The 54,203-nt window shown below is 45.1% G+C and overlaps 1 protein-coding gene across 1 annotated transcript; it reads left to right on the forward strand.

Moving 5' to 3' along the window:
• The first annotated feature begins 11,207 nt into the window (after window positions 1-11,207).
• On the forward strand, window positions 11,208-31,265 carry LOC146790088 (hemoglobin subunit beta-1-like). The gene is made up of 3 exons (XM_085630167.1): window positions 11,208-11,296; window positions 30,722-30,932; window positions 31,137-31,265. Exons 1-3 carry the CDS (start codon window positions 11,208-11,210, stop codon window positions 31,263-31,265), a joined length of 429 nt encoding a protein of 142 aa, XP_085486293.1.
• The last annotated feature ends 22,938 nt before the right edge of the window (window positions 31,266-54,203 follow it).

The following is a 54,203-nucleotide window of genomic DNA, read 5'->3' on the forward strand; positions in this document are numbered from 1 at the left end:
CGTCAACGCAATGTATATGTGTTAAATTCGGAAGGGGCATACAAACTTTTTGAAATAGGGAAGTGAATCCCTATTCGATGTTGCCCATGAGGGGTCTGAATTAACTATGATATGGGAAGTGCATTGTCTTTTAGCCTCCTTTTCTCCTGTATGACTATATGCTAAAATGTTTTTGATTATTTTCGTCTTTTATAAAAATGAAGTGTATATTTTATACTGACCATATGTCTATGAAAATATCTTTTGATGCAAATAAATAGCTTGCTCTGATATAATTGGCATTTTGTGTGTAAGTGTTCCATCAGTGGGAGTGATTTGTGTAAACCCGATATTGGGATTCTGATTGAATAGAGTGATTGAATGAGTTGATGAGTGTCTTATCCAAAAGGGAAAAAAATCTTTTTACTTTACAGTCCCTCATGATACCCCCAAAATCGCCTTCGCTCCTCCCCTGGTCATTGTGCCCGGTGTAATCAAGCCAATTGTTGTCTTATAAAGAACTCAGAGCCTGGTACCTAGTAGATCAACCAAAGGAGAATAAGGAATGGGATTGTTCCCCGGCACCAGCTGTAGATGTGATGTGGCACTATGCATTTGTACAGAGTTTTCTAAGTGGCGGTAAAAAAAACCCAGGAGGAATAGAGCCATATTTTGAACAAATGGAGAGGGCAGCACTAGCATATCTAGGGCGCTGGAAGTTTATGACTATGCAGTCCTCCGTCAGATTTTTCAATAACAGACCAATCTATTCTACCCTCTTCGTAAGCAAAATTTGGTGCTATCTATCAGATGGAAATAGACCTTTGAGCTAACCCAATGCACCACCTATTCTTCAAGGGTTCGGGGCTTTCACTTATCCGCGGTTTCAGTGGGGGAAAATTAACCAGGACAGCCACATAAGGACAACAGACTGGAGGCAGATTAATTGTTACAGGATCACTAGGTGGCATTTGAACATTCAAACCAACATGGTTTATTACTGGCGCCTAGGTTAGAGACATCATCAACCTGTCCATGGCTTGGTGGAGAAACTCAATGACACTGCCATTTGATGTACGCACATCTGATGATTTCTGACCAAAGGAAGTTTCTTTATCTATTTCATCCTCCAACCTGTCCAACTTCTAAGCGGCAACCATAAATCTTTAATGGTAGCTCTTAATTTACTCCAAAATGGGTACCAGGAGAACTCATCTGAAGTGATAGAATGGTTAGCAGGCAGTTTTTGCTCCTAAAACAAGTAGGGTTATCAAGGGGTCTTGGGCCACCAGCTACAGCCTTTCAGCACTTTCTTTTGCATTTAGCTACAGGTGAACAGACTAAGGAAGAAGAGGCCATAGAAGAGGCAACTGCCGCTATTACACAAGGGGGTTGCTGGTTAATAGAAACATCTAAAACCTAATTAAAACTGGTACTGTGCCTCTCATCCAGCTCCTCGTCCTTGTCCATGACCAATCGGGGCCCAGTGTCCTTAAAGGCTATCACACTGTCACTGGCCCAGCCAAACCCAGGGATAAAGGCTGTTCGCCAAATCTTTTTCTTCTGAAATGAAATGAAAATTAGATTTGTAACGCGCGCTAATTCCCGAAGGTGTCTAGGCGCAACTGCTCCCCCTGATATACTAACCAGAGTGGAATAGTTAAAATGCAGTGATGTACTAGTTATTAAAAAGCTGAGTTTCTCTTCCTCTCCCAGCGCGCTCGCCACAGCAACTGGGAGAAATCCCGTGGCGAACTGGAGAGCGGGTGAGGGAACCTCAAGAGAGCCTCAAACATGAGCTTAAGTTAAAACATTAACCAAGGTGAGCTTAAAATATTTCAGCAATTAAAACATTAAAAACAAAGCGTTACTCACTGTGCAAAGAAGCAAAAAAGGCCTCCTGCTATGTGCAGCACGCCAGCAGTGATCAGATTAGCAGGATGAACACCCACAGTGCATGCAAGCAATGAATCAGTAGTTGTCAAATGTGTATCAGCTGGGGGGGCGTGGTTAGTGGCTGTCAGGAATGGTCGCTTTCTGAAGCGGCTCCGTTGCCCTCGCCTAAACATCCGAAAAAAATCTCCGGTTTGCAATTCGGAGACTTGCCCATGACATCGGGGAACTCTCCCTAAACCCAGTCTGGTACTGTGGACCGACTCGTGAGGCTCACCGGTCCCGCACTGGTGCGCTGACGGCACCCGGGCTGCAATGAGCCGAACGACCCAACATGGCGGCCGGACAGCAATATATCGGCTAGTGCCGGTCGGAACTCAAGACCAAGACACCACGGCCCCAGGCAAAGAGGCAAGCAGAAGGTGGGCCATCGCACCCCCGGGAGACCTCCGGTGCATGTTTTCGTTGCAGCTCCACTTGGGTGTAGCTGCGAGGGGGAACAGAGAAGTGACGCAGCTGCACTCCATCTATGACAGAGCCTGTCCAGGGACTAGCATACTCGAGGCCCCCAGCTTTAAGGCCTACCCACAGAGCCAGCAAGACCCCAGGGAATCCCCTAAGAATTGTCGTGCCCGAGGTGAGAGGGAGCTGATAGAGAGCCAAGGGAGCGGGCAGACTTTCGAGTGCCCGCAGGTGCACATTCCAAAAGGATGGCTGGTGAGATTGCTGGCACTACACACAACCCCAGACGCAGTGACAAACCGGTTGGTGGCCGCTCCTCTGGACTCCGACCCTTCCGGGAGTTATCGGAGATAATTCTGCATAGACACACATGGGATAGGCGCCGATAGCTTGCAACTTCCTCAAACTCCCTGCTCAATCTGTACGTTGCTAGTGGACTGGGGGACACTAAACGGCTCGGCCCAGACGAGGCCTATGCTGAGAGGCCTCTCATGCACACCTATACGGCGGTTGAAAAAGCGAACTCTAACACGCCTAAAACGCCACAGCGGCAGTTGGACCCTTGATTTGGCTCAAAAGCGCACAGCGCAGGGCTGCTGGGCGAAGCACCCCCTTCTATTCTGTGGTCTCACCTGTGCCTCGGTCACGACGAACACGCCTCGACCATCAATTAGGGTGCCTTGGTGTTGGAAGTATCAGGGCGTCCCTTCAGGATTCTTGCAAAACTGGTCCCAGATCTCGAAGGCTCCAGTCCACCACAGCGGCGTACCCACTTTCTCCGACCCAGTGAAGCCACCTGGAACACAGACAAGTCGTTGGGGGGGACATCCTTCTTCCCCACGCAGGCAGCGGCCATTACAGGTGTGTTTTCCCGCATAACCAACCATCCTGTCTCGACTTTGGCACTGATGGCGGCCAATAGAGGACTTAAATCTCAAGCCCAAAAACAATTGGCAAAGTTTGCATGGAATAAACAAGGAGTGGACGACGAGATGGCGTCAGACGGAGACTCCAAAACCTCACAACCTCGCCCTCCAGCTAAAACTCTCACCCTGGAGGACGTTGTGTTTATGTCCGACACCTCTACCCTTCAGCAACAAGTTGCTCATCTCCAGACCCAACAACAAAAAATGGGGGAGCTTCTGGATGACTATGAAGAAAGGGCGAGACGCAATAACATCCGCATCCTTGGAGTGCCTGAAAGAATGGAGGGGCCAGCCGTAGACCTCTTCGTAGAAGACTTAATACTTAATAAACTCCAGCCTAAACTCCTCTCTAGCTATTTCTCCATCGAAAGGGCCCACAGAGTCCCTGGGGGATGACCACAACCCGGGGCTAACCCACAGCCCATAGTTGCAAGGGTTTTTAATTTTCGAGACAGGAACGTTATTTTAGACCGCAAGGACCGGACCCCCATTGAAAATCAATAACGCAAGTATCAAATTTTTTCCGGATTTCACCGTCGCAGTTCAGGCACGGCGGCGCAGCTTTACTGATGTTAAGAAAGCCCTCCGAGATAAAAATATTAAGTATTCCATGCTTTTCCCAGCCAAACTACGGTTGGAATCAGATGGCAAGACTTGGTTTTTCCTGTCCCCAGAGGAAGCCTGGGATTGGCTGGAAGGGTGGAGCCGAGTGGGGAAGCAATCAGATGGCCGCAACAATGGGGGCACATGCACCAACCAACGGGCCCCTCCTGTAACTACAGAGCAACATTCAAAAGGAGACTCCGATGGGGCACACTGACTTTAGCCATCAGGTCCTGGAACTTTACTCTCTGTGTCTTATTGCAATATGACTCTGCCTGTTCGGCGACTTCTATCCTTCATGTGACAATTTTCTAGGCGCTCGTTGCCTTTCAGTTAGATGGGTGTCAAGCAGTTCTGAGTCTACGTCCGCGACCTCCAATCTACCATGAAACCTGCATAAGGACTGGGCTGCATTGAACAGTATCTAATTATACTATGAAACCATGACAATGGTAAGGCAGGGGTAGGAGGTGGTTAGCCAAGCACCCCGCAAATGGATGGGTGGGTGACAGGCACTCTGCCTTGTTGGGGAGTGGATAGTTCAGATTCCACTGGCAGAGGGGCAGGGAGGGGGTTGTGATGGAGGGTGAGAGGGTAGTTGGGGTTTTGAGAGTTAGTATATTTTCTACACAGAGCATCCGGGTGGCATGACGGCACCAACCCACAGTGCTACAACTCAGGGTCTATCAACTGATAGGATGGGGGGGTCGGGTGAGGTCCCATTAATACTGTCAGCACACATCATCCTTCGGGAAAAGGCCTCGCATCTGGGCCTTCTATACTGGCACAGCACTTTACGACTGATTTTTCTACTGACCAATTATGACAGATGTTAAAGAGCTGAGACTATCCATAATGACGTGGAATGTGAAGGGCTTAGGTATCAAAATAAAAAGAGGGGTAGTCCTACAATACCTTAAACAACACTCACCTGACTTGATTCTATTACAAGAGACACACCTAGTAGGTAACAGTTGTAAAGCTCTCCACAGATGGGGTTACAAACTTATGGTCCATGCTGGGTTTACATTGGGATCTAGGGGAACGGGTATTCTTATCCGCAAGAACCTGGCCCTTATACCCACCCAAACTTGGGCTGACACCCAAGGACGGTTTGGGGTTTTGGAGGCGACTTGGGAGGGCAAGCCATTGAATATCATCTCAGCTTATCTCCCACCAGTGTTGGGACAGACAGCATTGCAAGACCTTGGCAAACTATTACTTAACTTCCACCTGGGCACTCTTGTATTGGGTGGGGACTTCAACATGATGATGGATGACACGATTGACAGACACCCTCAATGAGCATCTTCCGGACACCATGCCTATCTGGGTGAAATCGCCCGAGCAATGGGACTGGTTGTTTTGTGGCGTCTATTGAACCCTGACGTGACTCATTTCACACACTACTCTAACGCTCATAACAGTATGTCCCGCATTGATTATTTCTTCACATCCCTTGTGGACATAGGTCACTTCCAACGTCTCCAGGGGCTCCCAAGAGGCATCTCAGACCACTCTCCACTTGGGCTCGAACTTACTTTTCACCGACGATCCACTCGAAGCCCCATAATCATCAACCCCTGGCTTCTCACAATTCTAGATATTAGGTAAGACCTTGCTGACACAGACAATTATTTTACTGAAAATGTTGGTTCCGTCGCCTCGGCCATCACCATATGGGAAGCTTATAAGGCGGTAATCAAAGGACGCGCCCTGGCCTTAAAGATCGGTTATCTCCGAAATCACACTGAACAACTGACCCAATTGGAGAGCGATTTGCTCCTCCTGGAGACGGCACATAACACCTCTCCCACAGCAGACAGAGCCAGTAACCTCCTGAATAAACAACTTGAATACAAAGCCATGGCGATAGAAAGGGCCCCAGCAAGATTGCTTCAAACGCGCCATAGGGTCTACGAGCTTGGGGAATGAGCCGGAAAAATGCTGGCATGGCGTGAAAGGCGGGACCAAGAGGTTAGATGGGTCCTTGAAATCTTACTTGAAGACGGTAGACAGATAACAGATCTCCGGGAGGTAGCAGACACATTTGCGAATCACCTGGAGGCAGTCCATACCTCGAGGACTAAGTCCCCCCTGAAGACTCCCGACAGCTTCTAGAAGAAATTACGCTGCCCACGTTATAGGACTCTGACAAAGAGGCCCTAGACACAGGCATAACAGCGGAGGAAATTTGTAAAGCCATTTATGCCATTAAATCTGGGAAAGTCATGGGACCTAATGGAGTTCCCATTGAATTCTTTAAAGGGATGGCACTCAAGGTCGCTCCGCACCTGAAAAACATGTATGACGAGAGCTTAGAATGGCGTATTCTTCCCCTAGACCAGAGACTGGCCTCGATAGTAGTTATCCACAAACCGGGTAAACCGGCCACGGATTGTGGCTTGTATAGACCCATCTCTTTGATCAGCATTGAGGCCAAAGTGCTGGCCAAACTTCTTGCACCCCGATTAATTACGGTCCTTCCATCTTTGGTTCATGAAGACCAATCGGGATTTGTGCCGGGTCACAATACTGCCTTGAATATTTGCCAAGTTCATAATGTTCTGGGTAGACAGCCCTACATACGGGAGGATGCGGTCGTATTGTCCCTAGACGCCGCCATGGCGTTTGACTCGATAGAGTGGCCCTACCTCTTCGAAGTCTTGACCAGATTTGGATTTGGCCCCCGATTTCGGCAATGGGTGACATTATTATACACCGGCCTGATGGGGCAGGTTAGAGTAAACAATAACACATTCCGGACGTTTTCCCTACAAAGAGGGACCAGGCAAGGTTGTCCCCTATCCCCCTTATTGTTAGCGCTGACCCTCGAACCGCTGGCCCACTGGATACATCGGGATGCCTCTATAAGGGGATTGGGATGGAGCGAGGACACAGAAGACAATATTCCCTGTATGCCGATGATATCCTTGTATATCTAGCGTCCCCCCAAACATCCATGAACAGTTTGCTTAACGTTATTACAAACTTCGGTAAATATGCGGGATACACCATCAACTGGTCCAAATCTGTATTATATGTGTTATATGGCCCTCCGCCTCGCCTACCACGCGGCTAAACGATTAAATTGGCAACTGTAGGCTTTACATATCTGGGCGTCTTTATCACACCAGATCCCAAATTATTTTATGAGCACAATCTTTTAGGCCCCCTTCAGCGATTACGGGAAGATGTTAAGCACTGGAGAACGCTGCCCCTATGCCTCCTAGGCAGGGCGGCCCTATTTAAAATGCTTGCGCTTCCCAGATTTTTATATGTACTTCAGAACTGCCCCTTCCCTATAGCTGGCAACTATTTCAACACCATTGAAGGTGAGCTCCGTGTCTTGTTGTGGGATGGAGGGGCACCTCGGATTGCACTCCAAAAGCTTACTAAGGGATGGAACGAAGGGGGATTGCTCTTCCGGATCTATGTCTTTATTACTGGGCCTCACAACTAGTAGCTGTTAATTAATGGATCTATGGATCCCTTACGAACCCGGCCTTCCACCTAGAACGCTATCAAACAGGCCGGGAGGGGTGCTCTTTACAGCAGGGCCAAGAAAGACCGCTATCTGGGGCCCATGGCACACACTGTTACCATCTGGCACAAGGCCACCAAATGCCTGGGGTGGGCGGATAAATTCACAAAAGCAACGCCATTGTGGTCATCTCAGCGGTTGGGATCACTTTGCTTTCATACAGGGTTCGACAAGTGGGACACCATTGGTATTTCTAGCCTAGGCGACTTGGTCAGCAAGGGCAGAATTCTCACATTTGCAGACTTACAAAACAAATATGCACTCGCGCAGGGCGAGGTCTTTCGCTACCTGCAGATCTGACACGCTCTCCTCACACAGGTCCCAGACCTTGCTTCCTTGCCAGACTCTCCCCCCCTAGAGGACCGCTTGCTCACTGAGCCACTTCTGACGAAAGCCGCCTCTTACACCTATCGTAAACTTTGCAATAATCTGCCCGACTCCTTCCAAGCCCTCCGAGACCGTTGGCAGACTTACATAGGTTTCTTGGAAGACGAAGACTGGCAAACCGCACTGATGTCCCCTAGGGAAACAGCGATAAACCATCGCTTCCGCCTGATACAATTAAAAATACTCCATATATCCTATTATTCAGGAGTGCTTTTGGCCAAAATAGGCAGTCGTCCTGATGCGCTGTGCCTTAGAGGCTGTGGCAACGATAGTACTTTTTACCATGTTTTAAGGGAGTGTCCCCAAATACGGCCCTTGTGGGACAGAGTAACAAAGAAAATGACAGACACGCTGGGTAAGCACATCCAACTATCGCCAAGACTGGGGATCCTAAACATCTGGGAAGTCATAGACTTGACAGAAATTGTGAAGCAATGGGTGGCGTTGGGATACCTACTAGTGAAAAGGGCCATAGCGATACATTGGGGATCCAGCACTCGGCCGTCGACGATTGGATGGGTAGCAGAGATAGATAGATGTATGCTTGCAGAGAAAGAGGTTTACAAACAAAGGGGCTGCCCCAAGAAATGGGACAAAAAGTGGGGAGGATGGAATGCTTATAGAGGTGAAATTTGTAGTTTTCCAACAGAAGATATGGCAATGAAGAGACCTCGACCCAGTGACCCTTTGCCTCCATAATAGTTGAATAATACCACTGTAAATGTACTGTATTCCTTGTACCTTGAAATGCACTGTGATATTGTGATGATGACTCTGTGCCTTAAGTTTAATAAAAATTGTTATAATAAAAAAATTTAAAAAATTGTATCAGCTACTGACTTGGCGTTTCCCGCCTTCCGCTTAACCATATTGGCAGTTAAACCCCGTTAGTCTGGTAAGTGTTTACAACAGGACAATATAGGCCCCAACACCACTGGTCACCTGCAATACTACTATGCTGCGGAAAAATAGAAATAGTAGTCAAGTACCACTTATTTCCTGCTTAAAAAGAGGTCCAGCCAACTATGGGTCACGCTGCTGAAAAAAGCAGATTCCCTACACAATAATTGCCAGCAAACAAAAAAAACAGCGATCCAAAACCAAGGGGGCAGGCCCAGCTCAGCCTCGTCCGGCTGCAGACATGCCTGCGCGCATCCTGCACTGCGGGAGTGACCTGTCATTTTTCTTGCATCAGGACGCCCCTCCTCCTGCGGCATAGGGCACGCTGTGGGACCGTGTCCACGCCAGCAAGGCAGCAGCGACTCACAGGGTGCCGGTGTGGGCCTCATGGAGTCTAGTTTAAAGTGTCAGCGAGTCAACCAAGGCTTATCTGTTGCCCATCTCATTTGTAGCTTTTTGGTGGAATTGTTAGCATTGATCTGGGCATGACACTCAGTGAGAAATACACACCTCATGTGCTGGCTGCTTTTGAGAAGTTCCTGCAACACATTGGAATAGTCCTAGGCACTGGGTACCACTGATCTGTGAAGAAGCACCTCTCTAAGAGTCCTGCAGCTACAGAATGCCCACCATGAGATATGCTCATCAACATATATGAATAAAAAAAAAATGATGTGTAGTTGTATTTGTAGCAGCAACACCAAGCAACTAATAATACACAGATTAGTAAAGACAATAGTTGGGACTTTTCAATGGTTTACGTCTGCAAGACTCAGACACGGGCTCATATCTATTTTGTTTGAAGTGTCTCCTTAGCTTCTTTGCGGCTTCCGTGGCCCATGCAGTATTAACCCAGGATGGATATCAAACACCAGGAAATTTATTGTTCCTCAATTTATAGTGCAAATCTTTCAGCATATCAATCTACGCCAGAACATATATCGTTTATTTCAGGTCTACGCTGAGTAAGCAAGCATATGTAGCTATACCTGGGTATATGGGAGCATATCTGCACATTCGGGGCCTGATTTACAAAGGGCCTCTGCACTCGTGGCAAAGGCCCCGCAGTCATGGGTGAGTCTCCACACTTGAGGCAGGATCTCGTCAAAGACAATTCTCATTTCAGAGATTCCGACCCCATTGTGGAGACTCTCCCACCACTGCGAATCAGGCCCTTGGGTTGCAGTAAGTATGACGAGCAATGGTTGCGTACATTATAGTATAACTGGGCACATGCAACCGCATTGATCGTATGGGGTATTAATGAACATAAGGTGTGGATCATGTCACTATTTTTAGGTGCAACTGAATATTTTGGGCAGGACTGAAAAATAGGGCTTTACCTGGATATATATGAGGCTTTACCAAACAGGCAATGATTAAGGTTTAGGTTGCACACTTGTTGGAATTGCTTCAAGGCACTTCATTAGATTCTGCATGACCCTCAGTTTGCTGTGTTCATGCTGTTAATGTTCACAGTATCAGTGTTCAATAAGGCACCCAGTGTGTTAGCTTGGGCAATGTGGCTCTTCCCACGTTAAAGGGTATTCAGTTCTTGATAGGTCATGAAAGTGTTCTGTGTGTTTAAATGTTGTATGCCTATGATGCAGTAATATTTATTCAATTTCCCTAAGAAAAAGATGGTAGTTAAACATTGCGAACATTTGTACAAATGGTAAGAAACCACATGCATTATTATTTTTAGTTCATCACAAAAGACTGTGGCATTTTTATTCCCAGTGATTGTACTTGCAAGTGCAGATTGTGCTGGACTCACTCTAAAAATCTGACCATTTGATGTTAATGATGATTCTTCTGGTAACATTTCTGTAGAGTTGAAATACAGCTGCATGATTATGATTCATTCAATTGTAGTACTGCTCACAGGGACAAACATTAGGGTTATGAGAATCTGATATCAGGTATTCACTTTTCAGATGTTAGGGTGCCTTCCCTCTTATTTTGGCTGTTTGTATTGCTGGATCTATATTTTGTTTCATGCAATAAGTTGTATTTATAATATACTTTACTTTTTAAGTGATTTACACTATTTAAAAGGTAACTTCCCAGAAAATACATGTGCTTACCTTCCATATAAGATGGAAATATACAGAAATCTGAATGCGGCTAAAATAATTGTTTTTAAGAAAGTAAAAAGTGCATCTCTTCTGCAAATTGTTTAGAAAAATTATGATTACAATTTATTACACATATCTTGTAGGCGGTAATGTACTGATTCTTTAAATGAAAAAAAGTTAAATGTTCATTGAATCGCAGGTATAGGTACCTTAGTAGGAGATTTCAGTTTTGGTACGTTTCTAAAAGATTTTCTTTTGGAAAACAATAAATGTCCAAAATGTTTATTTGGAGGGCTGAAGCTTCTCTGTGCTGGTGGAGCCTTGCTTCTTTCCAACAGCCAGGCCACATCCAAACATCTGACATTTCAGCCAACAAATATATTCATAATTGTTGTACTTTTGCAGAAGACCACAGTGTTGCCCTAAATTTCCACCATGATATTTACAACTGATGAGAAGTGTTACATCCATGACGTTTGGAGCAAAATTAATGTTGAGCAAATAGGAGGTGAATGTCTTGGCAGGTAAGCCAAAAGCATGTGAATATTTATCGGTAAATAAAACATATTTACTAGTCCATTGTTCTGTATAACATATCACACACACACACACACGCCCATACAGACACACACATTTGTGCCAGGGTGGTGAAAATAAATGTAGACATAGAACACAGTACCAATAAACCTACATTCCCACATTTATCACTACAGTGTAAAGTTCAAGTTCCACATTATTACCACAATACAGCACAATTGAAAAAGTGGCATGAGAAAAAAAGCATTACTGTCACATGGATTACAATCTATAAATTCTTTACACAGAGAAACCACTTTCCTAATAAGCATTAGGCATTATCAATGTAATGTTGCCTTATTGCATTCTGGTTTTGGGAAAAAGCCCGGCCAATGCATTTTGTCCTCCTGAGAAGAAGGCCAGTGATGGTGGTGGCGTGTCGTATTATCCAGTCTGAGCTTACAGAACCCAATGGAGTGTGGATATTAAGCTGTGACTTTTTTTATGGTCACCTGGTATTTCCCTACAACAATAACGGCACAGTACTAGTGCTCCAAGAATTTCATGGAGAACGGATCCATTTTACACTTTGACTTTGATGTGACATTGCTGTAAAGAAATACATTAACCCTGATGAAGTCCTCTTGGAGGTCGAAACGCATTGGCTGGGCGGTTTCTTTGATGTATTGAAGAATACTAAAGATAATTGTTTTGTTTTATTGGAGAAGAGTACATTGATATTGACATCATTGAACTCTGTGTACTTCATGAAAGGAGAAGAGAAGAAACAAAGAGAACAATCTCTACAGTACAATTGTTGGATTCTTGATGCACTCCCTTTTGTGTGTTTTTTCTGTTATAATGTATTTATGGTTTTGGAGTAGTTTGACAATTAGAGAGTGAGGGCAGACCACTATTACCTTGTGGAACTAGCACCTGTGCAGCTGTCTTTAGCCAGAACTACTCTTGCTTTGGGATAAATTGCGAGATAGTACAAACAGTGAAACTTTTTGGTGGGCGGAGCTAAAGGCAATGTTGAATGGAGAGGGCTGTGCAAGCTTTTCTGTTGGCCCCGAGAAATCCTATTATCCTGACATATGGGTGCCCATCCTGCCACATCATATCCCTGTATTGAGTGCTGGAAGTGGTGGCGTTCCCTCAATAAGACTGGAGATGACTGGCACTGCTGCTGCAGTGGAGCGAGGACTGAGCTGCACTCACATTACTCCTTCAAGATGGCAGCCGATTAGGGGATCGCACCTGCTGAGTATGGAGCATGCAGGACTCCCTCCGTGGCAGTGCTCTCACCTGTGGCGTGCCTCCTCGGGCTGCTGGATGACTTGGTCTGCGGTGGCTGAGAGAGGTCTGTGCCACACCTATGCTCCTCCATCAGGCCGCTCGAAGGTGAGCACCCACTATGTGCTGACTGGCAATCTGGGCCCTTGCTTGTGGTATTGCTGGCACTTCCTTGCCTCTCGTGGTGGACCTCCAGGGATGGCCAGATACCTTGGCCCACAGCGACTGGCACCGGTCTGCCCTTTTTTACCGCAGCTTTATGCTTGAGGGTGTGGTGGGCTGCTTGCAGTGTGCATGGACTTACTTTTCCCTGTGGCTTAATCCGTCCCTACCCTGTGAGTGCAACTCGGGCCTGGGCCCATTGATTCATCAGGCCTCAGGTCCCAACATTGCTCCTCTGGCCCTCGGCCCTCCTCCGGACTGGGGGCGCCCGATGGGCCCAGCAGGAGTATAATGGCTTTGGGGCTCCGGCATTCCTGATTTGAGTCACCTACTAAGTCCAGTTGCCTAGTGCAATGCAACCCCACCTAGACATTGCCACTGCTTGATCCCTGGGGCCTCACTTATTGTCTAGGTCTATGCAGTTAGGAAACTAAGGACCTTGAATTGACAGAGTGGATCATGTGTTCTTGGACCTTCATGTTACCCCACAGCCTCACAGCAGGTGGCTCATTTTGGCTAAGGATTGTAGGGTGCCCCACTTCAAGTTTATTGTACCCCACCTATGCCTGTTACTGACCCCTGTCGTCCTGCATTACCAGCAGACTCATCTCAGCCTCGAGCAGAGTCATGGAGCACTTCCTTCACTTTAGGAAGGATTCTGCGACTGGAGTACCCCCTGCTTCTGCTCCGGATCCTCCATACAAACTGGAAACTATCTTGGTTGCCATAGAATCCACCAGAGAAAAACCTAAAAGCCAAATCATTCTGTGTCTGTCGATATAGGGCACTTGTGCGACAACCACAGAAGAATAGCATAGTGTGTCAAACATGTGGAATAAGAAGTGTTTGAGCTGGGACCAGCTTCGCAATCACAGGCTGTGGAGTTCAGTACAATCTTAGCCAGGATCAAGACACTTGAGGCCTGAATTGAGGCTTGAGGGAAAAGCCTGTTAAAACAATATTAGAGTGGTGAGCTTGCATTACTGAATCAAGGCATCATTAATGCTCATGTCTCTGAAGGACTGGTGCAGGAGATGGCGGCCCTAGAAGGTCTGTCTAAATACTACGCAGTTGAACGAGCTCAAAGGGTACGGGCATGCTCTCCATCACCTGGAGTGCCACCATGGCCTTGTGGTGGAGCAGCTTTTGCATTTCAGAGACAGGGACTTCCTGCCCTCTCAGGCATACAGATATGATCCCTACCAATTGCACAATGCTCAATTTCATAGCCGCAGTCCAGAAGCAGAGCGCATCCTTCCTGAGTTCAAAAAGGAGACTTCAGCACCTGGGAGTCTCCTATGCATGCTGTTCTCAGCTAAGCTGTGGGTCCTCCTGGGTGGGAAGTCCTTGTTTATCCTTAACCCCAGAGGAGGCCTGGCAATGGCTGGATGAATATAACATAACTGGCTGCTACTGCCCTGCCCTGCCCCACCTAATGTCGAAAACACATGAGGTACCATTCTCATTAAGTAGGGATGTCTTGTCCCACACACAAGCAGGTTCATGCTGGCCGCAAGGAGGTGATGGCAGCATCTGCCACAATATCTCACTCTGATAGAGGCCAGAGGAGGTGTCCGGGACTCAGAATGTAGTACGCTCCTGCAGGACGTCACCCCTGGTATGGCTGACAAACTTATTTAACTGTAAATTTGCCATTTTCATTCCTTATTCTTCCAGGGTTATGTCATGACTTAGTGACCGTGGGACCATATTTTGGAACTCAGTTTACTTCGGGGCCTAGCTGGGTGCCCATTTCCAGGTATTTTGATTTACAATCCCCTCACCTACTATGCCATAGCCGGATGACCCCATATCCACCTTTCTGAGGGCACCTGGATAGTGTTTTTTTATGGTTTGGATAATGTACATTTATGTCATTTTCCTGGGAGGCATCAGTTGGGAGTTGTTTTCAAAGTTTCTTGTTTGACCCTGGTTGGGGTTTCCTCACTGTCTCTGACCTGGGAGTATGGGATAGGAGCAGGGACTGGGGCCCGTGGAGTAGTGCAAAGTGCCCCCTCCATGGCTAGCATTGGATCCACAGTCTGTCTCCTCACCTGGAATGTGAGAACTCTTGGTGTCCTGAGTAAAAGATACAGGGTTCAAGCCTACATTAAAAGATGCAAAGTACAGGTACCTTTCCTATAGGAAACCACCTGAGTGAGTCAGAGGGGCTTGCATTACAAAAATGATGGTGCACCGTCTCTACTACACAACTTTCTCTGTCTTCTCCTGGGGCTGCTCCTTTGGGTGTTGCAGGGCGTTGCAGGGTGTTCCCTTTCTCCTGCAGACTGAGAGGATAGACCCTCCGGGTAGGTATATCATCTTCGGGGGAGGGGGGTAAATTAGAGGGAAAGGATGTTGCACTGATAAACCTATATGCCCTGAATATTGACCAAACTGCCTTTCTGTCCTCCTCTCCACACACATCTCCACACTATACATTACCCACTGGTCACAAGGGACACCTTCAATTGCATTGCGGATGTATCCCTAGACAGGTCCCACCTACCGTTGCCCGCCTCTCTGGTCCACGCTGTTGCAGACTCACTCATATCACAACCCCTTTCTGTCCCTGCACTTAGACTCACCTAGGGCCCCAATCTTGATGTAGAGGTTGAAAACAGAGGCCCATGAGGACCCTGCTTTTCGAGACTCTCTGAGGACCATCTTGCATGATTGCCTAGCAGAGAATGAGGGTACAGCTTCCTCTTTTTTGACTGAATGGGAGGCCCTATAAGTGGTGGTATGGGGCTATTGCATAGCCTCATTGCTCGGGCTATTCTGGGAGCTTAATCACACAATTCTGCAGTAGGAACATTTCCTAGACTCGCTAGACAGACTTGGGCCCCATGACAAACAATCACTTATGGGCTGGGCCAGAGAGTGAGAAGCTGCTTGTTTTAATTGAATGACTTAGAGGCCCGACGACTGCCATTATATTAGCAAGGTGCATAGTGAACAGGACAAGCCAGGGCGAATATTGGCAGGGCTTGCTAATCCCACTAGGCACCGGACCTCTATGGTCTCCCTGGCTGACCATACATGTCAAAGTTTACACACAAACAGTTATGAATGACGTGCTTTGCGATTACTATGCAGCTCTGTTCTTCGCCCATCCCAGGTCCACATGAATTGCATGCTTATGTTATAGCCGCTGGGATCAAACGATTACTTCATGATATGGTTGCACTAAGCGGCTATGACATACAGGTTCTGGAAGTGAGGGAATCTATTAAGTCCCTCTCCAGGCAGAAGGTGTTGGGAACGGATGAATTGCTGATCGAGCAAGGGATGGTGCCCTCTCCTGTATAGGAGAGGCCAAGCATTTCCCTTTCCTGAAAGGGGGAATGGAGCCAGACCAGCTCTCCACCTACAAGCCACTTTCGATATTGAATGTGGATTACAAAATATTAAGTAAGATTCTACTTAACCGACTGCTGCCTCGACTCTCGACCATGATACAACCAGACCAGTTCATGTTTATCCCGACACCATCCATAATATCAGATGACTCGTTCATATTTTGCACTCAGCACTCAAGGACTACCCTAAGGCCTCCATCCTAGCAGTTGACTTTCTTTATTTTGCCATGGCCAGTGTGAACCTTGGAAGCGGCTTCCTCTCCTGGACAGAGCTAATCCTAACCTTCCCCACTGCATACGTTGAGACAGGTAGATTAATATCGGAAAGGGGCGCAAGGAAGGACTATCCTCTGTCTCTGGTGCTGTGCGCCATGGAAATTGAACCACTGACCTTGACGCTTTGTCAGTGCAACTCTTACCCGTACACTGCTAGCCATGCTACTTTGTTACATTTGCTACTTTGTACTACACAGCGGTGACGGAGTGCAATGAAAGTTATACTTCTTGAAAGGCTCCAATACGGCTGGGCCTGCACTCTTCTGTGGACACAATGTATGCTCCCCTATGCTCTGGAGCTCCCATTATCGGTATTGCCTGCTTTGCACCCTCTGGGCGATTGGGGCGGGTTAGGGGACTGCTCAGGGCTAGGCGTTGGTGCTTTGGGAAATCTGTTTGATACTGACATGTTCAAAGATATTTAGGCCTTTACAGAAGACTTTGGCTTACCCCACACCATTTCCTTTTATACAGCTCCGTTAGGTGCACAATACGAGCCCACTGGAGGCTTGGGTCAAATGAACCTCCAACTCATGCTGCCCTTCAGGTTACCTGCATGACGTCGGGTAAAACTAGGACAATCTCCTTACTTAATAATTGAGGCGTGGTAACAGTAACAGAATGTAGACCAGGTCTATTTAGGTAGGGCTTTATTTTTCCAAAAACACGTTTCTGTCTACTGGTTAGTCTTTGTTTGGAAAATGCGGCAGGATCCGTGTTGGCGAGTGGTTCAGGTCCTCTCTGGTCGTGAGGAAGCTCTGTCTCGGGTCAGGTAGAGGAGGGTTTTGGCGTAAAACAAAAATAAAGAAAGGTATCAGGACTCTTGTCCGACTGATATCCAATGTACCAGGGCCTGGGGAGTGAGGGAGACACCACACACGGGTGCACGTAGTGACACACAACTCAGGTGGGGGTGTTCGTGAACTAGTGTTCGTGCAGGTGGATGATTATTTTAAGGAGTGTGGGGGTCGGAGGCTTCTCGTTTAGCTAGAGGTACGTTCTCTCCTTCCAACCCACCCCGAGAACTTGCCCCGTACCTGTTCCAGCCACGCTCCTCCTGGAGCGTGGCCCGGAGGCTCGTGGGTCGTTGGCCTCCTGGCTCCGTTGGCGCTGCAGCGGGACCCGATCTTTGTCTGCTTCTGCTCCTCTGGTTATCATGAACGCTCTCTCTCCCGGCTCTTCCTCCGCTCCGGTTTTGGTGCACGTCCACTTCCTGGGATTCTCTGATCTTAACGTCTGGAGCGTCCTGACGTCATTCGGGGGAGGAGTCTCATCAGGTAGGAATCCCCAATTAAAGGACCCGGCTTCTTTTTAAAATAAATTTTTTATTAGCATTTGAAAAGTATACAAGGTTAATACAACCAGAACATTGTGGTCACAATACAACAGCATCCATCATCCGTTTGTGCATTCTTAATCAAAGGCCCTTCACACCCTCTGAAACATCACTGCATTTAAAAAACACGCATTTAATTCCCCAGATACTGCTGCAGATATTGAGTCAAGTATTTCCAGTAGTCTCGCGGTTTCGACCTGGTAGGCAGTTCTTCTTCATACGTTTTTAGTGTGTCTTTACAGTACGTTAAATCAGCAATCCAGTCTGTAAGCTTTGGTGTCCTCCTGCCACTCCAGCAGAGCGACACTCTCCGTTCGGCCAAGAGCAAGGAAATTACACAAAATTTGCGCTTTTGAGCCTTCACCCCAGGCAGTAGACCTAACAAGCATGTGCGAACAGTGCAGCCCACCTCACCCCCACCATATCCCCTAGCATCTGCGTCACCTGCGTCCAATATTCCGCAACCGCCCCACATGACCATGCTCAATGAATAAAATCTGCCCCTTCCTCCTTGCAGCGGTCACATCTAGAATCCCCTCGTAGCCCATATTCATGTAATCTAGCAGGTGTATAATACATCTGGTGCAGGTATTTGAAGTGGATAATGCGCAGATTGCCATTAGGTGTCAGCATACCAGTCAGTGTGCAAGCTGTAGCCCAGTCTTCCTCAGTCAGTGAAACATCCAGATGGCAATTCCATTTACCCATAGCTTTATATGTGTTTGCCGCAATGTCGCCTTGCAATTTAGCATAGAGCGTGGACACCAAGTTTGTAGCCTTAGGCGTGGTAATTATCCACTGCAAAGCGGCCAGCACCGGCGGTTCCTCCGGGTACGTGGGGTACAGTTTTTTAATGGCATTTTGTATCCTGTGATAATTAAATTGGAACAGTAGCGTCTGATTACTAATAAATGTCAGATTTTCAAGCCTCTTGAAACTACCATCTTCATAAAGATCCCCCAGAGTGTCGATGCCGACCTGTCGCAATAGTCCGACCCCCACCTCCTCTTGGGTGACCGAAATCTCTGGATGCCAGTGCAACCGGAGCGCCGGAGCATATAACGGCAGTTTATTAGCTCTTCTGCCCATAAGATGCCAGGCTTTGTTCGTGGCATCGATCGTGTTGATGTCATTCTTATGTAATGGTGGTCTACGATGTGTTATGACTGCTTCCAGCGGGATCGGTAGAGCGTCCCCTTCCTCAATTGCAGTATGTGTCAAGTGTACTATTTGATTGTGACCAATAAAAGTTTTTTCCAAAAAAAAAAAAAAAAGTATGGGACTTTGTGATATCAAAAATGCGCGTATTGCGCTTGCTCACAAAGGTAATACAGAAAAAAATCGGGAACTCCGAAACCCCCCTGGCAATATGGCAATGTAAGCGTCTGCAAGTCAACCCGAGCCGCTTTTCCCGCCCAGATTAGCTGGAGGACCAGCGAGGTGATGCGACGAAAAACCTCTGTAGGGGGCTGGATGGGTATGTTATTGAAAAGGTACAATAATTTAGGCAGTAGCACCATTTTTACAATGGCAATGCGGTCCGCCAGAGACAGCGGTAACTGAATCCATCTTCTCACTTTCCCCTCCAATGCATCTATTGCCCTCCCATAATTTGTCCTAATGACGATTTCAGGGTCACGGTGATACCACACACCCAGATATTTCACCGGGTCAGTCTGCCATTCCAAGGGGTACTCCATGGGATGCGGTTGTGTACTATCCGTCGAGGGAATAATCAAGGATTTAGCCCAGTTTATATTTATACCTGAGTGATATGCCAATTTGATATATTCTCTTAGCAATGGGTTCAGATTTTCCCCTGGGTCCCTCACATATAGTAACATATCGGCATATAATGATATGTGCAGCGGCCTTTGCGGAAATTGAAGAGCTGAGTAATGATGTCCCTGTCTAATTTTACATGCTAGTGGCTCCAGTGCTAGAGAAAACAATAGTGGGGACAAAGGGCACCCCTGTCTAGTCCCCCTACGGATATTGATGGGCTCCGAGATATATTTATTCACCCGGACTCGCGCCACTGGTGCATCATACAGCAAGTGTATCCATTGGAGAAACATGGGCGGAAAGCCCATCCTCCGTAGCACTGTATTTAGATATGGCCACTCCAATGAATCAAAGGCCTTTGCCGCGCCTAGAAACACCGCCGCAGCCTTGGTCGTGGGTGTTAGGTAGTGCGACAATGCAAATAGAGTCCGCGTATTGTGTGCAGTGGATCGCGATGGGATGAACCCAGATTGATCAGGCAAGTTCAGTTTAGACATTAAAAGGTTCAGCCGAGCAGCAAGCAGTTTGGCCAGTATTTTATTGTCCACATTTATAAGAGACAGGGGTCTATACGAGTCACAGAGCTCTGGATCTTTTTGCGGTTTGAGCAGTGCCAGTAGGAGTGCCTCACGTAGAGTCGGCGGCAGGCTCTGCTGTTCGTGGGCATTACCATACATCTCCACCAGGCGAGGTGCCAGCTGGTCCACAAAGGCCTTATAGAATTCGCACGTAAACCCATCTGGGCCCGGGGCTTTACCATTTGGCAATGTTTTAATCACTTCCGTGACCTCTTCTACCGTGATGGGCAGGGACAGATGCTCCCTATGCGTGTCCGACAGCCACGCTATCGCCACGTCTTCTAGATACTCCATTATTTCGGCCGGGTCCGCTGTAGGTCTGGAGGCATATGTTTCACCATACGTAATCACGAACTCCCTTAATATTTCCTGTGCGCCAAATCGTTTTTTCCCCTCTTTGTTGCGTACCATATGAATGGTATGCGACCTTCACATATCTTAGCTGCCAATTGTCTGCCCGATCTACCCCCCTCTCCGTAAGCCCTCGCTACCTGCCTCTTCACCGTGTATTTAGTTTCATCTTCCGCATAGTTTTGGTACTCAGATAGTATTGTTCTAATATCTCCCAGTATTTTAGTATCTTGTGTTCTCTCATATTCCCCCTCCAGCATTCTCAGTTTGTCTTCTCTTGTCGTTAGTTGTTGCCTTATATCTTTTAGGATACCAGCGTTCGTGCTTATACAAATGCCGCGGATCGTTGCTTTAAAAGCCTCCCACAGTATGCCGGGATCTTTCATAGTAGGGGCTTTGTGAGCAAAATAGTCCTGTATCGCCTGCCCAATAGTGTCTACATACATTGAATCTAAGAGAGCTTTTGCGTTAAATCTCCAACTGAAGGGAGGTGGTGTGTAGTGTGGGAATTCCAAGGATAGGAGCACTGGATTATGATCAGACAGTGTTCGTGGTAAATGTCTAACCTCCCTAGTCCATAGGGCAATGTCCCCAGATACTAACCAGTAGTCGATGAGGGACCAGCTGCTGTGTGCCGCCGATGCGTGCGTGGCCTCCCTCCCCTCAGGATTCCTACGTCTCCAAATATCAATAAGCCCCCTATCCACCATTATGTCTTGCAGTACATGTAGCGCCCGTCTGTGAGGCTCAGTCGTCGACCCGGATCTGTCTAGGTCATCCTGTAACGCTATATTGAAGTCTCCACCCCAAATCAAATGCGCAGCCTGAATGTCCCTCAGCTTGCCCCACAGGGGATCACTGACAGAATATCGATGACAAGAATATCGACCTACAAAAATATCGAGGAAAAAATATAGAATGCCAAAATATCGACTGCCTATCTACAAACAGGTAAGTACTAAAATATCGATTCCAAAATATCGTTGTAAAAAATATAGTTAGTCAAAATATCGAATTTTTTAAATATATTAAAAGTAATGTAAAATTAATGAAATAATAAATATAATTAACTAAAACATACTTACAAATACTTAAATAACTTTACAATTAATAAATAATTAATGTAAGTAAAAAAAAAAAAAATTAATACCTATATATATTAACGTAATATTAATAAAAAATATTCTATATTTTCAGCGTAGGATAGCAGGTGGGTCAAATTTACTATTACCACTCCAGTAAGTCCAACAGTAGGGAAAGCATTGGATAGCGGGATGGTAAAAATTACTATTTCCACTCCAGAGAGTGCAACAGTAGGGAAAGCGCTGGATAGCGCAAGGGTAAAAATTACTATTCCCACTCCACAGAGTGCAACAGTAGGGAAAACATTGGATAGCGTAGGGGTGAAAATTACTATTCCCACTCCAAAGAGTGCAACAATAGGGAAAGCGTTGGATAGCGTAGGGGTAAAAATGACTATTCCCACTCCAGTGAGTGCAACAGCAGAGAAAGCGCTGGATAGCGGGAGGGTAAAAATTACTATTCCCGCCCCAGAGAGTGCAACAGTAGGGAAAACATTGGATAGCGTAGAGGTAAAAATTACTATTCCCACTCCACAGAGTGCAACAGTAGGGAAAGCGTTGGATAGCGTATGGGTAAAAATTATTATTCCCACTCCAGAGAGTGCAACAGTAGGGAAAGCGTTGGATAGCGGGCGGGTCAAATTTACTATTACCACTCCAGTAAGTCCAACAGTAGGGAAAGCATTGGATAGCGGGATGGTAAAACTTACTATTCCCACTCCAGAGAGTGCAACAGTAGGGAAAGCGCTGGATAGCGGGAGGGTAAAAATTACTATTCCCACTCCAGAGAGTACAACAGTATGGAAAACATTGGATAGCGTTGGGGTAAAAATTACTATTCCCACTCCACAGAGTGCAACAGTAGGGAAAGCGTTGGATAGCGGGAGGGTAACATTTACTATTCCCTCTCCAGTGAGTGCAACAGTACGGAAAGCATTGGATAGCGTAGGGGTAAAAATTACTATTCCCACTCCAAAGAGTGCAACAGTAGGGAAAGCGTTGGATAGAGTAGGGGTAAAAAATACTATTCCAACTCCAGAGAGTGCAACAGTAGGGAAAGCGTTGGATAGCGAAGGGGTAAAAATTACTATTCCCACTACAAAGAGGGCAACAGTACGGAAATCATTGGATAGCGTAGGGCTAAAAATTACTATTCCCACTCCAAAGAGTGCAACAGTAGGGAAAGCGTTGGATAGAGTAGGGGTAAAAATTACTATTCCCACTACAGAGAATGCAACAGTAGAGAAAGCGTTGGATAGCGAAGGGGTAAAAATTACTATTCCCACTACAAAGAGTGCAAGAGTAGGGAAAGCGTTGGATAGCGTAGGGGTAAAAATTACTATTCCCACTCCAGAGAGTGCAACAGTAGGGAAAGCGTTGGATAGCAGGAGGGCAAAATTTACTATTCCCACTCCAGTGAGTGCAACAGTAGGGAAAGCGTTGGATATCGTAGGGGTAAAAATTACTATTCCCACTCCAGAGAGTGCAACAGTAGGGAAAGCATTGGATAGCGGGAGGGTAAAATTTACTATTCCCACTCCAGTGAGTGCAACAGTAGGGAAAGCGCTGGATAGCGGGAGGGTAAAAATTGCTATTCCCACTCCAGAGAGTACAACAGTAGGGAAAACATTGGATAGCGTAGGGGTAAAAATTACTATTCCCACTCCACAGAGTAGAACAGTAGGGAAAGCGTTGGATAGCGTATGGATAAAAATTACTATTCCCACTCCAGAGAGTGCAACAGTAGGGAAAGCGTTGGATAGCGGGCGGGTCAAATTTACTATTACCACTCCAGTAAGTCCAACAGTAGGGAAAGCATTGGATAGCGGGATGGTAAAACTTACTATTCCCACTCCAGAGAGTGCAACAGTAGGGAAAGCGCTGGATAGCGGAAGGGTAAAAATTGCTATTCCCACTCCAGAGAGTACAACAGTAGGGAAAACATTGGATAGCGTAGGGGTAAAAATTACTATTCCCACTCCACAGAGTGCAACAGTAGGGAAAGCGTTGGATAGCGTATGGATAAAAATTACTATTCTCACTCCAGAGAGTGCAACAGTAGGGAAAGCGTTGGATAGCGGGAGGGTAAAATTTACTATTCCCACTCCAGTGAGTGCAACAGTACGGAAAGCATTGGATAGCGTAGGGGTTAAAATTACTATTCCCACTCCAAAGAGTGCAACAGTAGGGAAAGCGTTGGATAGAGTAGGGGTAAAAAGTACTATTCCCACTCCAGAGAGTGCAACAGTAGGGAAAGCGTTGGATAGCGAAGGGGTAAAAATTACTATTCCCACTACAAAGAGGGCAACAGTACGGAAAGCATTGGATAGCGTAGGGCTAAAAATTACTATTCCCACTCCAAAGAGTGCAACAGTAGGGAAAGCGTTGGATAGAGTAGGGGTAAAAATTACTATTCCCACTACAGAGAATGCAACAGTAGAGAAAGTGTTGGATAGCGAAGGGGTAAAAATTACTATTCCCACTACAAAGAGTGCAAGAGTAGGGAAAGCGTTGGATAGCGTAGGGGTAAAAATTACTATTCCCACTCCAGAGAGTGCAACAGTAGGGAAAGCGTTGGATAGCAGGAGGGCAAAATGTACTATTCCCACTCTAGTGAGTGCAACAGTAGGGAAAGCGTTGGATATCGTAGGGGTAAAAATTACTATTCCCACTCCAGTGAGTGCAACAGTAGGGAAAGCATTGGATAGCATAGCGGTACAAATTACTATTCCCACTCCAAAGAGTGCAACAGTAGGGAAAACGTTGGATAGCGTAGGGGTAAAAATTACTATTCCCACTCCAGTAAGTGCAATAGTAGGGAAAGCGTTGGATAGCGTAGGGGTAACAATTACTATTCCCACTCTAGTGAGTGCAATAGTAGGGAAAATAATAATTTAATATATTATTAAAAATAAATTAATTATTAATAGTAATAAAAAATGTATTAACATTACTTACCAATCACTCAACCTTTAATAATTAATTATTTATAAATACCAATTAATATTTTTTTTAATTAATTACCTATTAATAATTATTTAACAACCAATTAATGTTCAATAAAAAATAAATTAAATACAAATTAATAATTAATTCATAATAAATTAATTATCAATATACAAAAATAATTTCAACAAATTCTTTATTTACAATTAAATAACTTCCCACCATATTCCCCTATAAACCCACAAGCCACTACAAATAATATATTTATACAATTAACATAATTATCAATTAAACAATTAATAAAAATTAATTACCAAATAATACACATTAATTACCAATTAATAATTAATAAACAACCAATTAATTTTCTATACCAAAAATTGATAAATAATTAAAAATACCAATTAATAATTAACTGTAAAATAATTATTAACACACAAAAATATTTTCAATAATTACTTAATTATAATTAAATTACTTCCCACCCTATTACCCTATAAACCCACAACGCACACTGAATAATAAATTAGTACAATTAACATAATTATCAATTAACCAATTAATTCAAATTAATTACCAATTAATAAAAAATAATTACCAATTATTACAAATTAATTACCAATTAATAATGAATTACAATAAATTAATTATTACCAATTAATAATTAATTAATAACAATTAAATTACTTCCCACCCTATTCCCCTATAAACCCACAACCCACTACAGAAGTAAAACGCAATCTTAAATTACAAATAATTAATAATTCCTAAAAATTATTATTTATTGTACTATAATTAAATTACTTCCCACCCTAATCCCCTATAAACCCACAACCCGCTACGGAATTAAATTACAAAAAAATTAAATAACATAAAATTAATTACTTTAAAAATATTCAAACATACATTCCAAAATTAATACATACTTTTAACACATATACTAACACTTAAGACACTATAAAAAAATTCGATATTTTTAACAACTATATTATGACTGTCGATATTATTTACTTCGATATTATGCAAATCGATATTTCTTACCTGATTTTCGATATTCTTCACCACTATATTTTGGTATGTCGATATTCTGTCCATTCTATATTTAAAACTCGATATTCTGTCCACTCGATATTTTTTTTTCGATATTTTGGCTGTTTACCCCAACAGGGAATGATAAAATTGCGGATCATCCACATTTGGCCCATATGTGCTCGCGATGGCCAGTCTTTGCCCCCGCAGTATACCTGTAACAATCACAAAGCGCCCTAATTCATCTGCCACAGTATTTTCTATCTGAAACTGTAGTCCCCTTTTAACCAGTATTAACACCCCTCTAGCATAGGATGAGTACAGAGATTGATGCACCGACTCAGCCCATCTCCGCCCCACACCAGACGTATATGTGTCAGCGCACAGTGCGTCTCTTGTATTAGCGCAATATCTATGTGCTGCCTATCGAGGTATGCTAGTGTCTGTCTGATTTTTTTGGGGTTGTTAAGCCCCCGCACATTCCACGTCAGTAATTTGAGGCATCCCGCCCCTACCCTTGCTGCCACCATTTACGAATAATGCTAGTAAAGTATACCCAACACAGGCATTCAGTGAGTGTGTTCCAGTGACTCTCCGAGTCAAGAGTGACCTCATTGTTCCCTAACACAAGGATTCGGACTTCAGCGATGCGTCTTATGCACTGCGACCAACAAATCAACTTTCCAACTCCTTTCCCCCTCCCCCCACCCACTTCAGCACCCCAATCATGCCAAAGACACACCCCACAAAAATAAACTAACATAAGTTAACGGAGTTCGGGGATCACCCGCTTGGGGGGATCGCCCAGAGCACACAACTCCATCCAACTAAATGGATGTGGACGGGAATACAATATAAGTCAGAGCCTAGAGTTTCATCATGCAGTGTAGGTAGCTTACTGTCGTAGAACATATCTCACAGTGACCGTGTTATCAAGTGTTTTCGGCCGCCCCCCCCGCAATGCATTTCCGCTTTTCCGGTGGACAACACATCAATAACATTCCCGCAGCCAGCCCCGTGACCTCCCATGCATCAGAGGATTTCCGCCAGCGCGCAGCCCACCACCCCCAACAGCCTGTCCATCACCCCTCAGTTCCTCAGTCCCAGCAGAGCCACACATAGGACCACAATGCTTGCCAATAGTGCAGTCTCGAGTTTGTGGTGCATTACCTCTTCAACAATAAGCATCAAACAACAGGTCCGATGTCCATACGATCTGTACGCACTTTAGGTTGCCATAGCTCAGCAGCCAGATCACACTGTCATCAGAGTACACACCACTCGTACTTACAGTCCACAGCAGCCCAGAAAAGGCTCACAGCCAAAGCTAGGCAGCGGTGCATTGTCCCGAAGGCTCCGGGATTGGCCTAGGTCCAGCACCTTGCCAAGTGCAGTCAGCATTTCAGCCATGCACACCTCGCTATGCCGCCTTTCGAAATCCGCTCTCCTTCTGCCTACTAGTCTGCATCCGGATTCTGATCCTGTCTCTGCCGCTCTTTACGTTTGGCGCCGATTTGTTTGATGAGCTCTTGCGCTGCCCTAAGCGTGTGACACACCGTCGCTCGGCCCTCATGTGTCACTCGGAGCCTGGCTGGATACAGCATGGCATAGTCGATTCCAAGGTCACGTAACTTTTTCTTAACGGGGTTGAATTCCTTCCGCGCCAATTGTACCGCTACTGTAAAGTCCGGATAGAATTCCAGCGTATTGCCCTGATGTGTTATCTGCCGCTTTTCCCGTGCCAGCCGTAGGACGACATCTCGGTCTCTATAGTTCAGGACTCTAGCAACTATAGGACGTGGGGGCGCTCCAGGTTTCGGTCGCGGCGCCAGTGAACGGTGTGCTCGCTCAATCAAGAACATCGGGGACAGGTGCTCTGTGCCAAAGACGCTTCGGATCAGTTCCTCTACATACGATTCCATTTGTCCAATGTTGGTGGATTCCGGAACCCCCGTGATTCTTACGTTGTTGCGCCGCGACAGCGCTTCCAAATCCTCCGCCTTATTTTTCAGCACGTCCAGCAGCTGCTCAACCTCCGCACATTTTTGGGCCGTGGCCTGGGATACATCTTCCTCCGCTCCAATGCGATTTTCCGCCTCCACCAGTCGCTCCCCATGGCCATCCAGCTTTGCCGCCATATTGTCAACCCGTATCGTGATAGTGTCCAGTTTGCCATTTATGTCCTGCAGGCTCTGCTGGATGGCCTGCAGCACCCCCTCCATACCCGTGGAGACCGCTTCACCAGCGGCAAGGGCAGTGTCTGACAGCGTCGCGGCGCCTTTCGCTTGTCGCTTGGATTCAAATGGGAGCTTAGATTGAGCCTTATCCGGTTTTCCCATATCCCTTTCTGCCACCACCAGCCACCAGAGAAGTCAAGTCGTGGGTCTCCCCCGCTGAGGTGCCGCTAGTCTCCGCCCGCAGATTCAAAGAGCCCCAGTCACTCCACGCGCAGGTCTCCTATGCGCTCTCAGCATCCCGGACGGCCATGTCCGTACCGGCGCACGAGTCCCGATTGTGGAATAATGCACACAGCACCCCGTAGTCCCATTCCTCACCAAGGGGGCCACACAGCCGGTAACCACTGCAACGCCGGACAGCCAGTAGCTCAGGCAATCTCCAGGCACCTCTCATGCCCCAGAGTCCCCAAGTACCCGCAGAAGTCAACCCCTTGCATTCGCCTCCTCTAGAGGGCCGCGCGGCATGCGCCTAGAGCCAGTCCTCCAGTGTTCTCAGCGTGGCGGCAGCTGCCGCAATCAGCACCCCGCGGCACATATGCACTGTTTCTGTGGCCTCCCGCAGCCACGGTAATCAGCCCCGAGTCCCCCGATATCATAGGGAGTCAGATCCACCGGGCAGGCAGGGACCCAGGTGACATGCGGGCAAGGCTCACCGTCACAGCGCACACAGACACGGCTCGCCTCAGGGTCGTCCACAGCGCTAGCGGGCCGTGCATCGATGCATCAGAGCGCAGTCAGCGCCATCCTCCTCCGGTTCAGGAGTCCGAGCCAGGCTCCGCCACCATTTCGCGCCTCACCAATTAGCAGAGCAGAGACCTCTGGAAGGCGGTTAGATCATAGCCGCACTCTCAGCGTCCAGAGGCAGGAGCGCTCTCAGAACCACCCGCGCACCGGGGCGATCTGTATCGATGATCTCGCCGGCTCTTCGTTACCGCAGCTCCCAGTCTCTCCGGGCGGCGCCATCTTGTGTACCATGAGTCGCGACCAAATCCAGACGATCAATGGCTCATCACCGAGTCTACCGTGCCATTAAGCAGTCCTGCACCCCAGCCATGCGTGGACGCTCGTTTCCGATCACCAGGACAGCAAGTTTCCGCTGATTTTTAGCCCCTTACATGCTCTTTTGTGCCGTTTTTCATCCCCGTCCGGCGGAGCTGTCTCACAAGGCAGCCAATCCGCTGTGCGCCAAAGGACCCTGCTTCTTGATCGTCGTCTGTGTTGTTCAATAAAGCTTCGGAATGTGGCATCCATTCTTTCTGCTGAAAGGGGACAAGAGGTGGAGAGAGAGGTACAGTAGACCCCCAGTCCCCCTTTTGTTCTAGATTCAAGCCCGGTGAGCCCAACCCGTCACATTAATGCATTTTTACAGCAGGCCAAATCTGACCTATGTCTGCTGCGGACTCACTGGCCCGAGGAAACAGCTGCCACAATCACAGACAAAGATTGGAGTAACATTTTAGCTGCCACTCAACATATATCCAGAAACACCAGTTTTCAGCTTATTCAATATTATTTCGTAGCAGGGCCTACCTCACCCCAAAGAGAATCAACTCAATGTTCGCAGGGGCACATGCCGTGTGCTCAAGATGTACTGAGGAGGGGTGGACTTTCTCAACATGTTTTGGTCTTAACCAGAAATCCACTTTTACTAGGACAAGGTGACTCAATTTATTGCAGAAGCCATTGGGCAGCAAATCCTGAAAACCTCGATCTATTTCTTGCTGGGAATTTTCCCTCGGCCTCGAGTGAGACTCCTGACAAATAAATTCTGTATGGTCATGCCTTTGGAGTCCTTGCTGCTTGTCCAGGGTTCTCCTAGGCTAGACCCGGACCAGCCACTTTTTGAACGTGTAATACCGTTTGACTTACTCAGCTTTGGGTGGGAGAGTAAAAAGCCATGTATATATTGGATGTTATCCTATGTGCACAGAAAATCAATAACGTATGTTTAAAAAATATACAAACCTTTTATTTCTGAAAATGTCTTTGAGGTGCTTGTAAAGTGCTTTGTAAATGTAAACAGAATCCCTAATGGCCTTATTTGATAGCAATCATGATATATAATTTAAGTTATTAGTTATTAATATTTTGCCAGGCATGTCTTCCAAATAAATCAAAGTGCATTGAATGCAGAACTACAGATTATTGTAGTTCAGTAAACTTCTCTGTATGTAGAACAAGGCTTTTCATTCGATAAACGCGATTGTTAACATGTATATTATTGAGATGACATGGGGGCATGTTTACAAGTCCTCAGTGTGGTCGGCTTGTCACTTTTTTGATGCTCTGGTGGTGCAGTGCCGTTTTTCACATTTACAAGGTGGTGCTAAGCCACTTTGCATGGCTTTTTGATGCTGCCCCAGAATTACAAGGCTGAGGCAGCACCAAACACTAACGCCATGGAATGCCAGGCGCTAGAATGACACAATGAGGAGAAACTTGTAATTTCTTCTCATTTTGTGCTCTTCCATATGTGCTGTATTCTGCAGCACACATAAAAGGTGTCCCTTCCTGCGCATAAAGAAGCACCCCTGCAGCGCAGGCACCCTTGCAACATGTCAGAAGGGGCACCCTTGCAACATGTCAGAAGGGTGCCTGCACTGGCGCTAGGCAGGTTTTTGGCACCATCGCTAGGGGAAACACATGGGTGTGCAGGATTCTTGTTAATACAGCACATACCAACGTTCAAAATGTCAGAGCACGGCACATTTTCTTGTGAATATGCCCCATGATTTCCAAATCCAAAAATTGTCGCTCGAGGCTGTAAAAAAAGCCAAACATGTTTAACACACAATCACACACAGACCTAAACACACCTAGAAAACATTGTAAGTTGCAAATCACAATGTTTAAATCCCCAGTTCACAGAAATGTGTCACAGTCATGAATTATAGCCTTTAGCAAGGGATACAATGATAGATAGACAGACAGACAGACAAAAGCACTTCCCTGTTATCACCACAGGCTTCTGCTGTTTGCTTTTATTTTTCTAGAATGTTGTGCGTCAATCCATGGATGAAGAAATACTACAGTACAATCGGTGATGTGAGCAGCTGCGATGCTATCTTGCACAACCCCAAAGTTAATGACTTAGGGGTGGAGAAAATTAAGTCCATTGCGGAGGCAGTTAAACACCTGGATAACCTGGAGGCATTGTATGTTGGTCTGGGTACCACTTCCACTGAGGATCCTGCCGTTGCCCCGGTAAATACAAATACTCTACTTTTTATCGGTACTGATTTATGGTAGTATTTATTGTGTTTGCTTGTACTTTATTCTGCATTCCTTGTCGGTTTGTGATGGTCTCTTTAGACATGATTTGAGTGTGACTACAGCTGCACTAACACACAAACAAGTGAATGCTCTAGCAGTCAACTAATGCTTTCCTGTTGGCCATCTCTTTTGCAGCTTTATTGTGGAATCATTAGCATTGTCCTGGCCATGACTCTTGGTGAGGAATACACACCTCTGAGGCAGGCGGCTGTCGAGAAGTTCCTGCGACAAAGTGTTAAAGCCTTTCACAGTAGGTACTTTTGACCTACAAAGAAGCACCTCTCTACGCCTCCTATGGGTACAGAATGTCCGCCATTAGCTACCTTGATCAAAGCACATGAGTTTTTAGTTTTTTCTGATGTGTAGTTGTACTTCTAGAAACATCATCAAGCAACTAATAAAACAAGCACTGGCAAAGACAACAGTTTCGATGGTGTACCCCTGAAAGACCTAGAATTACTCAGATCTATTTTGTCTCAAGGTCTCCTTGGCTGCCTTACTGCTTCCCTGGCCTGTACAGTAAAAATGGAAGATGCAGAACTGGTACCACCAAATACAATGTTCCTCAACATATAGGGCTATTCTTGAGCATGTCAATCTAGACCTGAACTTAAAGAGCTATACTAAGCAAGAAAACAGGTGTCTATACCTTGGTATAGAGGAGCCATATCCACACATTTCTAGAGCAGTAGGCATAGAGAGTTATCATTGAGCGCTTGGTGGCATAAGTGCGCCTATGACTCTGATCATATGGGGCTATACATGAACACAAATGGCTAAACCTGTGGCTATGTTAGGATAAAGCTGAATATTTTGGGAGGCACGGAAAAATAGGCTAGCAGTCAGTTACATAGCTTAACCTTTGGCAGCCCATAGCGGTCCCTCCTTTTGCCACCCGCTGCTGCTTTGAAGAGCGGGGGTGTGCTGCCGATTTCTATGATGGTCATTATTGCCCCGTATCGGGGCAGCTGATGTGATTGCTGCCCGAGACTGCAGCTGAAAACTCGTGCCGCCCGTGGTGGACCGCAACCCCCACACACCCTTGCAAAGCCACTGCTACCATTTGAGCTCGAGATTCGGAATTTAAGGTTGTGTAATTGCATAAGTAAAGTTCTCTGGATGGGCGAGGCTGTAACAATGCAAATCAGTGTGTAATTAGGATTTGAGTCTAAAAATGGGAATTTTAAAAAGGTAATGTGGCATTTGCGGCTACACTTGATCACTTCATGGGCACTTAAGGCAGTACTGTAAATTAAAGGGCACTTTTGGGCACATGAGATCTTAGTTCTAATTTCAGATACCTCACTTGAACAAGGTGTCCAATCTCTGGTAAATAACTTTGTTCTTCCGGTGGTGGTTCATTTCTCTCAGCCAGAAGAAGCAAGAGCCTTTGCCCAACAGCTGTCTGAAGTCAGTTACATGGCCAGTTACATCTACACTGTCCTACGTCTCCAAATGCCCACTTCAACTAGACTAGCAAAGAAAGGAACAAGAGAAGTGAATCGACGCAGTGTAGAAAGTAACAAGGGACAAAGGGAGACTAGGAGAGATGATTGGGCACAGAATCCTCTTGATCAAAGGAAAACATAGGATTGGAAAAGTAATGTCATGTGACATAGAGGCATATGATAACCCCGCTTCTTTTTGAAGTGCTGCTTCCTTTGTCATAATAATATTTACATAATGGCACACAACCATCACATGATCAATTGTTGCTTATTGTATTAAAGGTAGCGTCTATTCTCTACTGAGGGACAACAGTACGCATTTCTGGGAACCATTACTTTTTCATTCTCAGGCTCTCACCCACAGAAAGAGATCGAATATGCCAAAAAGGTGAATGAAGGGGAAGAGAAAGATAGGAAAAGAGCGGTAATGTCAAAAAAAGAGGCTTAAAAAAGAACCTACATGAGGGAACTGAAGAGACCAGAAGTGTACGGCGGTAGAGAACAGAGGAAAAAAGTAGAATCAAGCTTGGGCAGCCTTGGTATTCTGAAATCCTAGCAGTACTTGGAATCAACTGCATTGGATGCCTGAGAAAACATGTGGGTCCCTACACATACATGATTTGTTTTTTTAACAAATTAAGTACTGGTTAATTGGCTATGACTATAATTTAGCTGTCGCTTTTCCTCATGCTTTCTTAAATCTAAAATGTGACATCATGTTGGGGAGGATTGCCTTTGCCACAGGTGTGCTTCCCATAAAAATCACACAAAGGCAGGGGCAGTTGCTTTCTGCTCTTGAATTGCTGCATCTGGCTGCATTGATGAGAGAACATGTCCCATCCCCACCCCTCTTTACCTCCCACAGTACTGTCCTCGCGAGGCGTTTAAGACTAACCGTTACCTGACATTCCTATTCCACTCAGATTTAGTCTGGTGGCACTGAGTGCAGCCAATGATCAGACTGTGAGGTCCAGTGGAGGGAACGGTGGCAAATATTTTGGTTCTTGGGATACTCTGCAGTCAATACCAGAACCTCCCCGACTGCTGAGCTGAACCTGTTGCCAGACCAGTCAGAATCTTTTATGGGACCAAAATCATAAAGGTTTTTGTGAGGTCCCACTTTGGACACACTGTGGCTCTCAGCTCATAAAAAGAAAAAACGGTCAACTATTGTATCTTTTGATATCTGTATTATCCTTTTTATATTTAAAAATCTGAGAAGGTAACATTTCATAGTAATTTATTGTGTGGCCATAATTTGATTTGTTTATATTCCCTTTTTTTATGTATTGTTTATAAACTGACATGTACTTCTCAATAAACATATACCAAAAAAAAAAAAACCTGTACTCCGTGACTGAGAAAAGATAGTATTTGTCAGCATCTAGTGGTGTGGCTGCATTAGTTGCCTCATCACAAGTGAGCAGGCTTGTCAATGTTCTTTATTGGTTATTATATAAATTCATTTTATTGAAGGAGAGCTGGGATGAAGGCAGGGATCCCCAGTTTCCCCCCTGCTTGTGACGGTCCAGTGTGCTACACTTATGGCTTCCTAAAGCATTCAAGGACTGAAGTCAGCAGATTTCCCAGCTCTTCAAAATACGTGCCAATCCAAGAACTCGGTTTGTGCCACCTTGTGAAGTATGTGTAGTATCCTGTTCATGTGAATGTCCTGCCATTATCTCTCCCCCTGCTCAGCCAGTGTGAACATGCTGTGTGCTGCATGGAATGTTGGAGTGTTGATGCGCATTGGAATGTTGGGTGCCTGTGATGTGTAGTGTGACAGTTGGAGAATGGGTTGAGCAGCAGGCAGGCTGCTCCTGGTGGGGCTGCTACATTAGAACTCTCCTACATGTAACTTACTTCAATAAATCTACCGAAACTACATCCTACCTGCGTGGACTTTATTACTACAGTATGTGATGAAGAAAAAAGTTGCACATTTTTACAAATTACGAGTGCAGGTGTATTTAGCACCTAACCACTGTTAAGTGGCCCAGAGTTTGAAGAAACTCGGTATGAAGAGGCATAAGCTTGTGGTCGTGGCTCTTTCGAAAACCCAGCACTCCATAAGTGTCAACTATTTAAAACTGAGCCCGTGAGCATAATGCCCAGGTGGCTGTCAACAGCGTTCTTCTGATAAGCACTGGGCAACAGTTCTTCCATGAAACGCCATTGAGGCAAGTGTCCATCACCATATTTCTGCTTTGCTGAGACAGACAGGGCCTGTGGCACTTAGTGCAATGATAGCAGCCTTATAAAACACATATATCCCCTATTACCTCACACTAAAAAGTAATCTTGTGCAGTTCTGGATGTGTGTGGATCTTCAGTGGACCACTTACAAATGGATGATGGCACAATTGAAAGATCTGCCTGAATTTCATTTTTTTTTGTGGCTTTGATAATAATACTTACAGTAAGTTGTTGTCATCGCCAATATGCTCCAGGTCTGGTGATGAGAGGTTACCCTCGTGAAGCCGACTTCCGTAACATCTAGAGTCAAAGTTGGAGTTGTTCCCACCATTTGGTTTCAGTATTTACCGCTCAGACTTTCTAGTCCTGTCATGTGGCCAGCACTATAACTTTTCAGGCTATCAAAAAGAATGAAAACACACGCCCCCCGTTTTGAAATCAAATGCACACCGTTTAAGCTTAATGCTCCAGGTTTCCAGACAAGTTCCTCATAGTTATCTTTTTTTACCTCACAGTTATCCTACTTAGTTATAGGGTGGGCATACCATCTTTTGAATTTTTGTTGCTGAGCATAGACTACAAGCTGCAATGTCTCACACTTGAGTGGTGTTCTCTGGCTGAACAGTGAGGACTGGCCTTTGGTTTATGGAAGAAGCTAGAATTTGTTCAAGACGCAGCACCAATATCTATGGGATGTGGAAAATAGGGTGCTAAGACCGCCGCTCCCAGTCACATCTACTAACTGGGAAGAAGATGGAACAAAAGATATTATATCCTGAGCAATAATTGTCTATAGTATTAAGTACAGTTCATAATAAACGTATCCACAAATGTTCATTTTCTTCTTCGTTATTTCTCATAATACTTCCAATAGGATCCTAGCCAACACGTGTTTCGTCTTAATGCGATATAAGCCACAGACTTCTTCAGGGCAATGATCACACTATGTTTCCCATATATAATAACATGCAGACCAAGTTGCACAGCTGAGTATATCATCCAGAGCGTCAGGTAAAGGTCAATAAAACTATTAATAGAAAAAATGCATGAGCAGTAGCAGAGATAATTCACAGTGTCCTGTGCAACACGTATTAAGGAAGACCACCTTGTATTGGTAGTCAGGGCTCACATTCAAGAAACCGATGTGGCGTTGGTAACAAAATCGGAGAGTGCTCCCGTACGCGGCGTCTTCTGGAAACAAGATGGGCTGAGCTATCAGAAGAGGACAGAGCTTATGCTCATCTGCTGTCCGAAGTCAGTTACAGGTCCAGTCACATCTGCACTGACAGTGGAAAACGTAATATGGGACATGGGAAGACTAGGGGGATGATGAGGCACACACATGTTGGGAAGGGCACAGAAAGCTCTTGTAAAAGGTTATGAAGTGTCTTGAAATGGGCCAGTCAGTCCTGTACGTGGGAGGAAAAAGGTGGAGACTCTCCATAGGTGGAGCACAATAGAGCGAAATGTTCATGCATATGAGTCCTGGCATCTGTAATTAAAGGCACGGCCTACATTATGTGGGTAGATCTTAATGCTTGAAAAATTCATAAACATAGATTTTACTCTACAGATAGAATAATAAACAAACTAATGAACACTACGGTTACCTGATGACTCTCTCTCACTGAGATATTCTTTCCAGTCTGGACTTGTCATTTAACAATTCAATGCATTCTGAGTGTAGAAGAGCTGTTGCAGTTAAATTTGCATCAACTTCACTAACACAGCTGAAAGCAATAACTGATCAATTGAAGTTTGGCACTGGAAACGTTGTGTCCAGTGAAATGAAAGCAACTGATAACCTCACTTCTCTTAGCTGTGCCACTTTCATTTTAATTAGGCCTGGGCTAAAATTCCGTTCCGCTCGCGGAAATTGCGATAATTTGACATTTTCGCGTTCCGCGGGAGCGCGAAAATGTAAAAATTTCCGCAATCCGCATTTAACCGGAAATTTTTTGCTTGCTCGCGCTGTAAAATAATACATTCTCATGTGCGCGCGATCGCCTTACCTGAATTCCCGCGTTCCCCGACAAGTTTTCCCGGTCCGGTCGCGTTCTCCACGAGATGTTGGATTGTTGGTAGCCATTTGCGCTGTCTCGCGACAGTTCGCGCCCGCAGTAACGTCATTCGGCGCGCGATCACGTCTTTCTTCTCGCGATCATGCACCGCGAGACAAGTGAAAACAAGATGGCCGGTAAGTTGGCGAGCCGCGACCACGCAGAAAATACCGCAAACGGGTGGGAAAAAAACTTCCGCATTTTCGCGATATTTCCGCGTGTTTGCGGAGATTTGTAACCTTTTCGCGATAAGTGAATTTCGCAAATTCCGCCCACCCCTAATTTTAATGCATAAAGTCCAGGCATACAAAAATCACGTGATCAATTGTTCCTCATTGTTTGAAAGGCAGTGTTCAATTAGTGCCACTGGTTGAAGGTGGTGGTCCAGGTGGAGGGAGAGCACCGGTACTCGTTTTTGGGAACCGTGACTACTTTGTCATCTTCAAAATTTCACCCAGAGCAAGAGAAAGACTGAAAAGGGAAGAAGGAAGAGTAAGTGAAACACAGGGAAAGACTGGTAAAGTTAAAAAAAAAAAGAGGATAAAAAGAATCTACAAAGGAGAGTTGAGGAGAAAGGAGGTGTTAGGAGGTGGATTGAGGATGCAGAAAGTAGAATCGAGGCTGGGCAGCCTTGGTACTTACCAATCCCAGCACTTGGAATCGACTGCAGTGGGGTCCTGACAAAACATTTGGGTCTGTTGCTCGTTGCTCACGCATTGTTGGATTTGGCTTCAGTTCTGAGAGAACAAGTCCCACCTCTACCCCTCCCACCAGCCAAAGTCTTGTTCTCCTGAGTCATTAACATCTAAGCATTGGCAGATAGTTCTATTCCACTCAGAACATGGAGCACTTCAGGCTGCTGGCACTGCAGCAAAGGATCAGAGAGGACTTGACAGTGAGTAGAGTGTTAGACGCCAGACGAGTGGCAGTGGTAGTTACTTGGTTCCCCTAAATCTGACACCGCACACTCATTGCAAGAACCGCACTGCCTGCTTAGCTGAGCCATTAGTCAGAATCTCTTATGGGGCCCAGAACAAAAGTGTATTGCAGGTCTCTACTCAAGATTTAAGCTCATGAATAGAAAATATAGGGGCATATTTACAATGAAATGTCCTAGCGCGGAGCTGTGCCAGGCAGTGCTTTGACATTTCCAAAACACAAGGATGTGCGTATTTACAACAATATGGTGCACCCCGTGTTTATCCGAGCACTAAAATTACCTGCCTAGTGCCAACACAGACATGGTGCAAGGGTGCCTGCGTTGCAGGGAATGATTGTTTTTGCGCAGGAAGGAACATCTTCCTGCACATAAACAATCAATAGTGGCGATTCTTTACTTTTATGTGCCCTTCATTCTACAGCGCACACAAAGAAGCAGCAAATCATCATTATTTAATGATTATTTATGTGCAGGAAGGGACATCTTACTGCACATAAATGATCATTAATAGCGTATTGCTCTTTCTATTTCTGCTGCAGAATGCAGCACACAGGAAAAGCAAAAACGAGGAGAAATAAAAGTATTTCTCCTCGTTTCGCGAGTCTAACCCCTGCTATTGCATGGTATTAGGTTTTGGCGCTGCCTCAGATTTACACATCCTTGTAAATCTGGGACAGCGTCAAAAAGCAATTGGTGTTGCGGTGGAATGCCTACAGCAACACACAATGCACGCCCCTTTCACACAAAGTGTTGTGTGTAAAGGGGCCCTTTTTACAAGGCAGTGTTAACCACTATGTAAATATAGAGCAGGGCATAGAGCCACCAGAACGTCGCTAAAAGTAATGTTCTGGTGGCGTTATCCCCTTGTAAATGTACTCCAAAGTATTTGTCAGTGCCGTGGTGGTGTGACTGTGTTAGCTGCCTTATCATGAATGAGCATGCCAAGGCTGCTTTTATTTATTGCTTTTTTGTTAAATTATTTTTGCTGAAGAAGAGCAGGGCGCAGGGCAAGAATCCGTAGTTTCCCTCTGCCTGTGATGACCCAACCTGCATCAGTTCTGGCTTCCTAAAGCAAGGCACTGAAGTGAAAAGACTGTCCTGCCCTTCATAATTCTTTAATATCCCAGGCAACACATGAACTAGGTTTGTACCAGACGGTGCAAATGATTATATGAAGAAAGCATGTGCACAGCTCTAGTTCTCTGGTGCTTGCACCTAACCCCTTGTAAAGAGGTCCAGTGTGTACAGAAACGGAATATCAAGAGGCCTGGGCTGGAGGCCATGACTCTTTCGAGAAACCCAACACACAATCTGACCCTGTGATCATGGACAAATGCCTGTTCTTTCATAGCTCTCAGCTTTTCACCCCAGAGACTATGAGCCCTTCGCCTTGAAGATGGCAGTTCGGGACTGCACACAGACACTGCAGTGGCAGGTCTGAGACACACTTTACAAGCTGCTTCTGTGGGTGGCGCAAACCAGCGCTGCAGGCCCACCAGCAGCATTTGGTTTACCAGCCCTGGGCACACACAGGCCACGCTACTAGGGACTAACAGGAAAACCAAATAAGCCAATCATGTATATACCAATTCACATGTCATCTTTACACAGGGAGCATTCGCGCTGTGGCACTGAATGGCAGTGGCACAGCGCCCAGAGCATCTATTACCAGCAAAAACAGAGGAGACACAGCGAAAAATGGAAGGGAAACTCACGCCAATGGTGCCAGGTCTAACAGGGTGCTTCTCTGGAGAACAGATGTCTTTCTTTTAAAAATTCACCACTTCTTCAAACGTTTCCAAAATCTTCCCTAAACTAATGGTCGGATCAAATTTTTCAGATGCAAAACACTGCAAGAGTTGGTGACATTTCACCTTGTAGTCTACGCTCAGCAACAAAAATACAAAATATGGTTTGATAATCCTATAACTAAATGGCATTACTATGAGGTACTGGCATGGAAACCTGGAGCATGTTACTTTCAATGTGTAAATTTGACAAGCGAGCATGAACACAACAGCTGCACGTATCCCTACTCTGGAAATAATATTGAGAGGGTGTCAGGGTTAACATTTGAGCCCCCTAATCTCAATGTTCCTCAACCATTTCTCAAAGTAGCCATAGCTGTTGATTTCATTTTGAGTATTAGGAGGTATTGACAATATAGTAATCAAAATACAATTTGAATGGGATGTATTTCTTATGTACATCAAATCCTCTGCATTGTGAAACTTGTGGTACTTAAAGCATGCCAGTGCCACTAAGGGCTGGTATAGTGATTTAAAGATGACCTTCTCACTAGCTTCAGTGTGATAGTGTTAGAAGCGCAGCAAAATCAAAGGGAGGATGAAACCCCAATTATCTGAAATGCAATGGATGCAGGATCTTGTGGACGGTGACAATGCTTACTTTTCTCTGTGTATTGATAGAGAGAAATCCAATAGCTTGATGCAGAAAGGGGTGGCACAGACAATCATTCAAGATTACTGCTGATTGGTTCCCAGTGAAGGATCACCCAGCTTCGTCATCATGTCTGCCAAGCTGCAGAGTTAACCCAACCAAAGATAACGGCTGATCCATCCGATCTTGAGCAACTGTTCTACCAAACTATGGGGTGTAATTCGTTGTATATAAAGGCAACCATGGAAAGAGTGAGATGATTTCAGAACTGGATAGGTGTTGTGTTACTAACAGAACAGGGTCGGAAACACTGCCCCGCATGTTAAGGAAACCAGATTTGTGAGCATTGACAAAATCCTTGTATTTTGGTGGTGTGCATATAGGTCCAGATGAACTAAGAGACAGGCCCCATCTAGTGGTCACAAATGATACAGCAATTTTTTGCTCGTCACTTATTTTGCAAAACAACATATGTTCTAGTGGTCATGTGGGCAATTCTTCAGTCACAAAGGATCACATACTAAACTGCCTAATAAATATTAATTTGTCAGGAAGCTATTTGCAACCCCATGTGATTGGCTACAAAAACAACAATAACGGCGTGCAAGCAACAGTAAATCACCACCAATGTGGTTGCACTCCCAAATAAAAAACCTTTTTTTTAAACTGCCCTTGTTTAAAAAAATCACAGTTGCTACAATAAATTGTAATCAAGTGTTTACCTTTGGGAGAAATTCAGGGGTAGTAGGCAGTGGGCCACTCCCTGAATTGTTGGCTAGACCACTTCTGCTCCCACAAGGCTGCTTACATGATCCTCAAATAGTCCCTTCCAGTTGGCAAATCAGTTACCACTTCTAGAGGATTGGTATCTCATCAGTTGTTTACGTCCACAAATGCAGAAATAAATACTTGATACATTCCTCTTCAAAATGGAAATAAGAGGACACCCCTCTAATGCCCACTCCTATTTGTGATTTGAAAACAATAGCAAAAGCCTGATAATGAGCGCAAAATAATGTTTTGACTCATAAAAGCTCACAAGCTCGTTAGGTTGAACCAGGGAACTTTGTGCCTACCTTTGTGGTTCCCTTCGTATTTGGCACCATTATTGCTGTTCGAGTCTCCCTCCCGCCGCCGCGTTTGATCTCACTGCGGCCGCTGTGTGGAGGGAGACTACGGCTCCCAGACTCCCCGGCTCCCCACAACCGGAAGCTGACACAGCAACATCCGCGCCTGGAGGCGCTTGAAAAAGAACTCAGTCCCCGGTGGAGCGGGTGCTCACAAGCGCGTTAAGTTGAACCAGGGAACTTTGTGCCTACCTTTGTGGTTCCCTTCGTATTTGGCGCCATTATTGCTGTTCGAGTCTCCCTTCCACCGCCGCGTTTGATCTCACTGCGGCCGCTGTGCGGAGGGAGACTACGGCTCCCAGACTCCCCGGCTCCCCACAACCGGAAGCTGACACGGGAACATCCGCGCCTGGAGGTGCTTGAAAAAGAACTCAGTTCCCCACGTCGCGGCATCGCGCGCGGGCAATGCCGGGCTAAGCCCGGGCAAAGGGCGGGCCGTCTGTGGCCGTCCGGGGCAGGCCGAGGCAGGGCAGGGCTATAACTTTTGACTGTAGCACTGAACATAAGTAAACTTCTTATTCAGAGTGATTTCTAGGGATTGGTTCTCTTGTTATTTTATGTGTTTGCATATTTCTGTTTCTTTACGTATTATTGTCCTAAGATATGGGAAAGCATACGTCTGTTCAAATTCATAATGACTTCAAATCTAAAACTACTGTCAACACTCCTCTTCCTAGACAGCAATCGATCGTATGCTACAAAAAACAATCGGGGTGGTCTCATCAGCTATCGAAAGTACTGAAAGGCGCCTCTCACTGCCAGTAGGTATGCTTCCCCCTTTTTCTGCCACTAATGCATCGATTCTTACAACCAACTTACAGGAGTCACTAATAGCTCCATCTTTTATTGGCCTCCCTGAAGTTCGATCACTACAAGTAACTGGGGACAATATAAATCCTCTCCAACAGGCACAATTAGATCATATGCCTATAGAATCTAGGTTATCTTTGTCCCCTGTTATTTTTTCTAGTAACCAACTACCTGAGCACTCTCTGCATGAGAGTCCTATAGTTGAGGTGGGAGTAGCTCCACTTTCAAGTCCAATTACAATTTCTGGATCTGTACAAAATACCAATAAGGACACTCCACGAATGACAACTAGAGGCCAGAAGGCGAAGTGTAAGCAAAACCATTGTAATAAGGAAGGGTCACACTTGATAAAAGCTAAGGGAAAGGGACCTTATAAATCACGTAAAACTACCAGTAAACCTAATGTGGAAGAAGGGAAAAAGGTTAATAACAATTTATTAGTTACTCCTCCTAATACTACTATGAGTGACCCGTTAATAGGGGAGGGTTTCTGGGGGAAAATGGAGAACCTGTTAATGGCTCTCGTGGAACCCATTATGGTAAAACTATCAATTATCGAAGCTAGGGTCACGAATATGGAAGTACAAGTCTTGGGTAAATTACAGGTTACGCAGGGAAATGGTTTTGTACCACAAAAACTGCCGCCTGTGACGAAAGGTAATCTTAAAAAAGTTCATCAGGTGACTGAAAGTAGTGTGCAGGAGAATTCCACCAGGTTAAAAGGTACCAATTCGGTTGGTTTAGATGTACCAGGACCTTCTAAAGCTGTCCAAAATAACTCTCCAACCATTATAAGAACAGCTGTTGATGTTAGGGAGGTTATTGTCACACCCAGTTTACCTACCATAAATTTGCCCCCGGAGGCCTTACCATATACTGTGGTGTTAGCTAACGTTCCACCCCTTCCTCCAAATGTTTATGAACACTGGTCAACTTTGAGGAATAAATCCCTTTATTTCCTATCAGTTAAACTTGGGTCAAATAGTGCTTTATTTTCGAATTTTAAGATGGCTAGAAGAGTCGATTGGATTGGTCCATCTCCTAAATCACTGAAAGGGGACTGCGTGATTCTTTCATTCCGGTCCCCTCTTTTGGTTAACGATATTCTTGAGAGATGTTATTCTGGCAAACTTCTCACAGACCATGTTAACATTGTTCCTCTTGATTTCTTTTATTCATCCCCATGGCAGGAAAGGATGTGGGGTTACTGTCCTCAATTACCCACCTGGGGGCGTTTTGAGGGTGGGAGATTCGGTATTCCAACATCTAACCGATTTGACACTCTCAGTGGGTTAGACAACAATGATTGACAGCAAATCTATCCTCTCCAAAGCACTTTGACTATTGTTATGGATGCTATGTTGCCTTTTGACCCACTGGATAATATTAGTGGTGGAACAAGTGTAGTTAGTTCTCGATCTGAAATTGATGGTCACATGGGGGGGGATGTGGTCGTGGCCGATGGTATAGAGGAGATGAGTGAGAGAGGATTATTGCCTCTGAAAGTAGATCCTACTTTGGTTCCCTTTACTTTCCTCCGTTTGGTACTCTGGCATGCAATATATGCTCATGGAACATTGCTAGAATTAAATCCAAAATTGGTAACCCTTTTGGCAAGATTTTATCTACCAGCAAGATCTCATCTGCCTACAAGAAACATGGACTAGGGATCCAGTCCATATAAATGGGTTTAAAACGTTTCATACCCCAGCAGTGGACACTATACATGGAAGAGCCAAAGGAGGCCTGACAATTTATGTATCAAATAAATTGCATTTATGAAAGATAATGGAGCCAGTTAAGGACTCTTACTTTCAACTTTTGATATTGGTTTTAAATTCAGCAACCCCGATTGCATTGCTCAATCTGGCAAACTTCTCACAGACCATGTTAACATTGTTCCTCTTGATTTCTTTTATTCATCCCCATGGCAGGAAAGGATGTGGGGTTACTGTCCTCAATTACCCACCTGGGGGCGTTTTGAGGGTGGGAGATTCGGTATTCCAACATCTAACCGATTTGACACTCTCAGAGGGTTAGACAACAATGATTGACAGCAAATCTATCCTCTCCAAAGCACTTTGACTATTGTTATGGATGCTATGTTGCCTTTTGACCCACTGGATAATATTAGTGGTGGAACAAGTGTAGTTAGTTCTCGATCTGAAATTGATGGTCACATGGGGGGGATGTGGTCGTGGCCGATGGTATAGAGGAGATGAGTGAGAGAGGATTATTGCCTCTGAAAGTAGATCCTACTTTGGTTCCCTTTACTTTCCTCCGTTTGGTACTCTGGCATGCAATATATGCTCATGGAACATTGCTAGAATTAAATCCAAAATTGGTAACCCTTTTGGCAAGATTTTATCTACCAGCAAGATCTCATCTGCCTACAAGAAACATGGACTAGGGATCCAGTCCATATAAATGGGTTTAAAACGTTTCATACCCCAGCAGTGGACACTATACATGGAAGAGCCAAAGGAGGCCTGACAATTTATGTATCAAATAAATTGCATTTATGAAAGATAATGGAGCCAGTTAAGGACTCTTACTTTCAACTTTTGATATTGGTTTTAAATTCAGCAACCCCGATTGCATTGCTCAATCTATATAATAATTTTCCCCTAGGGGAAGCTTCTATTACGCTCAATAAATTGGTTAAATCAGTGTTCCTACAAGAATATTTTTTTGGGTATAATATGATAACTCTTCTCTTGGGAGAATTTAATTGTACTTTGTGCAATACGACGATTGACAAAAGATGTATTATTGGGCGAGAAGACGGAGTGAGTCGGTTACATTTTAATCACTCTCCCTTGGGAGAACATTTTAATGAATTATTGGGACAACTAGATCTGGGTTTTTTAAATGAAATCTGTACAAACCCCTTTTCTCTTCCTCCAAAATTTAACGGTCGAGGTTGTTCTTCGACCATTGATTTTGCATTAATTACAATTAGACATGCCGAAAGCATTGTTAAATTTAATGTATCTGATATTGCTTTAAGTGATCACTTTCCATTATGTTTAGCTATTTTAATCTCAAAGAAGTCTGCCCCCAAAAATAGTATAGACAGAGACAAATTGTGGGAAAATCTGGCCATTGGAAGAACCAATGGCTATACGTTCAAATGGGATAAGGTGGATAAAACTAACGTACTAAATACCGTAATTAATAAATGTGCTTCGGAGTTTTTAACTTGTCCATCGGAGGACGCTATTCCAGAAAAAATACTCGCATCATTTTCGATAATCTGTAATGAAATTAGAACCTCCTTAACGAGAAAATGCAAGAATACATTGCACCGAGGGGTGGCTGGTTTAACTCTAGGTGCACCAGAGCATATTCTTATTTAAAGAAAATATTGCATAATCATCCTAGGTGTGCGGAAGACGTACGTAGAGCTAGGAAAGAATATAATCTAGCTGTAAGAGATAGAAAAGATGAGCTAAGGAAAGAATCCTGGGAAGTGTTGCATCAGGCATCAGTTAGTAATGATTGCGCAAGCTTCTGGAAGATCATCAGAAATCCTCTTCTTAGTGAAGAGGTTTGCCCCTCCATAGAGATAGCTATTCCCGAGGATAAATGGATTGATCACTTTTCTAAAGTGTATGAAGGAGATAGTATGTTTTATTCCTCTTTTAATCCTATGGATTATTCTTCCTTAGGAAATATGCAGTTTTCCTTGAATGAGGTTGAAAAGGCTATACTTGCGAGTAAGGGCGGGAAGGCCCCTGGCCCAGATGGTGTGCCTATATATGTATTTAAGACAATCATGCCTCTGTGGGCCCCCCTTCTGGTCCAGGTGCTAAATGCCAGCTGCAGGACGGATTTATTGCCCACTTGGGTGGAGTCCATAATAGTCCCAATTTATAAAAAGGGGGATAGACATGACCCGGGTTGTTACAGACCCATTTCCCTTTTAGATTCTTATACTAAAATAGCTGGACGAGTTATCATGGATCGTCTACTCTTGTGGGCTGAGAATAATTCCATGTTATCCGACCTGCAATATGGTTTTCGCTCTGGATTAGGAACAGTGGAACAGGGCCTTAATTTTCTGATGTTGACCGGGAAGTACACCAGGGCTAAGAGGGAGAACTTGTTTGTGGCTTTTGTTGACCTCTCAGCCGCTTTTGATTGTGTTATTCACTCTAAACTATGGATATTATTGGAAAAAATTGGGGTTGAAGAAAATATTTTTTATTTCCTTAAATGTTTTTATAGTGATGCATCTGCTCGCGTTCGCTATGGACGCAAGGGAGAATGCACGGGTAAAATTCCAATCAGGAGTGGGGTCAGGCAGGGTTGTGTCCTGGCCCCACTCCTTTTTAATTTGTATATAAACGGGTTGGAGAAAGCCCTGTGCAATAAGAGTTTTGATCCCCCACATGTAGCTGGTCGTCCAATTCTGCTTTTAATGTACGCGGATGATGCCGTACTAATGTCCCGTACCCAAGTGGGTCTACAGCGCGTGGTGGATTGTTTCGCCCTCTTTATGAAAGACTTGGGCTTACGAGTTAATATTGCAAAAACTTTCATCATGCACTGTGGTAGAACGGTTAAAACTAAGAAGGCTATCTTTATTGAGGGGCAGCAGTTAATTCATACCAAGCAATTCTCCTACCTGGGTATTTTGTTTACCTGGAAGGATGTATGGGGTGAGGCAATATTAGCTAAAAAACAAGTAATGAACCGTTCGATTGCTGCCCTCAGATCCTTCACAAGGAAATTGGGCACCAGACCGCCTACGGAATTAATTAAGATCTATAAGGCCAAATGCGTTTCTGGTGCAATGTATGGTAGTGGGATTTGGGGTTTTGCTGACACTACCCAGCTCCAGGTACTTGAGAACTCTTTCCTGAAATTTATCCGCGCAGTCCCTAAGAGTTCCTCTAACTATAATTGCCATGCAGAATTGGGACTCTCTTTTATATCAGATCTCATTAAGTTGGAACCTGTACTATTATGGCATAGGGTATGGACAAAAGAAGAACCCAAACTTAATAGAGACATATTGCTAGAAGTTTTAAAACGGGATGGACACATGAGGATACCGTGGCTGAACTATGTATGAAAGTTTTTTTCTGATATTGGTAAGTTGGATTATTTTTTAAATCCTCTTACTATTTCACCAATTTCACGGAAAGAGCTCAAAAAAGAGGGTCTGATCTTTTTAGAATCATTAAGAAATGCTGCTGAGGCCTCAAAACCCACTGTTTTAAAACATCAATTAATCTTAACATCTTTTAATATTCAACCCTATTTGCTTCATGTTCCGGGTAACTATGACAGATTTTTATTAACCCGTTTTAGGTTTGGACTGTTTCATAGATTGGTCAACTTTCCAACAGTTAATGTTTGGTCTCATGTACTGTCTCCCTGTCCCTGTGATGACATTTCCCCCCAAAGTACAATGCATGTTGTTTTATTTTGTAAATGTTACCACCAAATCAGGCGTGTTCTTTTATTGCCGTTTTTAAGGGAGATCGGGCATCGGCAATGCCGCCCGGCTATGTATGATATCCAACGCTTGGACAATCACCTCTGTGTTGCAACAATTACATTGTATTTGAAGAAAGTGATACTTATTAGAAATAGAATAACTGTATAAATGTATCTCTTTTTATCAATCTTTGGAAATGATCTGTTATATGATATGATATTATTTAATGAATTGTAATGACTTTTTTATATGTATACTTTTATGATTGTTCTTTTACAATCGAATAAAGTTTTTTCTGAATCTGACTCATAAAAGAACTTTATATAATTTAAGAAGCTCCACTGTTTTAATAAAACTTGTGATTTTGTGAATTGCAGGGTTTGCAAAAAGAAAAAGGGCTTTGTTTAACTTGGTCAATAAAGCCCACATTTTGAGCCCATATTTGGGGCCTGCATTAAGAACCCTTTTTGGCATATGACTTTATGTCATTCCAGAAGGAGATCTTTCCCTGAGCAAAATTAAGCTTTGTGGTCTAGAAATATGTTATTGTCTTCCAGAAACTCACTAATCTTGGTATAATCCACACTTTCTGCCAGTTTTCTGAAGCTCTTGGTGACTGGTCTGTAATGGGCAGATCTGCTAGTTCAAGAGTCTTCTTCATAGAGTCCTAATATAGGATATCTTGAGGAGGGAAGGGTATATGTCCAATACTAGAGAGAAGTTAATGAGGGTCCTTGCAGAAGGCAGGGTGGAAACTATATTGAAAAGGGAACATCATATAATTATTCACAAGAAAAGGAATCAGGTGGTGAGTCAAATTCAAATTGAGCTGCTTGCCTTGACCATTTCTTTAGACTGGAGTGATGAACGCTGATTGAAGGAGGCACGTTTCTGATATGTGACAGTGGATGTAGATTCCCACACCTCCATCTAGATGAGATGGATGCCAGTGTTTTCTCATCATCATTGTCTTTGGAATTAAGTATTTGGCAATGCTGTTACAGGAAACATGAGAATAGAAGACGCTTGGTCAGGATTCAATCCAGAATGCAAAATAACATGATGTCCCTCCAAATTCTCCTGTAATGGCATTTAGCCTTGGAGATCCAGTTGGAACAGTTGTATCTTAGTGTGCTCTTTATTGCATATTTGCAGAAACTACTAAATCATTGGAGATGAGTTATGTCAGGGCATTTTAAATTTCTTGCACTAACATTGGAATGCTATTATTTTCTTCTCTAGCCCGATGTTGAGCCAAGCGGTCTTGGGTCAATGGCGTGGTTTACTTTCATGGACGTCTTGAGGGATAGGCCTCTTTCATACCTTTAGAAAAACAATAATAGCTTTGCTTTAATCGTGTTAGAAGATGAGAATGTAGATATCTGCCATGCCAGTGCAGAGATTTTGAGTTTTTTCCGCTGTAAGTAGCATTGTTGGCCAAGGTTTTAGTAGCAGATGTTCTCACAGATTGGATAGGATAGGATACGTATTTATAAAGCGCAACGAATGCCGGAGCGTCTTGGCGCTCATACAACACAACGGGGAAATGAAATCCTCAGATACCAGCCTCTTGAAAGAGCCGTGTCTTTAACATTTTTCTAAAGGTCTGATGATTATGTATGGATTTGAGAGAGTGGGGAAGCTTATTCCAGAGTCCGGCGGCACGGACCGAGAAGGCTCTGCCGCCCCATCTGGCTTTCCTAATCCGATTGATCTTGATGAGACCCTGAGTGCTGAGATACATTAATAAGGAATGGTGTTTGGGAAAAAGGATGGGGAGGCTTCTTTGTACTGGGTTTATTCCTAAAGGAAAGAAGGCTTAATATAGGGTGTGTCCAGCTCTCTGTGTAGAACAAGAGATGACTTAGGGGAAATTGATAGCCTCTGTGTAAGTGGTGAGCAGAAATCCTCTTGATTGATTCAGCTACTTTATTATAGATGTAAGCCATAATACTGGGCTTATTTGAAACAAAGCACCATTTTAGGGCCTGCTTATTGTTTGAAAGGCATAATTCCTCCTGATACCCAGAATGCTGTACATTACTTTTTTGGCTGATATATATTTAACCTTTCATTAGGAATTGTAGTGCATTGTGATCACTATTATTTCTTGCGAGGATCTTAATTTAATGTGTGGCCACAATTGAAGAGATAACATTATATAACTGATTTTGTTGCTTAAAGTATGGGCAGCGATCTGAGGTGTACTTACCATTGCATTCTCTGAGGCCAAAATTCAATGTTATCCCCAAAAGTTGAGTAGCTACTGCAGTCCACCTTTTCACCAGTGCAAGGTCTAATCGTGGGATGCCCTAAGCAGCATCTTCCTCCTCAGTAATACCCAGGTCAAAATGATCAAGGGGCTCCAAGGTAACTTTTTTAAATTTTATTTTGTTTATTAGCATTTTAAAAGAATAACAAACATTCAAATAACCAGACACTTGCCCATGCCTTCATCTTTGTTAACCTCCTCTGTTACATTAATTGTTACATACAATGAAACAAATATACCTTTCCACCTGCAAGAATACAGACGAAGATAATGAACATTAGAACACCTTTTTACAGGAGAACGCACGCCTTGATGTGATCATTCTGTGATATTCCACAGAGCCGCTCACAGCGATGCATTGCCCGTGCAGGGTGGGCCGCCCATCTCCATCCACTACCCCCTGCAGGTTCCTCTGATCATATACTTATGAATCCCCAGGTGTCCCCTGGGAACCCTCTCCCTCACCACTGCTTGTTCGTGCCCACTCTAGGAATGACCCCCTTATGTCCCTGTGTCGAGATGCTGATGGCATTAGCTCTCAGAATGTAGTTAATTGCGTGTGTCCAAACGTTACATCCTGAATCCATTCTTTCTTAGAGGGTACACACCTCCTCCCCCAATGCATGGCCACCCGGCACTTAGCAAAGAGTAGTAACATAGCGTGTAGTTTGTGAAAGCGACTGGTGTGTCTTTTACATATCCGAGTATTCCCAGTAGGAAGTACGGGTTATCTTCCGTGCCTATCATGTCGTGTATAGTGGTGAATATGTCTGACCAATAAAGAGATAGCCACGGACAACTCCACGCCGTGTGTGAAAATGTGGCTGGGGATAGGCCACATCTCCAGCAGCTACCATCGTCCCTGATCCCCATGCGGTGAAGTTGGGCAGGGGTCCTATAGAATCTATGGAGGTATTTGAAATGAATCAAGCACAACTTGTAATTAGGGGACAGGGCTGTGAGTTGAGCGCAGCAGTATGCCCATTGATCCTCTGTGTGTGGTGTTTGCAATTCATCATTCCACGCTTGGAAGGCTCCTGGTTGCAAAAGGGGGGCAGAGTCTTGCATAATGTTATATATGTGTGTAATTGAGCACATTTTCTAGAGCTAACAATGTGGGAGGGGGTTCTGGGAATGTATCGTACAAAGTTCTACATGTGGCCCTGAGTTTGTAGTACAGGAACAACTCAGAGAAGGGAACAGCGCGATCTACTGTGGGTTCTGGGGGCGATCTGAATGTCCCCTCGGGGTATAAATCCACAAATGCATGGAGGCTCATCTTCTGTGCCAATGCTCTGCTAGCGCTCTACCCCATTGTAGGGAGCATGGGGTTGTGTTCCAAAGGTATTGATGGTGCGTATAAGATTTTGAGTTTTGCTCTTTCCCTGAGCTTGTCCCACCGCAAGGTCTCAACCGTGTCTATATCCTCAGGGGTTCGTTTATAGTCCTTATATATGGCTGTCTGAAGGAGGACCGGAGCCGCTACGTTCATTTCAATGGCTGTGTGGGGCTGGAATGGGGTCGGGTGTACCCAAAAGTGCACAAACTGAGCCTGTGCACTTAAATCGTACAATTAAATGTCCGGGGCGCCCAGACCTCCCTGTCGTAGTGGCAGGGTCAGTGTCTCCCATGAAAGCCGAGCTTGCCGGCCTGCCCAGACCAATGAAATAAGCAAAGAACGAAGAGATCTAAAAAAGGCCTGCGTGGGCGGAATCGGGATATTTACAAATAAGTACAGCAGTTTTGGCAAAACTACCAATTTAGCTATGGCGATTCTCCCAGCCAAGGACAAAGGGAGCCTAGCCCACGCTGTGATCTTTCCCTCCAGCGATGTTGCAGTCCAGCCATAGTTCATATTCCAAATCTCCTGCTTGTTCCTTCTAAGCCATACCCCAAGGTATTTCACTGGACCATCGGCCCGCTAGAGGGGAAACTCTGTTTGGAAGGGAGTGGTGGCATCTGTTAGGAGGAAAATAGTGGATTCGTTCCAGCTGATCGAAATGCCCCATAACCCTCCGAATTTTATAAATTCATGGAGGATCGGAGCCAAATTAGCTGCCGGGCCGTTAATGTATAGTGTCACGTCGTCAGCATATAAGGATATGAGGAGGCTTCTCGTGCTAAACCCTAGCCCGCGAGCCGTGTGGTGCTGTCTAATATGTGCTGCTAATGGTTCCATCACAACCGCGAAGAGCAGGGGGGACAGAGGGCACCCCTGCCCCACGTTATAGCAAACGGGTCAGGGAGCAGGCCATTCACACGGATCCGCGCTGACGGCTTCGTGTAAAGTAGTCTAACGAGGCTGAGAAACAAGGGGCTAAACCCCATCTGCTCGAGCACTACAAACAAATATACCCATTCTAATGTGTCAAACGCTTTTGTGGCATCTAGAAACACTGCTATTGCCTGTGAGTCTGGGTGCAGAAATGGACTACCGTAAAAATGGTCCTGCGGTTGTGTGAGGTAGAGCGTCAGGGGATAAAACCCGATTGATCGGGGTGAGCTATCATGGGAAGTAGAGGCTGCAGACGATTGGCTATCAGTTTCGCCAAGATCTCTACGTCTACAATTATTAATGAAAGTGGCCTGTAAGAGTTGAGTTCGTCCTCTGGCTTCCCAGGCTCTAGCAGGTAATAATAATTGCCTCCCGCATAGATGGTAGTAATACACCCATGGTCTGTGCTTCCGCATACAGTTCAAGCAGTTGGGGTGCTAGTTCTTCAGGATATGTTTTATAGAAGGCGTGGTTAGGCCATCCGACCCTGGAGCCTTGTCCAGAGGCAGGCTCTTAATGACCTGGGTGACATCCTCCACCGTAAAGGGATCATCTAAGTAGCCCCTGTGCCACGATCCAGCCAAATCAATTCCAGTGAATCGAGAAAGGGCTGAAGGCCCTCCTGGACAGACCCATGAGTAGTCGTGTACAGTTTTGAGTAAAATTGTGCAAACTCATCCAGGATTTCCCTCTGGCCTCTGATCATGAGTGGGTCTTCCCCTCTGAGCTCTGTAACATACGCCGTGGATCGTGGGCCACGCAGCAACGATGCCAGGTTCTCCCGGGTCAGGCCCCCTTCCCATATCTCCTGGCCCGTGCGTTCTGACCTAGAAACTTCACCACACGCTGAGCCTCTTCCTCGAACTCCAGAAATTTTATTTTCAAAAGAGCCACCACCCAGTGATCATCTGTGGCATAAAACTGTGTTTCGAGCTCTTTTATTTGTTTCTCCAGAGAGACTAGCGTACCACGTATAGACTTCAATACTCCAGCTTGACGTGCTAAGCAATTGCCCCATATCACCGTCTTAAATGCCGCCCACAAGGTAACCTGGGAAGAGGCAGAGCCCTTATTGATAGTAAAATAATCAATGATGCCTTTTCTGATTTCTTCCTTAAAGACCTTGTCTAAAAGTGCATTCGGCAAGAGTCTCCAACTGAACATTTTGGGGATCGAATTTGGCATCTGCAAGCGCAAGAGACTGGCAGCGTGGTTGGACAAGGACCTCTGTAGGTGGGATACCTCGCAAGTCCATGCCGCAACATTCCGGGACACCAGCCAGAAGTCGAATCTGGACCATGCCTTGTGGTACTCTGAGCCACAAGTGCCCTCCTTCAATTGTGGATGGTTATGCCTCCAAATGTCAATCAAGGCGCCATCAGCCATGATAGCATTAATTGCAGCACTGGCAGATGGTGTAGTGAACGGGATTGCCCCCTCCTATCTAGAGTGTCATGTAGGATCGCATTAAAATCCCCACCCCAGATAATAGTTTCACAGCCTGTTGACCGAGCCTTGGGCCATATGTTCTGAAAAGACCCAAGGGAGTCGACGTTAGGCCTGTACACAGCTATTATAAGCACCCGGACCCCCCCCCATGTCTCCAAGCAATGAAATGAATCTACCCTCTGGGTCGACATGCGATTCGCATTCCCTCCAGTCCAGCCCCGTCTAACGAGCACTACTACCCCACCTGAGTAATTTGAGTAAATGGTTGAGTAAACATTTCCCCATCTTCTATTTTGCAACCTGGTCGAGGGCGAAGTGTTCGAGTGTGTCTCCTGTAGTAGGCATACATCAATGCTGTGACAAGTGAGGTATGAGTGTACTAGTCTTGTTTCTCTAGGGTCATTTAGACCATGTATGTTCCAGGTTAAAAAGTTTAGGGTGGAAATATCTGACACAACACTTTTAGGAAGACAAGAATATTATGAACCCATCACAGAGCAGTATACTTTGATATACAATTAGGAAGCTCGAGAAAGTATGACAATAGCCTGGTACAAAACAAAACATTAACTCCCCCCCCAATCCCCTGCCCACTCCAACCCCCCAATCAGGTTGTGCATTACCCTCTCTGATTAACATAGAAACAACTTGAGTGTGTCCCAATTAAGTCAGGACCACCGTCAGAAGTCACACGTAAAGTGAGAAGTAACTAACCGGAGGTCTCCCTGTGGGGGCGCAGTACCGCCGGCGTACTTCCCTGCTACAATGAAAAGGGT

Source organism: Triturus cristatus, chromosome 10, assembly GCF_964204655.1.
Source record: "Triturus cristatus chromosome 10, aTriCri1.1, whole genome shotgun sequence".
Lineage (NCBI taxonomy): Eukaryota > Metazoa > Chordata > Amphibia > Caudata > Salamandridae > Triturus > Triturus cristatus.

Excerpts from the sequence above, each read along its gene's own strand:
- LOC146790088 (XM_085630167.1), top strand. The coding sequence starts at position 11,208 with ATGATATTTACAACTGATGAGAAGTGTTACATCCATGACGTTTGGAGC. Across the intron at positions 11,297-30,721 it reads GGAGGTGAATGTCTTGGCAG|AATGTTGTGCGTCAATCCAT; the intron begins GTAAGCCAAAAG and ends TTATTTTTCTAG. Across the intron at positions 30,933-31,136 it reads AGGATCCTGCCGTTGCCCCG|CTTTATTGTGGAATCATTAG; the intron begins GTAAATACAAAT and ends TCTCTTTTGCAG.